This window comes from Protopterus annectens, chromosome 5.part0, assembly GCF_019279795.1.
Source record: "Protopterus annectens isolate FY-2018-M chromosome 5.part0, PAN1.0, whole genome shotgun sequence".
In the NCBI taxonomy this organism is placed as follows: Eukaryota; Metazoa; Chordata; order Ceratodontiformes; family Protopteridae; genus Protopterus; species Protopterus annectens.
Window position 1 is genome coordinate 436,921,982 of NC_056735.1, and position 72,089 is coordinate 436,994,070.

Here is a 72,089-nt window from a genome sequence, read left to right on the forward strand (position 1 = left end):
ATAAAACCAAGACTCACTCCTCCAAAGGCAAGAGACCTGTCTGGCGGACCCCAGCCATAAATAAGGTATACAACAGAAGGAGGAAGCTACTACATGATAGAGCAAAATTCCAAAAAGGGAAGGCATCTCTGATCAGTACTAGCAAGAAACTACGATCTCTCATAAAATCATCTAAGGCCAGCTTCGAAAGAAAAATTGCACAAGATGCTAAAGATAATCACAAGGCCTTCTTTAGTTATGTCAGGAACCTGGGTGGCAACTCCCAGATATGCTCTGAGTTAGTTCAAAATGACAAAAGATACACTGAACCCACAGACATTGCCAACATCCTGGCAGACAGGTTCAGTGCAAACTTCTTCCCCCCTTCTCCCCCAAAATAGAAAATGTCTATCCCAACAGAGTGTAGCCTCCCTGACATCACAGATGCACAGGTGAGAGCTGCCCTCTCCAAAGCAAAAAACACAGCATCAATGGGACCGGACGGTGTCCCGGGCTGCATCTTACACGAACTCCAAAAAGAACTGAACCCTCACATAAAGTCACTGTTCAATCTCAGCTTTACTACAGGATATGTACCCAAGGAATGGCATACAGCAACAGTGGTCCCACTCCACAAAGGTGGTGCCACAATGGACCCCGGAAACTATCGCCCTATAAGCCTGACTAGCCTGGTCTGCAAAGCTATGGAGCGTATCATCATGAAACTCAAAAACAAAGACATTGGGAACCTCCAAACACTGGATCCTACCCAATTCGGCATTGTTAAGGGCAGATCTTGCCTCTTGAACCTGGTTGACTTCTTTGAAACAGTCACCAAGGCCATAGATGAAGGGAAGGTAGTCCACACAGCCTACCTGGACCTCGCAAAAGCCTTTGACACAATACCCCACTCGGGCATCATAAATAAGCTCAACAGCTTAAATATCAACCCCTATGTCACAAGATGGGTTGCAAACTGGCTCAGGGATAGAGCCCACATGGTCAGAATTGCAGGTGCCATGTCAGACTCTAAACCAGTTACAAATGGTGTCCCACAAGGCTCAGTCCTGGGACCTCTCTTGTTCGGTATATATTTCTCTGAGGTACAGGCTAACATGGGAGGACTATGGCTCATCAAGTTTGCAGATGACTGCAAACTGGGTGCCATAATCGACTCACCGACTGGCACAAGCATCCTCCAAAAGGGTCTCATAGAGATGGATAACTGGTGCCAGAGCCATGGCCTAAAGCTAAATGCCAAAAAGTGCATAGTCATCCCCTTTGGGAAAAACAAAGTGCCCACAAATTACCACATAGGTCTTAATCCATTAAGTACGGAAGAAGTAATTAGGGATTTGGGGACCCAAGTAGATAGCAATCTCTCCTTTGACAATCACGTTGCCAAAGTGGTTAGAAAGACCTTCTATATAGCCCACCTTATCACAAAAGGGTTCACATCTAGATCAAGAGAGGTCATTGTGCCCCTCTACTCATCACTCATCAGGCCCATAATTGAACACAATGCCCCATTTGGGATGTACCTTTCCCGACACCTGCAGAAACTGGAAAGACCCCAAAAGTACCTCACCAAGAGGATCAAGGGTCTCAAATAGATGCCCTACACAGTTAGGCTAAAGAAACTCCAGCTCTACTCAGTTGCTTACTGCCTACTCAGAGGCGATCTGTGCCTGATGTATAAAGCCATGTCCAACCAAGAATTAATGGACATGCTCCACCTCAGGAAATCCAAATCCCTTAGAGCTACATGCTCCAGGGACTTAAACCTCAGCACAGAAATAAATAGGACATGCTGGAGGGACAGATTCATATCCCGGAGGCTCCCCTCACTCTGGAACAAAATCCCAATCCATGTTAGGCAGAGTCCCTCAATGACCCTCTTCAAGAGAAATCTTGACGAGTGGATGGGAGATCGTAGGTTTACCACTGGGATCTCTTCTGTGTCCCTACTAGACAGAGGCACAATAAACTAACCTCAAAAGGGCTATCTTCTGTGACCTACTATACAGAGGCACAGTCAACTAATCTAAAAGGGTGACGAAAGCCAAACACACTCTGGCTAGGCTTATAAATGCCCTAGGGCAGATAGCCTAGTATCAACCTATGAACCTATGAACTTCATCTCATGTGACTGAGCTTTTCATTCGAGTCTCCTATTATTTGCTAAAGTTCCTGTTGAACATCTGGTTGGAGTGTGACATCTTCTGTATTCATTATCCCTGATAATCTATCCCATCTGATGTCTCATTAAATATAGTTAATATAATAAAATAGTTAATAGGAATAAATAAAATACTAAGACCTGGTAAAGTTACCACACTTACCCCCTCCACTCCAGAAGGAATTAAAACTGATGATCTACCAGACACATTCAATAAATACTTTACTGACACCATACTCACCCTTGCCAAACAACAGACATACATCTCTACTGATGGTCTAGACCTAGTAGTCACCAAAGACAACATTACCTTTAGCTTACAAGCAGTCCCAACCAGTTACATTAGAAAATCCTTGACTAAACTTAAACCAACTACCCTGGCTGCTGACCGGCTCCGAGCTGAATACTTACAACTGGCAGCTGATGTTATTGCTATCCCTAGCTCCATCTTAATAAATAGGACAATCACAGAAGCCACCATTCTGAGCATTTGGAAGGTATCACATGTCATACCTCTCCATAAAGGTGGAAACTCTCTAGAGTTATCCAATTATAGGCCCATAGCCATCCTCTCACCATTAGCCAAAATTTTGGAAAAGTGTATTCATAGCCAACTTATACACTACCTAATTCAGAACAAACTTCTCACAAACTCACAACATGGCTTTAGACCCTATCATAGTACCAAATCAGCATTGCTATCATTCATAAACTCCATCAACCAGAATAGGAATAATGGCAAAATCTCATCAGCACTTTTTGTAGACCTTTCTAAAGCTTTCGATATGGTCAATCATAACAAACTATTACTCTGTGTTTGTAAACTTTCCCTACGCAACCAAACTATCAATTGGTTTCAAAATTACCTCCAAGGTAGACATCAGGCAGTGATCTGGAAAAACAACCCCCCCCCCACCTTCTACTTATATCATTAGGAGTTCCACAAGGTTCTATATTAGGTCCTCTGCTATTCTCAATCTGTGTTAATGATCTACAGTCAGCTACCCCGGAACCTACCTGTATACAATATGCAGACAACTCTACATTGGTATGCTCAACCAATTCCCTCCCAGAGCTCCAATCCTTAACCCAGAAAACATTTAACATAGTAGAAAACCGTTTTTTTAGCAGACATCTGTACTAAATGCTAATAAAACCAAGCTATTGCTGTTCTCCCCAACCTGTCATTCATCTCAGGTCACTTTCAGTATCATATCCAACAAGAGTACCATAATATCTCCTGATAGCCACACCAAACTACTTGGGGTACTAATTGACAACAATCTAAAATTTGACCTACATGTTAACCAAATAATTAAAAACACCAATAAAAACTGGGCTCTCACTAAAGAAGCAAACTCTTCTTAACCCCTTTAGCCAGAACCAACACAGCATGTACCCACCTACTATCCTCTCTCATATATGCCTCCCCCATTCTCACTAACCTCTCAAACTAAATAAGTTAACCATCTGTACAGCCATATCGCTAAATTCGCTGTAGGATCTACCTATTATACACATCACTGTCAAAATCTAAAATGGCTCGAGTTCCCTAATCTACCTCTCTATAATCAGCTTACTTTAGCCCATGGAATACTTTACCAACCAGACAGAGTACCAGGAATACAACCCTTAATTTTCTCTCACACCAGTACCAGACCACTGATATCTAATGACAAATTAATGTTAAAGACCTTTAAATCCTGCAATCATGTCAGTGATTCACTATTCTCCAACTTAATAGCAAAAACTTGGAACTCGCTCCCTCTTGCCTTAACCCTAGAACCCTCTCTAACAAACTATAAAATTGCAGCAAAACATTATTTCACCAACCACTGGTTATGTACCTGCATTTGCCCTGGTTACTCTCCCTCAGCATACCTCTCTAAGCAGCTCCTTGCTTATATATATTTTTTTTCTTTTTCTTTTCTCTCCTCCTTTCTACTGACATCTCTACACACATAGTATACTACTTCCTTTTCCTTACTTCCTAACTTAATGTAATGTTTTCTCTTGTTATCGTTGTATATATTCTTTATTATCTGAGTTGTTAGTATTATACTTATTAATTGTATTTGTTTAATATATACTGTATTTCTGGAGCTTTTCTCCCTGGGCCTCCACTGAAAATGGATATGGATCCAGTTGGACTTTCCCGGTTAACAATTGTAAAATAAATAAAATAAATAAATACAATAAAATAGTTCATCATAAGTATGAGCAGCAGAGGGCTTACAGCTGAACTGTGATTCACACCCACTCCCACTAGGAACCCATCTGTGAGTCCAAACACTGTGCATATTTGTGCCACTGGGTCCTTGCACTTAGCCTAATATAGGATGCATACATGTATACAGATACACTAATTCTACCAATGTTTCTTAAATTTACTACCAAAGAGAGATAATATATGTCTTTAGCACATACTTTTACATACATTACAAATTGTATTCATCAGGTGTTTCTTAATTATATGACGGGAGTGTCACCATTCAAGGGCAGGGAGAGTTTCTTTCTTTCTTTCTTTCTTTCTTTCTTTCTTTCTTTCTTTCTTTCTTTCTTTTTAAAGAAGTAGAGTTTCTTTTCTATTCCAAAGTTAAGGGATATGTTAGGTTTTAACTATGACATCTTTTGTTGTCATTCATGGAGATTTAAGACTGACTAAAGTTGAATATTCTAGCCGTTCCTTTGGTGGTTTACTTTTCAAGTTTAGTAGAGTATTCTTTAATCTTTGTGCCACCCTCTAGCTGAATGTGTCTATATTATAACATTGCAGTCTTAAAGCCTCAAATGTTATAATATCGGCCCCAATTCAGCGAACGCATGAAATAGCGAAGCTGCACAACACCGAATATTAGGGAAAGTATTCAGTGGGCCATTTCTGTGGCTTCGCTATTTCCTCGACTGTGGTACGAAGGTGACAGACTGGGTTAAGTAAGTGTGTGAATGGACTGAGGTAAGGTGAATGTGTGATAGTTAGGGACCTTAGGGATAGGGAGCGGGTAAGGTGAGTGCGCGTTAGTAAGGGACCTTAGTGTTAGGGTTGGGTTAAGGTAAGTGGATAGCTAGTAGTGTATGTACAGTTTAGGTTAGGGTTCTGTGAAGTGTGCATGTGTGGATTATGTATTTTGGTGTGCTTGTGCTATGTGTGTGTATTCTCGGAACAACGAATATTATCCCTTGGAAAAAAATTGCTGTTCTGAGCATTCGAGTATATCACATTTTGAGATTCCAAGGTCGAGCTTATGGTGTTCAACATTTTGGAATTTTGATAATGTGATATAGACCCAGCTGAATCGGGAGTTATATCAAGAGAGTATATTTTCATGGATATTGTTCTCATTAAATGGTTGCATAAGTGAAGTGTACTTGTGGACTATAGACTCCCTCAAACAACTTCTTTTCACTTTTTATTTTTAGGGGTTACACTGAAAGCTTTAGGTACTATTATAGCATCATCTTCATCAAAGGAGAGATCTTCATTTGCAATTGTGCTGAGGATGTTTAAAAGAGCATCTGTACTTTGTTGTGCTCTCTTACTGAAAAGGCAATATCCAAGATTCTTAATGCTCTGGTATTAAATCTGTGAGTAGGATTTTCACCAGCTTTGTAAAACAAATAGAATTAATGAATCAAAGTGTCGTCAGTAACATTTTTATTTGCAGTGTAATTGCCTTATTCAGTAGTAAGCAAATGAAGTTAGCTGTAGTGACTGCTCTATTTCTGATTGCTTTTCCTCATCTTTAGTAAAATTAAGTTTTTAACCAGTTACATAATGTCCGGTATTTTTGACAGCAATGAGGGATCTTCTATCTTCTTTTGCTGCGTGTGTTGTTAAGTGAACATATGTTTAGCATTTTGTGGACACAGAAGGACACTCTGTGACATTTTTTTCTAGGCCTGATGTAATGAAGAGCATCATATCCTGAAACAGGACTATACTAAAAGGTTCTTAAAGGAAGTTTCTGTTATGATACCATCATCCACACTCTCTAGAGTTCTAGAAAATGTCACAGACAGTTTTGTATATGCTTCAAGCATTAGGGACATTCAGTTTGGGAAAGCTTCTCTTCTTTGATGCCAGTCTGGAAGGCACATTAGCTTTACTTTGCTCATACAGACCACTTGTGGAAGTATTTTTGTATTCTGAATGCATACTCATTGGGAAGGGTTCTACATACCACTGCAATCAAAGATTTGCAGTTCTCATATCATCCAGTTAATGTGCCAAATTATTTTAACACTAAATCTTGGTGCATTTGTTTGGGAAAGGAGTTTCCATACCACATGGTCATTTCCTAACTCAGAGAGTCAGTTGAACACTACAGTCATGGCACTCTGTATCTTATTTGGATTGGAGCATTATATGCAATTTAGCATCATGTGAACAAACTTCAATATTATGTGGGTAAACATCATATATCACTCAGCTTTGTGTATAAGAATGTTATGCACCTTTTAGCACTATGTAGATGATAGAAAAGTCATCCTTAGAACAAAATCATTCACCATAAATGAATTAAGGCAACTCCAGAATTTGTCCATGCTGCCATTTAACCCTTTCAGGACATGAGCCATCCCTTCTTTTAACCTTTTAGGGTTACAGTGATGCATTCCTTGTCCAAGTTATTCATTGCAGCAGCAATGCTTCTGATCATACAGTCTCCACTGACAGTGACTCTGACTGATTTGTTAACAAAAGGAAATCTGCAGATCTAGTGTGACAGGAAGTTTGCTAGCAATGTTTAATTTGTTGAGATAAGGGAGTCTGCAGCTCCTGTGTGACAGATTGTTTACTAGCAATGTTTTTGAAGGTGATGGATAGAACTATTCATGCAGCTGTTCCACATGTTTCAAATGGCTTTGTTGAAAAATGCTTGTGAGGAGTCATTAAGAACTTCCACATTAATACTAGGAAAATAAGGATGCCTACCAATGTATTCAGATGTACAGGTTTTTACCTTATGTTGATCAATATATATAAAACAAAAAAAAACAACAACAAAATTCAACAGAAAACTAGTTGTACAGGAATGATTAATCTTATTTCAGCCTACAGATTATTAAAATAGACCATTGTCAAAACTCCTTAAGCCCTGTGTCAAAGACCACTTTGCATTCTTGTTAAAAATGATAAAACAGGATTCAAGCTGGTATTGCTTGTTTTAACCACTATTATATATGTTTTCGATTTTCAGCATAAAAAACATGCAAACTACAGCAGAGGCGTTAACCCAAGGGCACCTAAACAGGTCACATTCAGTGTCAGTGATGCATTCATAAGGCCCAATTCCAAAAGGCTTGCTCCCAGTGTAAGGAACCACTTACACAGGCTCAGAGCAGGACTTTTGGAATCTGGCCCCATACCTATCAACCTCTTAGAGCCAGAAATCATGGCAAAGTCATAAATAATGAGGGGACAAAGACCCAAAAATAGGGACAATTTTCAAAAACTGCTCATACAAACTTAGAACATTGATATAATAATAGGGTTGCATTAGCATGAATTTTCTGAAGGGTACAAAGTCTACATTTCAAATGTCTAGTACCATTGTTTGACTTCAATCCTCAATAATTTGCTATTGATTTGCCAGAAAAACACAACTTTATGAGAAACAGGCCAAAAATATGAGACAAAAATCTGGGCATTCTGTGAAAATATGGACATTTGAGAGGTATGTCTGGTCCCCATTGTAAGTCTGTTTGTACATAGGCCTTAAACTGAAGTAAATCACTTACACTGAAAGGAAGTTTTTCTGAATCAGGACAGACTTATGCTGAGAGCAACTGTTTTGAAATCTGGCCCATAACTTGCATCTTTACTGTGACTGGTGCTTTTCCTCCTTATCTAAGCAAGTAAAAAGTCATTGTTTATCTGGCTGTTTATCAGTGTACTTGCTTTAATGTTAAATAACAATTTAAGCATCTAGAACTTCATTTTTGTAACATGAAAATGGTATATAATAAAACAGATGACAGTGAGACTATACCATTTATTCCATAAAATGATATATTCTCCAGGGTGAACTACTGTTAGTATCCTTGGTGTGCCTGAGGTTTAAATATTGTTCATAAGCATATTGGTTCTAAGGAAGTATGGCATAATAATGACAGCAGGAGTGTCTGCAGATCAGAAGAAAAAAACAAAACAAATCAAAATGAAAGAAAAAAATAACAAGCTTGAGCAAGTGCATCTTAACTGAAAGCAATATGTTCCCAGGGTCTTAGTGTGATGGCTGCCGCTGTATTCCTAAAAGTTAGACATCCAATTATCAAGTATTACTGTAGTGCATCAAATCCAATTAATGACTAAAACCATACATACACACACACAACCACATATATGTGGATCTACTTCTAAAAATCAAATCACATATAACCGAACTTCATTTCCGAGAGACAAAAACAGTAAAAGCTGAAATACCCAAATGGCAAACTTTTCCCAGGGTAAGTAAACACTTATAGGATAGGTGCTACAGAAAGCTATAGGGCACTTGTATACATAAAGTAAGGGCAGACCTTTAGAATATAGAAGAGTTATGTTGCAGACAATATAGCCTATACTGGTAGCAATGGCATGCTTTTCTCTCTACCCCACTCCTTAGCTGCATCATAATTTATTATTCTTATACATTGGGTATGGTTTAGTTTTGACATATGTTGTTCACAAAATGTTGTTGGTCCTTGTGTTTTATTAATGTTATGTATTACAGTGGCTGTATACTAACATACCTTGTTGAAATACCTATGTTGTTGGCCTTATGCCATAACTGTTACAGTACTGACTGTTATCCCAATTATGGTTGTGTTCTATATGCTATGGCATGTTATGTTACTGGGTTATGTGATTTGTTCTGCATGCTGTTGCATCTAATCGCATTTTCTCTTCATTACTAATGTATACACTTTGAAAAACCTCAACACCATAGCTTAACTGGGTAGGCCAGTTCCTACTGATCCACCTACCCTACCTCAACCGGCCATGGCATAGGGTCCCAGCATGTCTGCGACCTAACTTGGAGCTGCCCCCTCTGTTAGTTCTGCACCACCTATTGGTGAAACTGCCTCAGGGGACAGGGCCTGTCCCCACCCTGGGAGCAGGTGCTGAGAAGGAATGGTCACCCAACGACAGCTCCCAGGGATGGTGCGCACAGTTGTCCAGCATGATTTGGACAATTGACTGCACCAGATTGAGGGCAGACTGGCCATCCTGGAGGGGCAGGCTGGACCAGGTGCCTAGCCCCCAGCACAGCCACTTTTGAGGCAGTGAAGGAGCAGTGTTGACTGCCCATGGGTGGCGAGCTCAGTCCCACTGCTGCTGTCTGGTGGGCACTTGGTTCTCCAATTGCACAACACCCTCCCCATCTAAGGTGTTTACCCCCCTTATGTGTCATACATCAGCCCTGTCTGCTGTCTTGTCTGTCTTGTCTGTTTGCAAATGCTAACTCTCCTACCCAACTTACCTCCCCACATGTACTTATATCCCTTTTCCAACATTCCACTCTCTCCTTAAAAAAAACAAATGGGGGTCTGTCCCACAAAAAAAATATCACCCCATACATAGCTATCCATTTTGTCCACACCTACACTGCCCACAATCAATCATTACAGCAATTAATCAAAAAAGTTATGTCACCCACACCCCTCCCTTTTGGACGTAAGGCTCCAAATTCCAAATTGCTCACAATCTGCACATCTGTTCCTGTAAAAGAAATGGAGAGCTATGGTCTTTTCTTACTCCTATCCTGCATATCCCTACCTGCCTTTCACATTGTTTTCCCCCTGCTTGTCCCCATTTCACCACTTTCCTATTGCCCCTTTTTTCTTTTCTTGTTTTGGAAATAGCATGGGTTTAAGTGGAGCTAAGCACCACAAAATGTTGCACAAACCTGCTTAAAGCTGCTTTAATCACCTTGTCTTTCTAACACTGTTTTGCACCTCAGCAAAATGATCACCTCTGTCAGGTCTCGAACCCAGGACCATGTCAAATACGGCATAGTGCATTAGTCCACTCAGCTTTGAAGACTAACAGCTGTCTCCATAAACTTATCCTGAGTATCAGTGTTGCACATCAGAGTCTCAAACCCAGGACACTGTCAACTACAGCACAGTGCATTAATCCACTTGGCCACCCAGCTCTGAGGAGTAACAGGTTTTTCCATAAACATTACCTAATTGCCAGTAATGCACATCAGCAATAAACATCACCCCTGCCAAATCTCAAACCCAGGACCCTGTCAACTACAGCACAGTGCATGAGGTAATTAGGCCACTCAACTCTGAAGTACAACAGTTGTGTCTGCAGACATATCCTTATTGCCAGTGACATGCTGTACATATACTTGGAAAAATTACAGCATACTTGGGACTGTGATACAGACACCGAGCCAGTACACAGCCAAATAAATGTTGGTGGATGTAGGTGAGGCCTAGGATATCAGGTAGAGCTGGGAAGTGCACAGACTGTTGTGGAATGTCCACAGTTGTGCCACCTGTGTTTGGCATGGTTGTCACACAACCTATGCTGTGTACTCACAAGTCAGTACACATTGAGATTAGAAAATCATGACAGACAGTTCAGTGTCACACATCATACCCCATCTGAGCACACATGTTCATGCCAGTCCTATGTAACAGACTGCATGCATGCACATATTTCTTGCAAATACACCTGCTATAGTATTGACTCAGTAGCTCAATCTGTTGAATTCCTAGCATGCTTTACATTTTTCCACCCACAGTCCTGGCTTCCATTCCACTGGGTTGCATGTCAAGTACATGGTTGTCAAAACAATTAAATGACTGAAGTGTGCAATATTATGCACAACTGGTTGCTGCTACTGCAGTCACTGCCGCACATATTTGCACAGCAAAGGCCTGTAGGTTGGGAAGCACTTCACAAATATGTATAGATGTCCAAAATGTCACCTACCACTCTCTGGATGGCACTATTACATGACATATATACAAGATGCCCATGCCTCACCTAGACGGTTATGGATACCCTCACCATTTGGGATGCATGGCTAGGCTTAAAAAGGCCCTTGTGGTCATTAGGCTAGTAAACACCTATGATCCTATGAACATATGAAACCTGGTTATGCTGTCATAACAGAGCTGACACTGCTCCCACACTCACATATGCAGCTTGCAGTCCTCCAATGTGTTCACAGTCCCCAGTATAACTCCTGGGCAGACTGCAGCAGCTGCAGCCTGCAGCATATGCATCAGTATGTTCAGCTACTTGCTACAGACCTACCATACCTCCCAAACACCTATAACAGAGAATCCGCACAACACCCATACCTAAAGGGGTGGTGGGAATGGTCATGTGACAGGGACATGTGTGAAAGCCTTCCCCTACAAACATACGCAGTTGATAGACCAGCGACTACTGCAGCAGCATGCATATTCTGATGGAAATGACGTATGACACTCACATCTGTCTGTCTCATTATGATAGATATTGTGTAAATTAAAATGCTTTTCCCCAATATACCATGTGTACAGTGAAAGGAAATGTGCAAGGCCAAACAGCAGTTTTTAAAATAATATGCTTGCTTTGCAAGAACAGTTATGTTCAGCTTAGATATTAATAACATATAGCTGTGGGCAATACTGTAAATGCATCCTGTTATAGGAAAAAAGGAAGTTGACTTTCTTGGCTTTCAGATGCAGAATTAAATAAATAAAATGCAGACAGGTCAAGTGACACAAAGATGACGTGGAGAAACTTTTGTGAAGTCTTCAGATACAAGGACCAAAAAAGGGCATGAAATAACCATGGACTTTTTCATGACACAGACAGAAACCAGAAGAACAAGACACCAGGGCATTAAAAATAACATTGGTTGAAAAGAGTATATAAAATGGACAGTATGTTTCATTCGGTGGTGACATTTTAGGCTAAGTGTGCCTTAGTCTATTCATCTGTCTAGCTGTGTTATAATAGAATTGAAATAGCTCTGACAGAATTAACTGTTTGGCAAGAATTTGTTCTGAGACAAATAAAGAATAACAGATACAGCAGTACAGAGTTTGTCTGGTCTACTTTTGGACATTTTCTTCAGTGGTGAAATAAAGACCTCTGCTTGACATTTCTTCAGAAAAGAAAGAGATACATTTTTTTCAGTGGCAAGCCTTGGCCAGTGACTGTGACCATATATCTGTTACCAGCAGTTAATATTACAGAGGGATCCTTACTACTTACTATGTTAGTATAACAGACTGACAGTTCCAGTGCTTTAACAGAGAAACAGTTCCAGTTCCAGTATTTCGTTGGTGGACACAGAGCAACGTCGTGGAAGCTGTCCTGCATTGGACCGCCTACAATTCGTCTGTAGAGAAACACTGTCCTTTTCCAGATTGACTTCAGCCTGATCACCTGCTTGTCTTCTGCATAAATTATGGTACTTTCTTCACAGTTATAACATGGATGCAAGTACAGACAGATAACTTTACAGTGCCCACATATTGTATATATCAATTTACATGGTTTAAACATTCTGTGTTAGACATAAATGCAAATCTGAAATGTTTGGTGTTCAGACATTAGATAACAGTTTGTAAATGTAAAAGTAACTTTCCTAACTTCTGTCTATTTTGTCACAGGAGTCTAGTATGTAAGCCATACCATAGGATATATCTTATTCTTATAAACAATCAGTTTAATTCTAACATTGTTAGTTCTTCACATATACAACAGTTAAATGTACCTTCTGCAGTAACCTAAATCTCATACAGTACAAGTGCATGTAATTATTGTCAGTAATGTAATAGACTACATAAAAATGTTATTTATAGTAAATATTGCAAATGCACAAACAGAAAAAGTTCTAACATAGTACAGTGTGCTAAAAATATTACATTTCCCTAGAGACAGTAGTAAGGGACAATAATGCCATTTAGAGAAACAGACTCAGCATAGCATTCAGACTTTACATAATGGCATTTCTGGTTTAATGTAACAATCAGATAGAGCCCAACATTTACTAAGGGCACAGACTACAGAGGTTAATCTGACAAGATAGTTAGAAGAAGGCCAGCAAGGTTTACATTGGGCAGGGTTCAGCAGAAATGACAGTTATTTATCCTGCTGATATATCTCAATAGTCTTGCTTATTACAGACTCTGCCTCAGTGGCACGAAAAAAAATATATATATATAAATTTTGTTTCAATATGTTGGCATTTAAACAATGGTTGACATACACTGTGTGGTTTATTTCAAATAATGCTTTATTTAATTTTTTTTTTTTTTTTGCATTTACACATGCCAGTTTGGGTCAGAAGGGGATTCATCAACTGTGTTTGCAAAACCCTAAAACATGCTCCATTACCAGAGTTATGGGCATTAATTCCCAAAATGATTTACAGGGAAAGTTTAGTATTGTCAGAATCAGTGCAGATAAAAAAATATACAGGAAAGGATACAGTAAATGCTTTGGCAAATGGTGAGTGTCTAGACTCATGTAACTGTTTTACACACAGTCTAAACAGCATGACAGAAAAAAAAACAAAACAATGTTTTGGTCAGGCAAAATGTTATGTTAAAGGAGTTCCGTCAGACAGTTAATGACATTCTGCAAAATGCATATTCAGCTTTAAAATCAGTTTCAGCCTGACAGACAGATATAGACTCAGAGATTAAGCCAGAGTGCTAGACAGTTTAAAAAAAGTATGCAGTCTTGCAGATGCACTTAGCAAATGTACACAAACAGCTTGTAGACTACATGGTGAAAGGAAGGGGATGGAATACATGATCTGATGAAAAAGTATGCAGTATTGCAGATACACATAGGAAATATACAAAAACAGCTTGCAGACTACGTGGTGAAATGAAGGGGATGTACAACATGGTCTGATAAAAAACAAACACAGGGGGATCACGAGCAGCTTCTGTTCCACCAGGGTTACAGACAGATACACAACCAAGTTCAGTAAAACAGGTGATATGTGTTACTTGTAAGAAAATAGGTCACATTATAATAGTGCTTCTTCAAACCCAAAAATAGGGAAAGAAATCAAGATAAAGAAAATACATTAAGGGACAATCAGTCACAGGAACAAGCACAGAGGGATACATAAAAAATAAAGTATACCCTATAAAATACCAGATCATGGCAGGCAAAAGGCATTAAAGCAATAAATTAACAAAATACAGGTTATCAGTTGGCAGCAAAGTACAGGGATCTTTTAAAGCAATGGAAGACAATGTTAGTATACAAAACTCAATATTAATTAAACAAAGGGGACAGTAAAATACAGAAAAATACTTTACTAGTTTAATAAGCCAGGACAGATTCAGAATAAACACAGACATAACCTACAGCCATACAGATTTAAAGTAAAGTTAATAGAAATAAACAATGCAATTAAATGTTGGGTATGCAAGTCCACATCTGCATCTGGAAATGGAATAACATTAAGGCAGTACCTATGACAAATCCTAAATGACAAAAGGTTCTATAGTAGCAAGAGAGGGTCAACCCCCCACATTAAAAGTACAGTATGTCTCCAAAGGCAGCTTATGCATAAGCAAACAAGATCAATATTGGTAAAAAAACTGACTGTAATGTCATATTTGCAGAAGAATGTATTACATAAAATATAACAACAAACAGTCTTATAAACAAACAAGTACAGCAAAAACATCATTAGTCAAACTGCTGTCACTGCCATCTGGGTAATAATACACAGCAATACATATAGGTAGTAAAGTACAGAGTCATTAAAACTTAGACAAATAGCATTTTTCAGCTAATAAAAATCCAAGCAAAAGCAGCACTCCATGTTGATTCATAAAAAGCAGTGTAAGTTAGTAACAGTCAAACAGTATCAGTACAGTAACAGTCTAACAGTCTTAGGAAAGTTTAAATGTGTTTCTATAATAGCAATCTATGAACAAGACAAGGCAATCTATAACAGTTGCGAAGAAAAAAAAAGGGAAGAGATACTCAGATATAATAAATCATGAGAACAGGGACATCATGATTGGATACTTGATTTCAATATATTTTGGGCATGCAAAATTTGTTAAGAAAATAGGAACTGGGAAAATCAGCAAACCTCGTACACAGGAAAAACAGTTTATTGCAACCTGGTTTAGCGCTTTCAACTAGAAATACTAGTCTTCATCAGAACCATACATATCCATACCTAACAAGTTTATATACCCTTATTAATTAAAAAAGGCGCCAAAACATTTAAAGGTGTACTACTTAAAATACCTCACTAGTAAACAATACATATAATATAGTTATAAAAACGTCACAAAGAATCTAATTGGAGTATACTTAGTTTAAATACATTTAAAAAAATATATAAAGAATATATATATATATAGAAAATATAAATTTAAAAACATCTTGTCTATGCATCATCTGTACATATACCACCATAAATATATGTGAATACATGAAGGTCCACAATTGTATACATAATAATGTGTGCATGCACTGGTAAATTAATTATACTTATAATTTTATTGAGCTAGTACCAAAAATGGTTTTATACTAATTGAATCATTAAGTCCAGGAGCCCTCGTAGCATCTAATATTATCTGAATTTAAAGAAGCGTATGTATGAACATTTTTACCGAATTCGGAAAAAAGATAATAAAAACGCACTGTATAGGCATTTGCTTGAATATGAGGAAACCCATACCTTCCGTTTTGCCATCATTGAACATTTGCAAAGTTCTACATTTAGTGGAAATTGGAAAATGCAGTTATCTGCGTTAGAGAGTAAATGGCAGATAATATTAGATGCTACGAGGGCTCCTGGACTTAATGATTCAATTAGTATAAAACCATTTTTGGTACTAGCTCAATAAAATTATAAGTATAACTAACTTACCAGTGCATGCATGCATTATTATGTATACAATTGTGGACCTTCAAATATTTATGGTGGTATATGTACAGATGATGCATAGACAAGATGTTTTTAAATTTATATTTTATATATATATATATTCTTTATATACTTTTTTAAATGTATTTAAATTAAGTATACTCCAATTAGATTCTTTGTGATGTTTTTATAACTATATTATATGTATTGTTTACTAGTGAGGTATTTTAAGTAGTACACCTTTAAATGTTTTGGCGCTTTTTTAATTAATAAGGGTATATAAACTTGTTAGGTATGGATATGTATGGTTCTGATGAAGACTAGTATTTCTAGTTGAAAGCGCTAAACCAGGTTGCAATAAACTGTTTTTCCTGTGTACGAGGTTTGCTGATTTTCCCAGTTCCTATTTTCTTATCAGTTGCTGTTTCGTGTGTTTAAAGTTGTTTGATGCAAAATTTGTTTGCAAAGGCATGTGACAAGTCAATTTTTTGGGTTTTTAGCTGCATTCCTTACAGAGGGATAATGCTATTATATGCTGTCCCTTTAGAGGTTACACGTACAGGTTTTATGTTTAAAGAATCTTATAAAAATAGTTGTAAAACAATCGGCCATAAAAAACACTTACAGTTAATGAAAATAGAAAAAGGGATGAGCATTACCTACTACAGCAAGCTGTTGCCTATGGTAAACAGGTCTGTGACTTCCTCTATGGAGACAGACTGCTATCATAGCATTATACCAAAGGATGGAGGCACATAAAGGAGTACAGCAGTATACCAGTTATGTAATAGAATTCCCCATATAATGGGATGCAGATGGGTGGATGCAGTCATATGAAATAGGGATTACAACACTAGGTCTGCATTACATATCTTGGAATGACATGCTTTAGTCAGCTGTCCAGCACCTACAGGCTTCCTTTTTGGCTATGTCTTCTGTGACATAGATCACAGCTCTGGCCCCTGAGTCTTCCAGCAATGCTTCATGTACGAATGCTACTGACATGTGTATTAGACAACAGTGACACTAGGTACTGTTGGATACAGTTGCCATATCACCTGATGTACTGTCAGTCTGCTCCTCTCAGTTTGTGAATGTCACACAGGCATAGTTCAAGCATTGTCCAGATGTCCCTGACTGTTTCTGTCATACTCTGACTAGGTCACTGTGTACTCAGCACCTGTATCCCATCACCTGAGTGCTATGGCTAGCATACCTGTCAAACTCTAAGCTGGACAGCAGGTTACAAGCAGTAGTAGTGGGGATATATAGGCTCCACCTCAGCAACAGAGTGTACATATCAAGCATGCAATGTAAGGAATGAATACAGTATCAGATAATAAAGTACTGTAAATGTTTTTTGCGGTATCTGGCATTTGACAGACAGCTTCACCACAGTCCAAAAAAAAAACATTATGTATTGTCCAACTGTTTTCCAGACATCCACATTTGTCTGGCAGAGGGTCCACATATATCAGGCACATGTACACATTCTGCAAACATCTGTGTACTGTGGATGTTGGACACCTACAAGGAGGATACCCTACAACATGTTTGTAGTGTTGTCTGTAATTGTGTCACACAGATGTTGCTGGACTGTCCACATATACCTGTAGTACCACTCACCTATTTGTCAGATGGTGGTTGTATGACATGGTACTGGAACATCGCCCATAGCGTCACATCACCATAGATGGTAGTGACGGGTGTGGACACGTAATGACACAGGCCATCACAGCACACAGGGCTATAACTGCTATACCTAGGATCATATGAGGTTACTAGGCTATTGGCCCTGAGGACCTCTTAAGCCTAGCCCACCCTTTAGCGCATGTGCATGGAATTCAGCACCTGATGTACCAGTTCAACAGGGACACAGGTGGTATCCCAAGTGTGTATGTTCTATTAACCATCCACTTAACCCGGTTTCGCTTGAAAAGTTGTAAAGAGGTACTCAGCCTGATGTGGACAAGGTGTCCATTCCACAGCTGGATGACTGTGTGGGACACACATCTGACCTGCCAATGAGTCCTGTTGATGTCACAGACCAGGCTGAGGGCATGTGTGTGGGTTAATACAGTGGAGCTTGACTTACAGTTGTGCAGCAGTCCCATCAAGGGGAGCCTTACTAGGAGGGAATAGAAGGTTGTTATGAACCCCCTCTGGATGACATACCCTTACATATGAGGTGAGCCATGTAGAAGGCTTTTTTTACAATGGAAGACACATGGTGGTCAAATGTCATGTTGCCATCAACTTGTGTGCACAGATCACTCTCCACTGATCACATGCTTAGGAGGTTTTTAGTACTGTGATACTATGTGGGGACGTCACTCTCCCCAAAAGGGATGATGCTGAATATCATGGTATACAGCCTGAGGCCATGTTTTTGGCACTAGTCATGTGTCTGCATGAGACCCCCTTAGCAGATGTCCACACCACTAGGGAATTTGGTGACAGCACCAGCATGCATTCTTCTACAAACATGGTTGGCCATAGCCCACTGGTTGTGCCGTGCACCTTAGAAAGGTAAATCACACATAACAGAGGCCCAAACACAGAAGACTGGATTACACCACTAGTTATGGGTCTACCGCTGGAGGTAGCTTCCCCTATGTGGACTAGGTGTGATCTGTCAGTGTGCCAGTGTGCTACCCATCTGGTGACATATGGACTGATGCCTAGTTGGGAGCATATATCTATTATGGGCAAGTGGGAAATACTGACAAAGTCTTTGGCCTGGTCAAGGTAGGCAGTGTGCACTGTCTCCCCCTTGTCCATGGCTTTGGTGACTGTGTCAAAGAAATCGACCAAATATAACAGACATGGTCCTCCTTGACAAAGCCTAACTGTACGTGATCGAGTGTGTGGAGATCGCCAATGTTCTTGTTAATGAGGTTCATTATAAACTGTTCCATGGCACTGCAGATCAGCCTAGTTAGGCTGATGGGTCTATAATGTGCTGGATTAGTGGGCGCCTCACCTTAGTGTAAAGGGGTGACAGTGGGTGTCCTCCACTTGGCTTGGACAAAGGCAGTATTCAGCCATTGTTTGAATACAGTGCCTTCTGGTGCTCTAAGACCATACTTGGGGTCATGTAGGATGAATCCTGTGATGTGCTCGGCTCCCATGGTGGCTGCATACCTTGACTTTGAGATGGCAGTGATGACCTGCTCCCTACGTGTTTGGTGAAGAGGATAGGTACTGGGAATGTCCTGATGTACTGACTCTGTCAGGCATCAAGTATGCCATACCTACAGCACTTGTATATCTGCTTTCCTTGACCACCACTACTGAGCAGATCTGAGTGCTTACTTTGATGTTGCAGAGGTATGTGAGGAAGGGGATAGGATTGTCTGTAGTGGATGTCACAAATGTGGGCTCGGGTTTGCTTTTCAGGATTACAATAGTGTTCTTATTTGCTTGTGCAGGCTAAGGAGACATTGCTGCAAATTGGGCACTTGCTCCTTCTTTGTCTCGCACAGCACTGTGTCATCCCTGTTATGCATACTACTTAGTGCAGATGTCCACCAGACAGGTTTACATATGATGTAGTCCTGCCGGGTATAACTGACTCCATGCATCTATACAAATGCATTTGTGTATTTTTAGATAGTGATGCCAGTTCCTACAGAAGGGTGGGAGCTGAAGCTGTAAACCATTCCCTCAGGAGGCTGTATACAACTTTGGAGTTGTTTGTATGAATGACCCTAGCTAGATGTGTATTGTGGGAGATGATGACTGCAAATGTGACTGCTTTAAAGTTGGTTTGACCATGGAGGATGATACTGTAGGGATGCTGCAGTGGATACCCATCTTGTTTAATATCAACTCCAACATACCTTCATCTCTTGTAGGTGTAACACCTAGCTGCTCCAAGGTGTTTGCATTTCTACTGCTGATGGATCTCTGGGCAATTGTGTGCTGGAATGTATAAGTACTCAATGTATGTTTGGTAGTTAAAGTCACCCAGGATCAGTGTACAGACTCGAATCCTGATAGAGTTGATCAGGTCCATACAGGCAGAATGGGCTTCCTGGTCACATGTGAGAGCCAGTAGCTACCTATGCTTTGAATAGGTATCTTTACTGCAACTGCAGTGTCCTCTATGTGTCCTACTGTTTTAGCAGCCTGGAGGTGTGTTTGTCTTTCATATATAGTGATACCCTCATCCCATGGCTTTACTACCCACACCTTGGGATATGACTGTATAGTATGGTTGACCATGTAAGACTAGCGTGCTCTCTGCACCTTTGAACCATGAGTCTGTCACTGCACAAATGTCAAGATTTCACTGGATGAAGACTGCTTGCAATGAGCACAGATTCATGTTAGACCCCTAGCATTTAGCAGCATGGCCTTCACTTTGTGATGTGCTGTCAGTTGTATGTTGGTACTGTTAACCTCACCACTTTTCCTAATAAAGGCACTATGAGGATGGCAAGAACCATTGCCAGATGCCTGAAAGCCAGTTGAGACAGATGGAGGCATTCTCTGGCAAAGCATCTTGGTCTCTTGATCATATCATCCCAGGATGTCAGTTACTGGATCCCCCAGGAAATGCACCAAAAACTAAGCCAATTGTTAAGGTCAATCATTTCTTGATTGTATTGTGGCATTTTTCTGGGTGACAGCGGAATGCTGCATAAGGCTAGGGACATACCTACCTGGGGCACATAATCAGTGTGCTCAATCATGCCTCACTGCATATAAACCAGGAAGGTACATCTTGGGTCAGACACGACAACATGGACTGTGACAGACTCATAACAGTGCTTGTTGTTGAGAGACAGCAGTGCGTATGTGATATGGCAGATTCTGGCACCTGACAGACAAGTAACTGTGAGCTTTCCCATATACAGCCTGGTTAGAGGCATGTTTGTGTGTCTCACAATGGAGTCTCCTGTGACTAATATGTTTGATTAATAGTGAGGCCTTTGTGGTTGTGGGACACAGGTGTGTGGCTCTGCATGGCATGTGCTGTAGTGGGCTGTGGAGTTCATGTGTGTATTTGCCTCAGAGGTCTCCTTTGCATGTGAATGTGTATGATGATGACCTCCGCATAAGTGTGTGTGTGTTGTGTAGGTGTGGGTGGTGTGTGAGGTGCACTGATTGTGCTGACAACTTGTTTGGTGCCACATATGTGGGCTTGAGAGGGAGATATCATGGACTGTAGGTTCTTAATGTCATTACATCTGTCACAAATTGTGTTCCTTGGTGGTGTTTGTAGATGGTTGTCCATGCACATGAGGCAGTTGCTACACTGTGCCAGGATGCTCATATCAACCTGACTGGCAGAGGAGACTGTAGGACATTGTCAACCTATATTTTCCAGAATCTGAGGGATGAAGGCCAGGTAGACCCAAGGGGTCAGCCTACAGCCCAGGTGTTTCAAACAAAAGTAGGAGGCTGACACTAGTGCATACAATGTAGATAGACTATAAACAAGCAGTAATAGTTGCAACAGAAATGATGCAGTTGAACACCTTAGTGAACATGTAGCAATTAGCAGGAAACAGCAAGATCAGGAGGGTAATGCATTATGTATTGCCACTATGTTGCTGATATCCACATATATACTGTCATGATAGATGGCGGGGTATGATGTGGTAGCTAGTGGAGGATAGTGCTGGCAAATGTGGATGTGCAGGGTGTGCACATAATGGAGAGCAATGTGTGTGGTCCTGTGATGTGTTCCCCTCTTCTTGTCTTTCAGGAGTGATGTACAGATGTAGGAACCCACCATTTTCATCAGGAGAGAATGATGCCATAATTGAGGAACTGAGACTCCATCACTAGATCCTGCTGTCAAGGATGTGCCATAATCAGCAACAACATGCTGCACTGTGGGCAGACCTCATGGCATCTGTAAATCATGTTGGGCTACAGGAAAGGAGCTATGAGCTGGTCCAACACTAGGCCACTAATACGATAAATAATGAATGGCAAAAGGCTCCAGCTGTGGCCAGGGACCATGCTGGCACCAGTGGAAGGCCTGCAACACAACAACCACTCTTGGCCACAGAAGAGTTTCTGACAAACATGAGTTCAGCCACCAGCTAGCAAAGATCCATCACCCCATATGTCGTGGAGGTGGGTGGCACAGCTTCCACAGCAGAGGATTGACCAGGTAAGCCTCCTGTGGTCATCACTTTAATACTGTAGCATAGTCATAGTGGCAGCCTCTGCATACCTGTACACAGATGTCAGGTCAATGTGCATTTTGGGGGCTGTAATGCACACATTTGCACACATATTGTGAATGTCAGCAATGTGGGCAGTATCACAGTTTGTACTGTACATGTTCTTATATGCACATATTTTCCTGTACCAATGCCACATTTGTGTCTGCTCATGATACCCTCCCCCACATTTCCATAGGTACCTCTGGTTTGGTCGGAGTCCATCACCCTGTACCCGATAAGTGTGAAACTGTTTTGTTATGGCTCATCTATAACCTAGGGATCACAAACTGGAACAGCTGCAGTGGTTGAACCCGTTTATTCACAATACAAAGGTACCTTTGTATTGTGAATAAATGGGTTCAACCCCTGTAGCTGTTCCAGTCTATGGTAACAAGTTTGGATATCTCAGCATCTTTTTATAACCTAGGGATGTTAAGGGCTGCCAGTTTGCCATGGACACAGCTTTTAAGCTTAGCTGATTTGCAATACCTGTATGTTCAGTTGTGGAGGGGTTCACTGCACTGCATTATATTGGTAATCACAGCAGGATATTTGCAGGAGCTGTAACATATTTGAAGATATTTTTGTGAAGGTCTAGGCATTGTGCTAAAAGGGGGGACATTAGTATGTTGGACACGGGTACACTGTCTGTTACGTGAAGGTCCATCACATACGCTGACATGTCACTTAACCCACATGTATAAAGTACTGGCAACATTAACTGGACATAGCTGCACTGCATATTGTTAAGGGCCTGTCTTGTCTGTGTCTGTTGTGGTCTGCATGTCTGTTGTGCATGGGATCAGTAATAAGGTGTGGTATGCAGAATGCATTTTTGGTGGCACCTCACCTGTTTTGTGTGTGTGTGTGTGTGTGTGTGTGTGTGTGTGTGTGTGTGTGTGTGTGTGTGTGTGTGTGCGTGTGTTTGTGTGTTTGTGTGTTTGTGTGTGTGTGTGTGTGTGTGTGTGTGCGTGTGTGTAACAGCAGACATAATAGTGCAAGAATTAATGAAGTCATGCTGTCTTCCTCCTCACAGGTGACCAAGGGGGTTGGAGTCTGTGCCCCTCACAACCTGATGTCAGTGTTTCATCAGACTCTGAAGATGATAGTGGCCATAGTGAGGCACAGGTTGGGTTTTGGGGGGGCTGAATCTGTCCCATGGGTTGACATCCCACTTCTTCCCTAAATGTCTCCGTACACAGTCAGTATGCCCACACATACCCAGTCCCCTTTGGCCACAGATATTTGACAGTCAGTGGGTGGTGGCATCAAACAGGAGAGTATGGTGACCATGGCATCTGTCACTGTAGACACTAGCCATAGCCAGACAGCTGGTGAATTCCCACACAGGGAGATTGACAGGGGTCCTCGAAGTATGACTGCTGTCCATCCACCACCTATATAAGACAACAAAACCACACCAAGAACTTTATTAGATAAAGCTTTCGGGTCTACACCCTTCATCAGTATAAATCAGTACAAAAAATCAGCATTTAAATAGAAGATCATAAAATCACATGCTTCAGCCCATCCCACATACTAATTAACAATCAAGCCTAAAAATAATATGTACTCATAAGAACATCCACCACGTATCACAGGTGTCACATCACATGTCACCTGATGCATATTTCAGTCCATCATGGTGGCACAGACATGTTCTGAATGCAACACCAGATGGATGCTCAGGATCATGGGTGCATCACTGCCTGGCATCTATGACTCCATCCATGACACTGTTGATGCCCTACATCATTTCACCGATGTAGTGGACAGATGATGGGGTGAGACTTTGTCACTCCTTAACCATGTACTCTATGTGCTTGAAAATGTGGTGGTAGTATGCGTCGGACACGTGGACATAGGTCAGCAACAACATCAGCTGAAAGCCCACATGGAAATGCACAGTTACGCTCCCATAGTGGCAGTACCACCAGCACTACTGAAGGGAGGGTGCTGTCCACAACACAATGTGGCAGGCCTTGGGCACATGGTCCTGGGCAGTCCCATGAGAGACACAGACCTGGTAGACACCAGTCACCATCACCAATTAGTACCGCACCTGACCCTGGGCATGGTGATGCCAGTGCCACTCCTGGCAATGCCAGTTCCCATGTTCATGACTAGAGATGGTGAACTGTACATTTTGCCATGTATGATCCATGGCTGTCCAACATACCCTTGTGTAGGGCTAGCACATGCCTTGACTGTATATGTGTACACACTCACACATCACTGTCACATGCAGGTCACCACTAGACACACACAGCTCCTCTCCATGGTCCAGCTGACTAGCAACCATCCAGACACACATACACAATGTAAACTGTGTGCCACAGACTAGGCCTTTGGCAGTTTGATACCACACCCTGTGCATGTGATGATAACTGTGCCACATCCCTATCATCCATACCATCAATGGAGAGACATGCAAATATGTGTCTGATGCACAGGGTGACTACAGTACAGTTAAAGACAGTCTGTTGTGCAGTAATGTTCTGCCCTGTAAGGTGCTGTCTGCTGACATGTGTCACGAGTACACATCAGAGTGTATGTTCCTTTGTTCCATGATGCTGCATTGCTGTCAGTATTGCTGACTGATTGTCTCTCACACCTTTTTCTGTTTCTGTTCCAGGGGTCTGTGTGTCTATGCTGTGGAGAGCTGGTACCAACACAGTGGCTCAGGATGGCATGGTGGCAAAGCAGAAATGTGAGAGTCAAGGTATAGTTGTATATGTGCATGTTTACCTAGGTGCGTATGTGTGGAACAGTGTGTCAGGGACAATGGGGGCAGACAGCATAAGCTTGCATGCATACCCCATGACACAATATGCTACTCATGATACATGTCATCTGGGAGTTCAAAAGGATCATAGGTTCATAAGATCATAGTTTGTTACTAGAGTAATATCCCTGGGCCACTTACAAGGCTAGCCATTATTTTATCCCAGTATGAAACTTCAGGCAGCACCTGTTGTCCCTGCCAATGAGGGACACAGGTGGGACCCCTAGGACAGGATAGTGGTTTCCCATCCACTCATCATGGCTGTGCTTGAAGAGGGTCAGCATGGTACTCTGACGTGTATGGGAAGTGTATTCCAGAGACAGGGCAGACTCTGGAAGACAAACCTGTCTCACTAGCAGGTTATATTGATGTTGCATATCAGATACAGGCCCTTTATGAAGGTAATGCATGAGGAGTTAGACTTACAGATATGGGGCAGCTGTAGTAGGTCAGGGTCCAACATTGCCTTGTAGGAGTGACACAGCCCATCATGATACAACCTTTCCGATACCGAGTGGAGCAATAGTGATCTGAGCCTGTCTGCATGGGACAGGTATTGGAGGCAATAGATTACATTTGTGAGGTATTTCCATGGCCTTTCCACTTGGTGCAGATGTCTGGATAGGTACATACCAAATGGGACATTGTAGTAAAATGTTGTTTTACAGCGTGAGTGAGGAGTATAGAGAGGTAATGGCCACCATTTTTCTGGATGCAATTCCTTTACCTATGAGATGAACCATGTACAGGGCTTTACTGACCACTGATGCTACATGATGGTTGAATGGAAAATTCTTATCAACCTGAGTACCCATGTCTCTCAATACAGGTTGTGTATTTAGGGGGTTGACTTTGATATGGTAAGCAGTGGGGGTGTGTCTTTGCTGAATGGTATTATCACAGGTTTTTCCTTTTAGCTTGAGGCCAGGCCCTCTTGCAGTATGTTAACATCTTTTGGGGAGTCACTGACTGATGGCACCCAACTTACAGTCATCCACAGCACTCAACTTACACTCATAATCAAACCTGTTCAGTACCTACAACTGTAGGTGGTGGCAGATATCATTCATGCTTACATACATGTGGGTTATTTGGGGCAACAGCTACTCACAGGGCCTTGAAATGTATACATAATGCACACACATAGGCAAGACCGACTATATTTGCCAATTAATCATATGCTCAATGTGGGACACATTTTGTAGTAATGTCAGAATTGGTAAGAGAAACCATACCCACAGCAAGTGCGAAGGGCGCAATCTCACTTTTTTTCACAATATAACAGCTTTGTTTTGTATGATTTGCCTAGATTATGCTATTTCCCATAACATCTAGGTGTTTGTGCTGTACATTGACTGTTTTATGCAAGTATTACAATAATGTAGGAAATGTTTGTTGTCCGACACTCTTGGGACATTTGAATTGTTTTAATTTTTACAGGACACACCTGTCCAGACATGGACTGGAACTTGCACACAGTCACACTGCTGCAAAGGAATATACATATACATGCACACAAATGTACACACACTCTCACACACACACACACACACACACACACACACACACACACACACACACGCACACACACGCACACACACACACACACATGCAAGACAGCCACACTGCTGTGAAGGGATATGCTACACACACACAATAACACTTAGAGTTGCCAGTTTGGAGAGTAGAACCCCTACTTATCTAGTTATATACACTATAGTACTACATATTTATTGCATGCGCCAAGGAGCCAGTATGTTTGAGTGTGTCTAACTGTTCTTCTAAGGTGGATGACATCAGTAGGCCCAGAAAAGGTTGCCAATGGGAGGGTGACAGACCCTTAAAATTGTATAACAATAATGTACACAGGCAGGACAGCCACACTACTATGACGGGATATGCTTACACATACATAAACTCACATAGAGTAGAACCCCTACTTATCTAGTTATATACAATATAGTATTATTTTATTTAACATTTGTTTACAAGGAAAGTAGGACGTGGGGCGAGCCAATTTTCAATGGAGGCTCAGGGAGAAATGCTCCAGATACATGTCTTTGTAACATGGCAGGAAACCGGAGCACCCAGAGAAGACCCACACAAATGCAGAGAAGACATGCAGACTCCACACAGATGGCACTCCAGCCGAGAATCGAACTGGAGAACCTCTCACTGGGAGGCAACAACTCTACCGCTGCACCACTGCGTGTAGTACTCCATACTTATCACATGTGCTACAGAGGTAATTTGCTTGGAGAGTGTCTAACTGTGCTTTTAAGGTGGATGACATCAGTAAGACCTGAAAAGGTTGTCAATGGAGAGTAACAGGCCCTTAAAATTGGATAACCATCACACACATACACACACACACACACACACACACACACACACACACACACACACACACACACACACACACACACACACACACACACACGCACACGCACACACACACACACAGTGATTGATGGGAGATTAGAACTCCTAACTACCTAGTAATACACACTACAGCTCAACGTACTAGTTGCACACACCACTGGTAACAACTGGTGTGCAAGTGGCTGCAGCACTACTTCACTCTATACCTTTATCTCTCTCTCTCTCTCATTTATTTATTTATTTATTTTATTTTATTTTACATTTCTTGACCTGGATATTCCAACTGGCTACCTGTCCATTTTCAGTGGAGGTCTGGGGAGAAAAGCTCCATATATACATACAGAAAAACTGTTACATTAAACAGGCGAAAGCACTGTTGCAAATACAATATATAGGATAGAAGTTATTCATTCTGTAATATATAAATCTGATTTGTTATAGAGTAACAATTAGGAAGCAATGTAGGGGTGTCCAAAAGACCTCTTTAGCATATGTTTATATTGCCAGAGTTACTCAGGATTAGAGCAAGGACACAGCCATTGCCTTTTAAAGTAGTGTTTTAGATTTTTTTTAATTGGATTAGAATGGGTTCTGAAATAAGCTCAGCAGGAAGTGAGTTCCATATTTTGCCAACAGAGCTGGCATATAGAGCATCTCCAGATGAGTTGTTGCTTCTGAGGGTTTAGACTAGTAATTTGTTGGATGAGCGAAGTTTCTTAAGGTTGCTGGAATGAGTGATAATTTTTGTAAGTACGGGTGTGTTTTCAGGTTTGTAGAGAATGTTATGTGCTACTATTAGCTGATTGTACTGAACTTGGGTAGGCAATTCTACTCACCCTAGATTCTTTAGGTTCAGACAAAGGTGTGTTCTGCATGCTGCTCCAATGGCAAATCTAGCAATATGATTAAGACAGCTAGAGAGTTTATTAAGGTCAGACTTACTCAAGTTTGTGAAGAGAGGGGGATGCATAAAGAAGGGTGGAAAGTAGATGTGTATGGGCAATCACCATTCTACCTAGATGAGTTAGGAAAGGTTTGATCTTGTATAGTGAGCCAAGTTTTATATTGACTTTTTTAATAGTTTGATTAATATGCATATCAAACTTGAGGTTATTGTCAACTGTTACAACTAAGACTTTGGTACAGGGATCTGGGACAATGACAGTGCCGTTGTTAGATTTTATAGTAAAGGTTGGAGTGGAGGCTTTACAAGTGAGGGAGAAAAGCAGTTTTGTTTTGTTAGGATTTAATAGGAGACATTGATTGCAGAGCCAATTTTCGTCAGTATTAAAAATATTTTGGGCTAGAGTCTGCAGACTTAAAGGGGAGGTGGTAAAGCAAATCAAAGTAGAATCATCCACATATTGCATGCAGGTGGCTGTTGGGATGACTGAGTACAGGTCATTGATAAAGTCCTAATATAGAGCCCTGAGGGACCCTAAGGGTGATAGGTAGAAGGAAAAATAGTTTGTTCTGCCATAGTACAGCCTGTTGTCTACCACTCAGATTATATTTGAACTTTTGGATAGCCTGGACATCTAGGGGAATAGTTTTAAGTGTGTATATGAGTAGTTGGTGGTTGACCATGTTGAAGGCTTTGAAGAGATCAAGAAAGAGGGCAGAAGAAAGCTTATTGTTGTTTCAGTTGTGATTAATAACATTGGAGGAGAGGAGGGCCGTGGTTGTACTGTAGAGCTGTCTGAAACCATACTGTGAGTTAGCTAGGAGACTGTGCTGAATGAGATGGCTCAGGAATTGTTTATGGATGCACTTCTCCATAATTTTAGCTAGGGGGTGACAAAATAGCTATAGGTCTGTAATTTGACAGTTAAGTGGAACTGCCCCCTTTGTTGAGTGGAATAACATGGGATGTCTTCTAAATGGAGGGGTTAGTGGCTTCTGATATACTTCTATTGATCAGGATAGAGATTGGGTATGCTATGGCATCCGCAGCTTTTTGTAGATGCTCAGCTGGGAGGAGATCTGCTGCAAGAGTGGTAGGTTTTAGTTTCTTGATTAGAGCATGGATAAGTGATGTGGAAACTGGTTGATAGCTAAAGAGAAGTTGAGAAGTAGGTGCGGTGGTGTTAAGACTTGGGCAACTGGGAGATAGCTGGTTAGCTAGTGACTGGATAATTTATGTGAAGAAACTATTAAAGGAATAGGCAATGACTTCTGAAGGTTTTTGGGTGGTAGCCTAGGGGGTATGAGTTGTGCATTGCCCTGGGAGAATACGTTTATTTATGCCTGCGCAAAACATTTGTGGATTATTTTAATGTTTCTGTTGTAAATGACAGTAAACTTTTTTTTTTTTTATCTAGGGTGGTAGATTTTTAGTGCTGTTCCTTAGTTGTCTAAAACTAAGTTGATCTGTATGCACAGAATATACACTGACATCTCAGTTCTATAGGCAGATGAGTCTTCAGACATGGACTGACATTAACTAAGTGTAGGAGCATACCTAGCATGACCATCAGTACTTACAAGGGGACTCCAGTCCAGACCTACCTGTACACCAGTCCAGGATTTAATGTGCTACAGCCAGATGGCTGCTTCACCTGATTACACATTCCAGCACCTATTTGACAGCATGCCCAATGGATTTCCCAGCTGTGTGCTGGTCATAATATCTGACTCATACTTAGGATGCATACAGATTGTATTAGACTGAACAGGGTTTTTCATCTTATGTCTGGTACATTTTACATAGCAGTGTGATTTCCTGGTATAACAGTGGCAAATCATTATAGACTGATGGGAGGAACTGCTAACAGACATTTGAGTTATTGACTCCAAACACAGCAGGGAACCCATGCTGCTGCACAACCTGTTCTACTCTGCACTTTCTACATTTGTCTGGCCAGTAATTCATCCTTCTCCTTATCTGTGGGTCTTTGTCCTGCTCCTTTTCCTTGCTTTGTATCACAGCTACAGCTCTATGTAGTTGTAGGTATGCTGTGACTGGGTACAAGAGGCAACACCACACACAGGGTTACAGACTTCACACCTCTAACTGTACCTGTTTTGCAGGATGTCCAGCATTGCACCCCTATGTCTCCTCTGGTCCTTAGACAGTTTGTGTTGTATTGGTATTATAATGCTTCTTGGTGCCCATACCTCTCAACCTGTTAGAGCAAGATATCTGGACAAAGCCATATATAAAATTGGGACACACGACCAATAGTAGGGGCAATTTGTTAATATTGCTCTTATAAACTTGAGACAGTTGATTGAATAGGTTTTGTATTAGCATGAATTTTCTGACGGGTATAAAATCTGCATTTCAAATGTCTGCCATTATTTTCTGATGTTAGCCTTTATTGATTTGCCACTAGTTTGCCAGAAAACTCCAATGTTATGAAAAATGTAGTAGACATATGAGGAAAAACTGTGGACATTCTGCGAAACTCTCTACATTTGATAGTTATGCTGGTGCCACTGACTTGTAAGTACTGACACAGTTACGTGACAGCCTTGACATCCTGCTGCTACTCTGACTTGTTATAACCTGTTGTTCTACTAGCCATCATGTATGTAACTCAGAGCTATCTGTGGACCCTGTCCTGCTATTATCTGACTTTGTCTAGCTTTCTTGCAGTTACAAATAGTGACATATGGACTGTCTGTAGAACGGCTACCATAGGTGTAGCTCACATACAAAATAGTGGCACAGCCAGTCTCAAACCATGAACACCATCAATAATGGTAATGTACTTAGCCCACTAAGCCACAACAGCCACCTGACAGTGCATTTTAATTCCTGACACTATCAAGCACAGACATACAAAGCACACATTTTTTTCTTCTTTCAGCTTTTCCCAGTTAGGGGTCTCCACAGTGGATTACCTGTTCACTCATGATTGGCAGTGGTTTTATGGTGTTGAGTTGACAGCCCGGTACCCATCCTTCCACAGAAGGCACACACATGCACATTGCACACACTCACTCCTAGGGCCATTTTACAGTGTCCAATCCACCTACAGCATGCCTTTGGGGTGTGAGAGGAAACTGGAGCACCTGAAGAAAACCCACACAACTACAGGGAGGACATGCACACTCCGCACGGAAGGCACCCCAGCTAAGGATCGAACCATAGAACCTCTTGCTGTGAGGCAGCAATGTTAACCACTGCACCACCATAGCTGCCTAGACATACATAGCACACTGATCCCTGCATATTGTGAAAATGGAACATGTCACCAAGTTGATTGGGACAGCCCGGGGATTGTGTAGTCTGGTGCTATTACCTAGCAAACATAATGTTACTGCAGTTGTATGGGGTCTATATTAAGTCAGCAAAATGACATTACAATGAATGCTGTTTCGCCAACACATATAGAACGAAATCTGACAACAGCGACAGCTCAGGTCAGTGATTTTTTTTTCCCAGGGGAAAAAAAAAGGCTTGGCCTGAGCCATGACATTGCCCTTTACTCCACTGGAGTGCAATCTCTGAGTTTGTATATTTAGTTGGGGGTGGGGGGGTGGGGGACAAAGACCCCCAGTCTGTAATATTTTAAGTGACGCGCTGTGTTTTGTTGGTCTACCATTTTTTTTTTCCTTGGGAAAAAAATCAGTGACCTAGGGTTTCACTGTAGTCAGATTTCGTTCTATGTGTCAGCAAAACAGCATTCACTGTAATGTTTTTTCATTGATTTAATATAGACATGTTGTATGTAGGGGACTCTAGCACTGGCAGTCATGTATCTGTCCTATGACCCTGCTGTTTCTCATTTACCTCACTTAGTGCAGTGGGTTTTGCTACCTTGGGGCCTTCTGCATATTATGGTACGGCCAGTATTGGGCTGAGAACTACTGTTGTCCCACATAGCTGTGAGTTGTCTGCAGGTTACCCCTGTAGCCCACTCTATTCCCATCCATACATGCAGCAGGTCCATACATATGCTACCATAGTTTAGTACCCCATACATTTGTTGTAAAGAAAAGTGACATACCTTGTGCCTGCAGCAGCCAAGATCACAGTGCTTCAGGGCCAACTCTGTGAGATGCACGCAGTACACAGCCAATACATGGTAAGGTGCAGGTTGTGTGGTGTGGTTGGCAACTTTTTTACTATGTATGTGAGTCAGGCTGAGGTGTCAGTCCCTAGGTCCCTAGGATGTCAGTGCTTTGCTATGTGTTACCTCTTTGCCAAGCCCAGGGCATACTGGGCATGTCTATGTCTGCCTACATGGAGAGGCTCAGTGGGTTCCTCCTCTGAGTCCCCCTGTGGCTGTGGGGACCATGGCGCTGGTGGGGGGCTGTGTGTCCCTTCCCTGTGATGTTCCTGCTGCAGCAGTTTCCACAAGATCATATTATTTACCATGGCACATACTGTGAACATGTGTGCACATGTGGCTGGAAAGTACTGCAGGGCTCCACCAGATATACCTAGGCTTGAGCAGCCCAAAACACACACTCTATGATGTTCCTAGTGTGTGTGTGTGTGTGTGTGTGTGCCTCGTTATAGTGTTCTTTGGTAGGTGTGTGCTCATTTCTGATGGGTGTCATCAACCATGGTTCCAGTGCATAGCCAGTATCCCCCAGTAGATGGCTATACAGGGTGACCCCCTGGCAAACATCTATTACAGCTATGATGCATGCCAGATGTGGGAGTTGTGATAACTGCCTTGGCTACCAGCGCACACATTCATGATAATGCCCTGGACATTTCTCATGACCTGGCAGTTGATGGAGTGATACTCCTTGTGATCTATGTAGACTCGACCCTTATCAATGGGTGGTGCTTTAATGTGGACATGAGTGCAGTCTATGGCACCCAGTAACTCAGGGTAGTGTGCTTCATGGTGGAAGAGACACATATTGCTGACCTCTCCTCAGGAGTGCAATGTAAATAAATGTGCTTACTGGCATGTGCTTGCATGGCATCCAGGAACTGCTGGAGTTCCCTGGATGCAAATGCCTGTGAAACCCCCATTTTGTACCCAGTTGGTCTTTGAAAAGTACCTGTATCTAATCTTCTAAGGGCTGCACATACCTTTGTTTCCACTGGGATGGGTTCTCCTCTGTTGGCTCTGGGTCTGAGATGAGTGTGGCAGAGCTCGATGAGCTCTTCTAGTATGCCCCTGTCCATCCTGTAGCGCTGTACAATCTCCAGCTAATGTAGCCCCTGGAAGGTTACCCTGGGCATGAACACTCTTCTCCTTTACAGTCTGGGCCTATTGCTAGCATCAGCATAATCACTGACCTCATCATCTAGCACATATAAATGTAGCAGAGCAGAAGCAGCCCTGTCATTTTGTCAATTAAAATTCCCAAGTGTGTACTCCAATGGTGTAGAATATGTGGAAAAAATAAGAGTCTAGGGTATATACATACTTTATAGTGGAATGCTGAAGGTGCAGCCTGTTTGATTGGCTCACTATGATGCATTCCACCTGACAGGTATATCACTGGGGGTTTGAATGGGCCAGTGTCTGCTAAACAAGGCTGATCAGTAATTTCTACTTGACTGGCTTCCCCTAGCTATTTCCTTTTTTATTATTTATTTTTTTAAATCCTTTACTGCTAAGCACTGGGACATGGCATGCAAACCTGTGGCATTAGTATAAACAGTACTAAGCAGTTTGGACACTCCCATCTGCACAGGCCTGCTCAGCTTTTCTTAAGCCAGCTAAAACACATGCCACGGGGCTAAACACAGCTCAGTAGCATTGACACACCCCTCTGCTTAGATGTGCTTAGCTGACCGCAAAAAGGCACTGCTGAGCTCCAATCTGCTTAAACATACTGCAACACATCCCCTTTTGATGTCAGCTACCTGTTCTTCTACTACCTACATAGTTCTAGCTGTAGCATGGGTTGTATATGCAGACACAGTGGCCCTTTTTTGCTATTCAGTAACTTCAGCTCATTTGCATACACCTACTTGAATATACACTGGATACTTCACTACACCAGGGCCTGCCTCCTTAGCAGCCACTGCAACCTATCACTGTACACACTGCATGCAGGGTGCTATAACGCATTATTTTTACAAATGGTTTATTTTCGTTTTATAAATATTTTTTTTTTCTTTTTTGCATAACGGCATGTTTTCACATTGCTATGCACCATGCAAACTTAATATATATATATATATATATATATATATATATATATATATATATATATATATATAGATAGATAGATAGATATTAAAAAAAATAATATTTTTTATTGTTGTGCATTGCTTTTTGGACTCACTGGCCTTAGTTTTCATCGTCTACATGCCAACAGTGCAATATCTAAGCTTTTTTGGGGGCTTTTACAGCCCCTCCTTAAAATGTACATTTCGGTACACGTTTTTTTCCATCTACATTTCTGACACCAACACTGTACCTACATGGGTGCCTTTCTGCTTTTTGGATCACAAATCACCCTCATTAACATGGATTTCACCAGCTTATGAGGTGATTTGCATTCCACAAACACTTCTCTGTCCACACACTGGTGCATGCCCCTCGGCTATGTTTTCTGGATCACACGGTTGCTGGTTTCGGTGTTTAGTCCATGCCTCTATGCCTACACAATTGGTCCGTGTAGGCTTTATTGAATTCCTCCCATTATTTAACTTTGGCTGTTTGTTAATCATATAAATTCACTTGGCTAAGTTCTCCTTTTAGACTTTTTCAAACTAACACAGTAGGCAAATGATGGTAGAAGGATTCAAACCCTATACTGTTGAGCACAGGAGGCAGTTTGCTAACAGTTCAGAGTCTTAAGAGCAGACAACTCTAATTCATTTAAAAAGTTAACCCCTCCCCCCAAAAGAAAACAGGTTTTGCATCATCAGATGAAATTCTAATGAGTGCAATTAATGATAGACTGTAAAGGTCAGTGCTTCATCAGAAAATGAAGAAGGCAATAAAGGTTTGGTAGTTAGTGCAGAGGATTAAGGCATCAAGTCCTTAATGAGCTCTTCTTGTAGGCAAGGGTGCAACTTTTGATTCTTTCTACCTCTATCTGCCTACTCCGTAACTCTGAGCAAGTAACTCAACCAGACATTCCTCTTGAAAAGTGGGTTCTACCTAGCTAACAAATAGATTTAAAGGACATATCTATGATTCAAAAGAAAAAGTTGTGCATTTTCTTTTATAAAAGAAGGTCTATGAATCTTTAATGGGTTGCATTACCTGGAGATGTTTTCTCGTTCTGACAAGCACTCTGGTATGCCATCTTGTAAATTGTGAGGAATCTGATTTGCTGTCTTATAAGTGGTAATCTCTCCCACTGTACAATCTGGTCTGCCATCTTGTCATGTTTTTGTACACATTAGTCTTCAGCTTTTTTTGATAGTCTTTTAGCTCTGACCTCCTCTTTTAGATTTTCCTTTTCAACTAAACCACTCAGACTTTTGAAGCTGTTAACCTGTTCCACTAATGTCTCTTCTATCTCAAGTTACATGTATTCTAATTTCTCCCATTTGATGGCATGATCTTTGTCTTGTTTGTGCTCAGTTTCATCTCATGCATCTCCATTTGTGAACTCCAGTCTCCTGTCATTTGCTGAAATTCATTTTCATTGTCATCTTATAATGACATAAAGCTACATACAGCAGTTTTTTTTTTCATCTGTCCCATCTGACCTGTTTGTTGATGTAATCCATCACCAGAATGACCAGGAGTTGTCTCAAATCTGAACCCTGATGTACTGTCCCTTCAATTGGGAAACCATTTGTGAGTCAGTATTGTATTCATGCTTGTGACTTTGGATTTTCTGTACATTACCTGCACTAATTCTATTCAGGTCTCCAGGATTTTGAACCATCACAAGATTGCCCAAATCAAATTTCTTGGAACCTTTTCCTTTCTTTTCTCTGTGACTAGAAATGTCAAGTCGAAATATTTCCTCATCTTTATCTTCTTCAACACTATCTCTACCATTGTAAACATTAAGTCAGGTGTACTGCAACTGAATGAAAACCAAACTGCTTGACACCCTTCTTATTTTCTATGACTGTATTTATCATTTACCTTTTCTAGCTTTTTCTTGCATTGTGATTGGAGTTTAATACCTGTGTACAGCTCACATTTGTGAATATCCCTTTTGTTCTCCTACTGTGGCATCAGACTGCTTACACTTCAGTCATCTGGAATGTCTCTCTTTCTCGTTCTTATGAGCAGTTTTTCAACTAATTACTCAAACATCTTTTTCATATCTGTTGTTACTTAATTGGAGCTTGACACTTTCTTTGATTTTGTTCTCCTTACTGCATTTCATATTCCTTTAAGGCTAGTTTCTCTTTCATAGGGACACAGTACTACATACTAGGCAAGTAATCACATGGACCATAAGAATTCTAAACATATATAACTTCCATGTTGTGCATGTGACAATATAGATTTTCTGTTTGTCTTTATTAAGAAACTTCTTAAAGTATCCTTCACAGCTGAACTTAATGTCCTCTGTGATCATGAGCACATTATTACTGGGATCCGTAACGGATGGTATCTGCCAGTTATCTTCTTTATCTGTCAGTCATTGCCTTAAACAGTGTCACAGCTTCTTTGTGCCATCTGCAGACTCGCATTCTGGAAGCTGTTAAAGTTTTTCTGATGCCTTGTACTTTCCGCTGTTAGTACTCTTTCAGCCTCCTTGTTAGATCTCCAGAATTACTGCCTAGGCAGCTCCACCTTTTCTGTTTCTTGCTTCTAAATAAATTCCACTTTTCTTTTGATAATTTCCTGGAAATATGTGTTCTACCACCAGCTTTCCCTGTATATCTTATTTTCATATCTGACTCACCCACAGATTTGTTACATCATCTTTACATAATGTTATTTTAAAATGCTGACTGTCTTCCACTGATCTTCCTATTTTCTCTTATTTTATTTATTGTGTTAATTAATCAGCCATTTATGATAATAGACTGACCCTTACACCTTTTTATTCCACTAGAGCAAGGGTAAGTATAACATATGGACAATTTAATAATGCCAGTTAACCAGCATATGCTTGAAAAATGGAAGGAAATCAGAGTACATAGACAAACCTCATACAGATATAAGGGGAACATGTACCATCCTTAAAAATAATAAAAAAGGTAAACATTTTACCCTAGAACCTGGATCTGGGACTTAGAAATGTCACTACTGACCCACCATCTTGCCTAGAATCATTTGTAACATGTAAAATGACAAAATAAATATTCTAATTTAAATTTATAAGAAGTAATGAATAACAGCTCTGTAGATGTTTGGTTTGCATAGTACCTTTTCTGATGACATTAAAAGTTTCAAATGATAAAAAGGAGGTATGTCTCTACTGGGCAAATGCTGCATTTATACTTTGTTATAAATTCCATTTAAGAAATGTTTTTAGAATTACCCCCCCCCCCCCTCAGTTTGACTGAAAGCCTGTGGTTTTATGAAGTGGTTTTTAATATCTTCAGTACCAGTGAAGACAGAAAATGGTTATGAAACAGTTTTCAGCCCCTAATGTAATGCGATCTTAAAAGCCTTCTGTCTTTTCTGCACATACTAAAGTTAAGCTGATAAATTATCACATTATCTCTTAAATTGAAAGCAAGGACAAAAGCGTGAAAGAGCTGAGCTGTGGCAAGGCCATGTCTTGTATTGTCAGGCTCTTGTTCTGCGCTGCAATATAGACCGCAGCTTTCTGAATATATTTTGATATTCGCTGTGTGTGTTTATAAATGATTTTTCTTTTGTATGATTTATGATACTTTCCCTGTGAAGGTACAATAGGCGTCAGATGTATGCTTTAATTTGTGATTCATTTTGTTCTCCACAAAATGTGGATTAAGAAAACTAGCAGCAGTCTCAATAAATGAAAAGCTTCAATACCTTTTACTATCATCAACTCTGATAGTCTACATGACTATAATGACAAACACAGTCATGTAATAAATCAAGATTCATCTTTAAACAATATGTCAGTTTTAGCATGGTTGGTTTTGAAATGGGCTATTCACAGTACACTGCATGCAATATTTTCTTTTCACCTCTAAACATATTACACATTGTTGGGTTATATTTAGCTTTAGAATAAATTCTACATGGATACAAAGTTTTAATAGGAATTATAAAAGTATAAGGTGTCAGAAAGGCTGGCATCAGAGACACATGCTTTTGTTATTATAACCTAAGGAGTATTATAAGGGTGATATTTATTTATAAAGGTTTGCCACAGTACTGTTTCATCTAACTTAATGTATTATACTAAGTGCCAAGTATAACTATTAATAATATCATATGGCATAATATATACATTCATTTCAAAAGAGGAAAATTAATACAAATGTTATGCTTTTTTATTTTGTCTGCATATTTGTTCCCACACATTGCTCTACTACACACCTAGCAATTTGTTTATGTTTTTATTTGTATTTATTTATATGCATTTGCTGGAGTTGTGCACTGATCGTAATAGAGAATTTGCATGCACAACCCAGGTGAATATGTCTGCATATGAAATGAACAAAACATATTTACAGATACAAGGATATGATAAAAATAAGCAAACTTAAAGATGCAAGAATATGCTACAACGTGTAGTCAATGAAGCAGTTTGCAATATCACAACATTGATGGAAAATGGAATCATGCTTAACAGTGCTTTCTGGATAAGATTTAGCCATAATGAATGAGATGGCTTATGCTACAGGGATAGCAGCATGTTATTATTTTATAGAGAGCTATGAAGACATTAGAAGGAATGAGTGTGAATAGTTGCAGGAAAGGATACTATGGAGAGAAGACAGAGAAATGCTAAGAGATGCAAGCAGAGAGAAAATAAATGGAAACTAGAGGTAGTGTAAGATTTGCAAGGAGGAGAAGGGGAAAGATGAATGAGAAACAGTAAGTGAGGAAATGACAAGATAAGATATGAAAGGTTGAAAGAAGGATAAAGGGGTGTGTGAGATAGACCTCATGTAATGTGACCTGTGTGAGTGCAGCTGCACTTTGTTTGGGCAAAGAAGTTGTCCTTGAGCTATTGTCTGAAGTCTGAGTACTTTTAAACACTCTGATTAAGAGAGGAATAGAGTCCCATAGCTTAGGTGTTATGATGGGGAAAGCATGGTCAGTGCAATGAAATTTAATTGTTGGAGTTAGTAGTATGGATTGAGATTAAGACACACCCCTGAGATTATATGAGGGTTTTTTTTTTTGGTGAAGGGTTGAGTGACAAGGGAAGATGCCACAGGAAAAAGGGCTTTGTAAATTAGTGATCCTAGTTAGAGGTTGGCTCTGAAATGTATTGGGAGCCATTTTGTTTTTGTGAAAATTAGGTAGTGATGAATGGGGGAGGTAGTAATGAACAGGTAGATTTTATCTCAGATGGTTTATAAGGTGGTAGTATTGTTCTTTGAAGTTTCAGCTATTATGGGTAGTCCATATTCAAGTTGGGATAAAAGTATTCCTTTGCCTATGTCAACTTAAGACTGTGGGTTTATTTGCCTACAACAGTAGCATATTGATCTTTCTTTGCATGCAGTTTGAATGTGTAGTTGAAAGTTAAGAGATTGGCCTAGTCATATGCCAAAGAAATTGAAGGATGAGGTAGCTTTATATTATTAACATCTTTAATATAAAGGAATCTAGGTTCTTTTGGCTATTTTTGTTTGCTTCTAAATAGCATTGCTTTTGTTTTTGAGGGATTGACTACACGTTTCTGGTATAATAGTCATTGTTTGAGGGTTTGGAGGTCATCTTGGATCTAAGTCTGAGTACTAGAGTGGGATTTGTTTGACCTACAGGTGACCGTGTCATCTACATAAAGAATTAGAGGTATCTGAAAGTGATCAGATGGGAGTTTGTTGAAAAATATGAACAATAATAAAAGGGCTAAAGGAGAACCCTGGATACTCCTTTCATAAGAGAAGGTGGTTGTGCCATTTTCATCCTGAGAGATATGTTGATAAGGAACTCTACAAGCCAAGGTTTTGCATCATCACTAAAGCCTATTTCAGTTAATTTATCAAACTGTAAGTTATGGTCATTTAGATCAAAGGCTTTTGTGAGGTCAACGAAGACAGCTCCTGTCAGGATGCCTTTGTCCATATTGGATAGGATGCCATCTGTGAGGGAGTAGAGAAGTATTATGGTGCTTCAACCATGCCAAAAAACATGTTTCTTCCTGGATATAAGGTGGTATTAATGTGAATAAGCAGTAATTTGATTGTAGATAACTTTTTTCTAGTATTTTACCTAAAGTGAGACATATTGAGAAAGGACAGTACTGCAAAGGACTAACTGACTTCTGTACTTTTGGACCATAGCTGTTTCCCATATCTGAGGCATAATCTTATTAGTTGAGCATAGGTTGTATATATGAGTGAGAGAGTAGGTGATGAAGCTCTTTCAAAGGTAAGTTAACCAAGGGAATATATATTTGTATTTGATCTATTTGTGTTTCTGTCTCTTTGGTTCTAATCTTTTTGAAGTGGAATAGTGGACTGTAAAGGGAGGTGGGAGTGGGAGGATTGTGTTGTTAATGATCTGAGGCACATTGCTGAACCTACTGAGGGCATCAGCACATGAGTGTTTGTTTATGGCAGTAGTGTTAGAGGAATTCAGGAGACTGGAGCTGTATTCAGTTCTTGGACCAGACAATAGGTTGATTTCTCTTCAGAATATATTGGGTTTTGCTAAAAGTGAGATTTGTTTATTTTGGTAACACTGTTTGTGTGTGTGTGTGTGTGTGTGTGGGTGTGTGTGTGTGTGTGTGTATGTGAAAATCAAACCTCAAACTGTGTGTGTCAGCTGCTTGGAGCAGGGACATGAAGCACTGGTTTCTCACACACACACACACACACACACACACACACACACACACACACACACACACACACACACACACACACACACACACACACACCTGGGAAGGGCTGGAACAGATTTACTAGCTATGCCCCCTTCTGCCCAGACTATAAGGTAGTTACAGCAAGACCAGACACTCCAAAGCCAGATACTCTAAGGCTCTTGCAAAGGTACCCACCTATACTGAGTGAAATTAATATTAATAGAAATGTCAGGGTTTTGCCAATGCAGTAAGGCTTTCATGAGTGGCCAACGCTGCCAGCAAATATATATAAGTACTCTCAGAGATTACAATATTCTCTAAAAGAGAAGCCACAATGACAAGTTTAAATATATTTAATAATAATAAAAAAAACATTCAAATACTAAATATCTACTTACAGTAAGCACCAGAGTTCCAATCACATTAAATATTAAAAATAATGCAGGTGCCTAGTTTCAGATAGTTACAGAAAAAAAAATCCACTGGCACTGGAGAGGGACATTCACTTGTAGCAAAAATGGATACACCCAGTATTTTCAGATGCAGCTCTCTGCATCAAGCACAGTTTCCCTTAAGAGTACACAGGGATCAGTCAGTCCAAGGGCTGGGCCCTCTTTCACTCTCCAGATCCCCAATAAGACTCCCCACTGGCACAGATGTAGATTTGGTTGCTCAGCCGAGTGTCTAAGCCAAGTCCTCCAGCACCCTCTCTGAGAAATATTTGCCTTGTGTCCTTGCTCCAAGCAGCTGACACACACATTCTTTGAAATTTGATTTTTACACACACACACACACACACACACACACACACACACACACACACACACACACACACACACCTGGAAAAGGCTGGCACAGATTAACTATCTTTGTCCCCTTCTGCCCAGACTAAAATGTAGTTACACCACCACCACCAGACACTCCAAAGCCAGCTACTCTAAGGATCTCACAAGGGTACCCACTTATACTGAGTGAAATTAATATTAATACAAATGATACTGTTTGACCAATGTGGTAATGCTTTCATGAGTGGCCAGAGCTGTCACCAAATATATATACGTACTGTCAGAGATTAAAATATTCCCTAAAAGACCAGCCACAATGACAAGTTTAAATATATTTAGTAATAATAAATAATAAAAGAATGTGAAAAATATTAAATATCTATTTACAGTAAACACCAGAGTTTCAATTACATGAAATATTAAAACTAACACAGGTGGACAGGTTCAGAAAGTTATAGAAAAAACAATCCTTAACTAATCTCACTATATTTTCATGACTGATCTAAAGAATTATTATTCCTGGTCACTTACTAAAGCAAGGGAAGATGAAGTAGGTGAGAGATCCTTCTTTGTGAGTTTACAAAAACAGAGTGCTCTGAAACTTCAGTCTCACTTAGTATTAAACATTACTTTTAGTGATGGATTATTTATTTAGCATTTGTTGACCAGGAATGTCCTACTAGGACAGAGTCTATTTTCAGTGGAGGCCTGGAAAGAAATGCTTTAGATGCATGCCTCTGGAATGTGGGAGGAACCCCACACAAATGCAATGAGAACATGCAGACTCCACACAGAAGGCACCCTAGCCAAGAATCAAACTGGAGAACCTCTTGTTGTGAGGTGAAAATGTTAACCACTGCATCACTTCACCACCCAGAATTAGAGTAACATTACATACATCTGGTCATCTGACTTCTGGTTCCCATGCTTCCCCCCTTGACTAGAAGCTGTCTGGATTTAGCACATTTGTGTCAATAGTACACATACACAGAGTTTTGCTAAGATCTGCTGCAGCTCCTGGAAGTCAAAAAACAATTTCAAACCTCCTCCCTTTCAGAGTAGCAATTAATTCACCCCAATGACAATGCAGAAAGCTTCCTAGTACAGACATTTTGTTCCTGGCTGCTTTGAGAACTGTGAGATACAATATTTATGTCCTAAGCCAGGTAATTTAATTTCAAACCATTTTCAAAGCTTGAGAGTAACCTCCTCTATTTCAGTATCCTCTGTTAAAACATAGACATTTAAACAGTTACAATAATGCATGTATATTTCTTTTTCTGTACAGCAGAGCACACTGTTAGTAGATTTTTAACACAAACAGCTTTACAAATACATTTTTCAACAGAAGCATCTGTACAAATCAGTTTGATATACAAATGACATATAATTCTTTACAAAATTCCAGCTAGCTGTGCTGGCATATGTTACACATCCACTGCCCTACTTCTCCTGGCATAGTTAGCAAAACTTCACATAGTCACAGTCAGATAATAAAGTCTTTTTGTCTTTATTAACTTGTGTCATGACTTGGTTTCATAGCTGTCTGAAAAGTTGCAGATTTTTCTTATTTTTATTCTTTTGCCAGTTAATCCTTGCTTTGTCTCTGTCTTTCATAAGGAGTTTGCATTGGTTGGTGAGCCATGGGGTATGGTTGTTTTAATTATTTTTGTATGCTGTGGGGCTATGGTATTAAGAAAACATAGAAATGCTGCACTGAAGTATTCAATTGCATCATTTAAATGGAGTGTTTTTTAGGATAGTCCAGTAAACCACTTTGTGAGTTTTAGTGAAAGACTGAAGAATTTGGAGAGATTTCAGGTAGTTTTGAGCTTTTGTTTCTTTGTCAGTTTTGTAACATTCCTTGGGTACAAGCTGGTAGATAATTACTTAGTGTATCTTGGGGGGTACCTAAGGAAATAAAATTAGATGGGATGGTAACCAGACTCCAGTCCAGGATAGATCATTGGTAGTTGGTTTTGTGATACCTTGTTGCTATAGTAAAAGGTTGAGTGAATCCAAAGAGGTTCATGCTGCTGATGTCTAAATTTGCAGATAAAGACTGCCAGTCAATGCTTACATTACCCAGGAGGATAATTTAATTTGTGATTATATCTGCTGTCCAGGATAGTATGTTTTTAAGCATTGAAATGCTCTGTCCTGAGGGATATTTAGCACAGCAATGCATATGCTCTTGGCTCTCTTACATTTTTGGAATGACATTAGGACTTTTTCTTTTCCAAATTTTGGGATTGTGTCTGTACATACAGTTAGTTTGAGTATATTTGGGAAGATTATAACTATTCCACCTGCTTTCTTGTGTGTTCTAATGAACCTAATACAATAATAACCAGATGGTGTATTTCATCATTTTTTATTTCAGGTTTTAGCCAGATCTCTGTTGTGGCTAGGATATCTGGGTTGTGTTGAGTTATCCAGGCATGAAAATCTGAGATGTTTTTTGCAAATACTTCTATAGTTTAGAGTGATTATTTTTAAACTTTTAGGATTTATTCTTTGTTTGGGGTTTAGTTGAGACCTCAGTGGGATAGATGTCACCAAACGGATGGTGGAGAAAGATGGTTTGTTTATTATGGCACTTTTTGTAGAAATGGGTAGAAGTATTACCTTGACAATGGAAATGGAGTTTTTAGTATATTTTGGTTACAACAGTGGAACTGAGTTATGGGGAATAAGCTTGAAGAGATTTTTATGTAGCCAGTGGGAAGATGGTTGATAAGTGAGGATGATGGAGTTGTTGATGTGTGCTCATTTATTATTACTACTAGTGGTGATGTTAGGAATGAGAGGAGAAGGATGAATAAAGTGATGCAGGAGGAGAACAGCATGGCTAGTGTTGTAGAAATCTTGCAGTATGGTAAGGTGAGGTAATGAGCAGTGATCGTGTAAAGAATAGATATGTTTTGATGGGGAGGGAGCAGGGTTAGATTTGATAAGAAATTTAGACCAGAACTCTGTGGGGATATTGATCTTTATAATATATTTTATTAAATGAGTTTCTGGATGCTGAACTTTAAGATGACTGAAAACTTACATTTTGGGTATGCAGGTATGAAATACTTACTACAGATATGTATTTTTTTCTGTGCAAGGAAAAGTGTTAAAATCTCTCATGATGGGCATACACATGTTTTACAACATATTGGCTGAGAGGCTTTACATTGTTTAATCAAAAATATGTCCATTGTCTAGAACCTGGATACCTGATAAAATACTGTTAAAATGTATTATGTATGCTCATTTGGTATTATTCGTTTGTATCTGTCATTGTAGAAAGGCCATTCAGGTTGCTGAGTATGATTCTGTTGTACAGTACACAGAAGATGCATAATATACTGCAGGCAGCAATATGCTGCTGCAAGATAAAATTATTTATCTGCAGGAGGGAGTAAAAGAACAAGTAGTATTCAATATATCACTATAAGGCAGCTTCCTTGGGACATCAAATTTGAGCCCCTAGATGTTCAGTTCACTATAAACAAAACTAAGTTCCACTTCATAGCTAATTATAGAATACCGTCTATGTCCCCTTCTGAGTATGATAGTTATCTTAACAGATTAGCTAAAAATCTCCATTAAACACAATACCTTTATACTAGAAAACTTTAACTATCCATCAATAAAATGTCTGATGTGCACTGCCAATGGTTGGCATGCCCAACACTTACTTGATATTATAAATGGTAACACTCTTTTACAAATAATCATACTTCTAGGGTCCCCAGTGTCATTTATCTAGACCTCACACATATGGCAATGTTTTGTACATCTCCATACATATTATTTTGCCTTGTGATTCATACTATACATTGTTGACCTTTTCATTTAAAACTGGTGTCCCTTGTAAATATCAAACATTCCTCAGTTACTTGATGCCCTAAATAAATTCCACTCTAAACCTACTTTGATGCACCCAGATGTTGAAGCTGCTACTCATGTCTCTGACTTTTATTGTTGCTTACTTAGTTGTATTGGTAAGGCAGTCCTTACCTAAATCTAATATAATGAGAAATAAAAAAAACAACCCCTTATAGTGGAATAACCATCTATTTACATTAAATAAAAAGATAAAGAAATTGCTTAATGCTTAAAAAAGGTCATGTTCTACAAGTGACAATGTGAGGTATAGCCAGATATGCCAGGAGAAGTAGGGCAGTGGATATATAACATATGCCAGCACAGCTATCTAGAATTTTGTGAAGAATTATATATCTTCTGTATATCAAACTGATTTGTGTAGATGCTTATGTTGAAAAAATGTATTAGTAAATTTGCTTGTTTTAAAACTGTACCAACAGTGTGCTCTGCTGGACAAAAAATGAAGTATACATGTATTATTGTAACTGTTTAAATGTTCATATTTTAACAGAGGATACTGGAAGAGAAAAGGTTAATCTCAATCCACCTAACTTAAGAAATAGTTTGAAATTAAATCACCTAGCTTAGGGCACAAAGATTGTATCTTACAGTTCTCAATACAGCCAGAGACAAAAAGTCTGTACTAGGAAGTATTATGTGTTGTCTTTGGGGGTGAACTAATTGCTACTCTAGAAGGGTGGAGGTTTGAAATTGTTTTATGCCTTCCAGAAGCTGTAATAGATCTGAGAAAAACTATGGGCAGGATTCACGAAGGCTTGCACGGAGTCTAAGAGTAGTGTAAGACTCCATGCAGCCTTCGCGATTCAGGAACAGCCCTAAAGTCCGTGTAAGAGACCAACTAAAATGTCTCTTACACGGAGTGGGCGTGGATATGCTAATCACCTCACTTGCATCCGAAAGGCATGCAAATGAGGTAGATTAGCGATCCACGAAGCCCAAAGCAGCCCGTGTAAGAGCCGTTTTAGCTGCAGAAATGTACTCAGTTGACAACTGAGTACATTTCTGCAAAAATCACAATGGAGCCATGTCAGCTCCAAATAAAGGGTGCATATGTGTCAGGCAGCATGCCAATAGCCAAATATGTGGCCATTGGCAAGGTACCCTGATGCAAATATGAAAAATAAATATATTTTTTTCGGACGCAGCGCAGCCCCGCGCAAACGGGTTGCGCTGTATAAAACATGAAAATGAAGGTTATAAACCCACAAATGTGGGTTTTATGCAATACATGGATTTACAATACAGGGACCAGCAGACCAAAAACAACATGGCCGCCGTTTAGTGGTTGCTAAGGGGGGAAGCTGAATCTAAGAGATGTAACTAAGCATTAGTAGGCAATCTGATGTAAATGAGTGTTAGGATACTGAATTCCACTGTCACATAGCAAATGAGCAAATTCTGAGTAGTGTAAGAGACAATAAGGGGGAGGAATAGAGTAGGAGATAGGTGACATCACAGGGGGGAATGGTAGAAAGAAATGCAGTTCATTGGAGGTCAGTGTTACATTACAGATGTCAGACACATATCATGGAAAGAGGAGTGCCACAAGATAAGCATGGGAAAGTCAAGAAATGGAAGGTGTACACTGTTGCTTACACCAAAGTTTCTTGCTGGGTGTGCATGCGCACATGTGCGCGCCATGAAGCGCGAGTAGGGCAGTGTGCGCGCGTGTAAGGCAGACTGAGCATGTGGGAGTGTGTTGGCAGACTTCTAAGACTGTTTGCACTGGTGTGCGTGCGTTTTAACCCGAATAAGCAGATTCTGAACCGTGTAAGCATGTGTGCATGCGTGTAAGCCACTGTGAGCGTGTTTCTGCTGGTATGTGCGTTGCTCCCCCCTGAGGAAACAGAAAGGAAAAAGGAAGCAAGAGAATTAGTAGGAAGCTAGCAGGGAATACTGCTGGAGCTAGCAGGTGAAAACAATTAGAAGCAGGCAATTACACAGGCAGAATAGTAGCTCAGCCAAGCACTTAAAACTCTGCAAACAGCAGTGCAAGATGTTTCTCTCAAGAGACACTGCAAGACAGGACTAAGCTATTAGAAGTGAAAACTGAAAAAGCTGAACTCAGAGCAGAAATGCTAGGGGCTGCCATAGCTGTCATAAGGAGACATAGGCGACTTGCTGAGGGTGGTGACAATGCAGATGGTTCCAGACTACCCACAGTGAGGAGACGGAGAAGAGTGTACAGGCCCAGGGTCACCTACCACGGGTTACATTAGCTGGGGATAGTAGAGCGCTATAGAGTGGACAGAGACCTCCTGCAGCAAATTGTTGAGCTGTGCAGGCCACACCTCACACACAGAACCAACAGAGGGGAACCCATCCCAGTGGATACCAAGGTATGTGTTGGCCTAAGAATACTAGCAACAGGTACCTTCCAGAGACCAACTGGTGATATGATGGGGATATCACAGGCATCAGCCTCCAGGGTACTGCACCAGTTCCTGGATGCCATGTCAGCACATGTCAGTGATCATGTATATTTCCCCAATGCCCATGAGGTATTGGCCAGCAATATGCATCTCTTCCAGCAAATAGCGGAATACCCTGAGGTAGTGGGTGCAATAGACTGCACGCACATACGCATTAAAGCACCAGCCGGTGAGCGGGGTAGGGCCTACATTAACCACAAGGGCTTCCCCTCCATCAACTGCCAGGTCGTGTGTGATGCCCAGGGCATAATAATGAATGTGTGTGTGGCTGCTCTGGGAGCTACCATGATTCCCATATCTGGCAATTGACGCAGCTGTACCAGACATTTGCCAATGGGGACATCCCACATGGACACCTAGTGGGGGATGCAGGGTATGCCCTGGAGCCGTGGCTGATGACACCCATCAGAAACGCACACACACCTGAAGAGGAGCGCCATAATGAGGCACACGCACAAACACGTAATGTAATAGAGCGTGTGTTTGGGCTGCTGAAGTCACAGTTCCGGTGCCTGGACACATCTGGTGGAGCCTTGTAGTACTCAATAACTACATGTACCCAAATTGTCATGGTATGTGCTATGCTACATAATATGATCTTGCAAAAACAGCTGCAGCAGGACCAGCATAGGGCCGGGCCAAACAGCCCCCCACCATTGCCAAGGCCATCACAGGCAGAGCGTGACTCGGAGGAGGAACAACCTGAGCCTGCCCCAGTAGGCAGAAGGAGGCGTGCCGAGTATGCCCTGGCCTTGGCAAAGAGGCAACGCATAGCACATACACTGGCTCAGTAGGAATCCTGGGAATAATATCCCTCTCTGACTCACTCATATAATAACAGGGATGCCTAAAATGACATAACCTGCTCTCAAACATGTACAGGGAGTGTAGTATGTGCATTCGACAGAGGCTGCCCTGCAGCACCACCTGAGGCATGAATGCCATGTGTTGAGCAATGTAACACCATGTAGTATATGCACACTTGAGGACCATGACTAACATCCTACCCTCAACAATCATGATGCCACAATATGACAATGAGATGATCAATTGCAATAATTGGCTGAAGTATTGCAGTTAGTCAAAGGGGATCCAATGTGTGCCAGCTTGGGATGACATGCTGAGCATGACATGATGCTCCACCTGCTAGGACTGGCATGTACCTATCAGTGCAGGCCGTATGGATACTGGCAAAGGCTGTTGTTACCCACAGCATGCCCTGAATAGGTAAGGCTCAAAACACAAACCCACCTCCATAGGTATCATAAGGGATAAGAACCTAGATGTAATGCTACCTAATGCTAGAAGTCTAAACAGCAAGATGCATGCAGTCTAAACTCACCCAGTATGGAGAATGTTAATATCTGTGCTGTAACAGAAAACTGGGTCAAGGCTCACAACAGCACCCTAACACTACCAGGTTACACCTCATACTGTGCTGTACAGCCTCAAAACATGGAACAAGCTAGAAAAGGAGGGTAACTAGCAATAATTGTCAAGGATAACCGCACCCCCATGTTGGTACCACAACAAGAAGCAGCATGGACTAGCCATGGTCAAGTAAACAGTGGCTAAAACTGCCTCCCAGTTTATAGCCTGCTACAGACTACCGTCCCAACACCAGGAACTGCACCTGGCCTATGTTGGAATACATGAATATATCAAGTCCTCCAAACCACATTATATTGGGTGACTGAAAATACCCAGTCATAGACTGGGAGCATTATACTAGCTCCAACACTGTAGGACAAAAGTTCCTAGAATCCATAAACCAAAATGCCCAGGAACAAAGTACCACTCCCACAAGAGGGGTAAGCATACTGGATGTGATAATCAGCAACATGGGTACTGGATGGCAAGATGAGAAGTGTATCCCTCACTGGTAAGACCAGACCATAGAGAAATCACACTGGATATACACATCCTGACCACAGTCCCTGGCCAGAAAACCACAGTGAAAAACATGTGTAAAGCAAAAGTTGCACTCCTCCAAACTGATGTGGAATCCATTAAAGGCCCTGTGCAGGTGCAAAATATGGGCCACACCTCAGAACCTGTTATACAGGCATTCCATGATCACTGCCAGGAATGCTTGGATTATGCAATCCTAAATTAAAACAAGACACAATGCCATACACGTAGGCACCTGGCATGGTGGACTCCAGCCATTACCAAACCATGCAAGAGAATGAGGAAGCTACTACATGATAGAGCAAACATAAAAAGGGAAGTAATCCCTGATCAGTAGTATGGCAATAAAATATGTCCACACATACAATCCAGTAAGGCCAGCTACAACAAGTTGAATCTGTGAATCTTGAGGCAATGTTACACCTGCCCCAAGTACACAGACAACCCTCAACTCCCCCAAAGAAATACAAATATATGTGAGAGATGCAACCATTTATTCAAACTGGAGGCTGAGCTCCCTCAACTCAGTACTTCCAAAACTAGTCAGGAGGAGAAGGTAACCACACACACTACAAACCCAGTCCCACATAGACCTATCACAACTGCAAACCAAAGACATAAACACAGAAAAACATTCCTGGAGGCCCGAATTACAAACACACCACACCAACAGAGGCCTCCAAAGCAGATGCCCAATCAAACAACCTCCAAACATAGCACATGCAACACATAGTACACAAAGCTGGTGTGCCAAACAGTCACAGGCCAGAAGGAGAAACAACATGCCTGATACAGTTGTAATAGGTGACTCCATAGTGAGACACGCTGCTGTCCCGCTCACCAGACTGAACAAGGGAAAGGGTACAGTAAGCTGCCTGTAGGCTGCTACAATATGCCACATAACACAAGTATGCAGGTCACCCCAAAGCAAGTAGAAATATGATGCAGTCATATTCCATGCTGGTGTGAATGACCTGAGATGTACCTCCCCGGACTACATGAAAAGAGACATAGATGAGCTCTCTGATTATGTAGTCCAGGCCGGTATGACACTGACCGTTTGCAGCATCCTACCCTCACCAAGAATGATGCCACAGTACAAACACAGAATGATCAGCTTTAACAAGTGGCACAATTACTGGTGTCATTCCAAGGGGATCCAATGTCTGTCTGCTTGGGATGTCATGCTTGACAAGCCACGCTGCTGTTCCAGTGATGGCTTGCACCTGTTATCCCTGGGCGTCTGGATATTGGATAAGGCTTTTGCCACCTCCATAGAGCCTTTTGTAGGCAAGGCTGAAAAGACTAACCCACCACCCTAGAAAACATAAGTGGAAAGAAACATAAGGGTAATGCTGACCAATGCCAGACATGTAAACCTCAATATGCATGCTCCAGAGGCCCTCCCCAGTATGGAGAACATTGATGTCTGTGCAGTGACAGAAACCTGCTGCAAGCCTCCTGACAGCACACCAGCACTACCAGGTTATACCACATATCATGCATTATGGCCCCAAAACCTGGACCAAAACATAAAAGGAGGGTGAGTATCCATATTCAGCACAGACACCCATACGTCCAGGTAACTGACAATGCACAAAGCATTGGAGACCACCCATGTGCAACTAACCATAGACAAGACTTCTGTACAGTCTGTAGCATGCTACAGACCACACTCTCACACACAGGAACCCCACCCAGCCGTCCTGAAGACACTGGACAGTATGAATGTCCCACCAAATACCAAACAAGGTACTCACAAATTACCACATAGGTGGTAAACCATTATGTATGGAAGGAGTAATCAGGGACCTAGGGACACAAGTGGACAGTAACCTGTTATGTGACACTCACATTGCCAATGTGGCTAGGAAGACTGTCTATATTGGACACCGTATCATGAAAGGATTCACATCTACATCAACAGAGGTCATTGTGCCCCTATACTGTTTTCTTATTAGACCTATAATCTAGTACAATGCCTCATTTGGGATGTACCTTACCTGACACCTGCAGCAGTTAGAAAGACCTCAAAGGTACCTCTCCAAGAGGATAAAGGGTCTCAAATATATGTCATATGCTGCCTGGCTGTAGACACCCCAGCTGAATGCAGTCACATACTGCCTACACAGAGGCATTGTATATCTGTTGTACAAGGCCATGTCCAACACAGGAGTAATGGACATGCTTCACCCCAGAAAACTCAAAGCCATCAGAGCTGTGAGAGTGAGAGATGTCACCCTCAACACATAATGAAATAGGATGTGCTGGAGGGACAGATATATAACCCAGAGGCTCCCCACACCCTGGAACAGAATCCCACTCCATGTTAGGAAGAGCCCCTCACTGACACTCTTCAACAGGAATCTTGCCAAGTGGATGGATGATCGTAGATGTACACTGGGGGTCTTCACTGTGTCACGTCCAGATAGAGGCACAGTAAAGTAAATCCTAAATGGCCATAATATTCACATAGCAAGGGGTGGTGAAAGCCACACACACTCTGGATAGGCTCACAAATGCCCTAGGATGGATAGCTTAGTATGAACCTATGAACCTATGAAGATACAAATTGTACAGGACACTAAGGATAATCCCAAGGCTTCCTCAACTGATGGTAGGAACCGTGTTGGGAATTCACAGATATGCTCTGAATCACACAAATATTACAAACAACATACCAAACACACACACATATTGCCAACATACAACCTGACAGGTGCAGTGCAACCCCCCCCCCGCAGAATGCAAAATATCTATCCCAGCAGACTGCTGGCCCCCTGACATTGCAGATGCTGAGGTAACAGCCAGCATCTACAAAGCAAAACACACAGCAGCAATGGTCTGAGATGGTGTCCTGTGCTGAGTCCAACATGGACTCCAAGAAGAATGGAATGCCAAATCACACTACTGCTCAATGTCAGCCTTACCACAGGATATGTACCCAAAGAGCAGTGTACAACAACAGTGGTCCTTCTCAACAAAGGTGTTGCCTGAATGGATACTGCAAACTACCACCCCAGAATCCTGAGAAGCTTGGTCTGCACAGCTATTGAAAGGATCAGCATGTACCGCAGACATAAAGATATTGGAGACCTACTGACACCGGACCCTACCCAGTGTGACTTTCTTAAGTGCAGATCCTGCCCCTAAACATGTTTGACTCATTTGAAACAGTCATTAAGGTCATTGATGAGGGCAATGTGGTCCACACAGCGTAGCTGGACCTTGCAAAGGTTTCCATACAATACCCTACGTGTTCATTATAGATATGCTCACCAGCTTAAATATAAACCCCTATGTCAGTAGAGGGGTTGCAAACCAGACCAAGGACTGAACTGACATGGTCAGACATGCTGCAGCCATGTCAGACTACAAACCAGATATAACTGGCATCCCACAAGGCTTGGTCCTGGGACCTCCCTCGTTTGGTATATATGTCCCATAGGTACAGGCCAACATTGAAGGACTGTGTCTGAACATGTTTGCAGAGGACTACAAACTGCCCACCATATCTGACCCTCCAGCTGACACAAGCATCCCACAAAAGGGCCACATAGAAACAGACAACTGGTGCCATAGCCATGTCAGCAAGCTAATTGCAGAAAAGTGTATAGTCACCCCCCGCTGATATACAGTAAGTTCCCACCAATTACCACATAGGTGTTAACCCATTACGTACTTAACATGTAATGAGAGACCTGGGGATGCAAGGTGATAGATATCCTGCATTGGACAAACATGTGGCTGTAGTGTTTACAGAAACATACCATATACCCACCTAATCATGAAGGTTGTCAGATCTAGATAAGGGGAGGTGATTGTGGCTCTGCACTCATCCTTCATCAGCGTTACAATTGACTACAATAGTCCCTGTGGGATGTACCTCAGCAAACACCTCCATCAACTGTAAAGTCCCCAAAAGTACCTCACCAGGAGTATCAAAGAGCTTGAACAGATGCCGTGTGTTACCTGATTAAACAAACTGCAGCTCCACACACTGCCATACTGCCCACCCAGAGGCAAGCTGTGCCTGATGTATAAAGCCATGTCCAAGCTGGAATCAATGAACATGCTGCACCTCGTACAATCTGAATGGCAGTGAGCGATGCACATGAGAGACCTGAACCCCAGCACTGACATACATAGGACAAGCTGTACTGCATGATCCATAACACAGAAGTCACTCCCACTCATGAGTAAACTCCCAGTACAGGTTATCCATAGAGTCACTCATCAATTCTCCTCAAGAGGAATCTTGATGAGAGGATGGGAGATGGTAGGTTTACCCTGGGTATCACTGTTATGTCACAGGTAGAGGGAGGCACAGTATACTAACCATGATATATGTCATGGCAAACTCCACTTACAATGTGTGTCGAAGGACAAACACACTCTCCGACTAGCATTAGAAATGGCCTAGGGCACATCGCTAGTGTTTGCCAATGTACACCTATGCTGTGGAATACACTACCAATGTTGAACAAGCCTGGTTTAAGTAGTTCATATCTGAACATAATGCAACATGGTCAGATGTGCACAACTGGCCCCTAACCAGGCTGTTGTGCTCACTATGGAAATGTAAAGCAGTGATAGGACTAAAGGCCAGGATACTGTCCTCCACAGTGAAAGTACTGAACCAGTACACTATACGGTACTACAGTGTTAGGTCAGTATGAAAGGATGTTGACAACTGTATGCAAAGTATCCCATGCAAACCCTGCAGGCACAGTATAATCCCTGTTGTGTTCACACACAAAGCAGTTGGACAGTAACTACACAACATGACACACAACACACAACCATAAACAGGAGATATTGTTGAAGTTCACACTCATCCACAAATGTGGTGGGCTGCAGAGTTCAACATATGGAAAGCTCACACTGGGCATGCTCGCACACTTTGATAAATGAGACATATGTCAGACAACATGCCATGGAAAGCCTGAACTGGGCATGGTCACACACTTAGGCCAAATCTCAGTTTAGTAGTTGGCCACACATATCTGGTTTTTGTACGTGTTATTCCAGGAACCAACCACATTACAGCAATCTGTCCAGTGCACACAGTTAAATGACTACAGAGGCATACGTGATACAGTGGATCCCTCCCATATTCAAACATCTTCCACAGATACACAAGTTGTTCATACAAACAGGGAATGCTATGGCAATAAAGACCTGCAAACAGTCTATCAGCAACAAATAATGTGCATCTGAGAATTAAACATATGGGTGTAGAGGTCAACATTAAGCTGTTTGCCCTAGGGAATGACAGCTTAGCCACAGTGTGCTTGGCGTCTGCCTCCCCAGTACAGTAGGCTACTGTGCCACTGTAAAGTAGGTCACATAAGGCACCGTGTGAGGCTAGTGTGCTGTGCTTCTGTCAAGCAGGGACACAGTGGAGATCCCAGGGTTTGAATTTGCTAAGCCACATCCATGTTGTTGGTGTGTGCTGGAAGAGGGTTGCTGAGGACCTCTAACAGTAAGTGGCCGTCAATAACAGACTGAGGGGAGCCTTATCTTCATTGTCTGGACAATTTCACTGTCAACACTGTGTCGTGATGATTATGAGGGATTGAAGTGTTGTGCCGGTACTGTTCAGAGATGTCCTCCCTTTGTGGGCTACTGCTCTGCAATGTATTAGCTCACTCTGTCTGTTGGACAGCTCATATATGGCTGGTGTACACCTAACAGGTGTCCTGTTGTGGAGCAGTCATGGGTATATTTGGGATAGCATGATCAATGCAAACCTTCCACATGCTCATAGAATGCAATTGTCAAGGATTATGCAGAGTGGCCTGTATACTCTCCCAGCATGGGTCCTTTGAAGTCTTCCACCCCAGTCTTCACAAGTGTAAAGTCTGCTTTTGATAAATACAGTTTGTTTGCAGTGACAACCTTGCCTGGGGGTGGGGATGGGATATGGATGTCCAGGGAAAGGTGGGTATGGTCAGATATCAACAATGGTGGTCTACTTCTGGTGTGGAACAGTGAGTACCCATGTTGCAGATGGTCAGGTGCAATATGTATTCCCCCTTGTGGGTGTGGTGAGTAGTTCTGCCATAGCACATGGGCTCACAAATTGTAGTGGTTTTAGGGTAATGTTGTAGAGTCCTGAGTAGTTCCCACACACAATATGCCTGTACCTGACGTTAACAACTGGAATGGTGTATGTGAACACCTGCATATCTTGGCACTGTTCCCAGGGAAGCAAAGTGTGTGTCCTGGATGTGGGAGGGGTGGTCTGGACTGGTTGTGTTGTGTGTTACAGGTCCTGTGGTCATGAAGCATGGTATAGAACATAACCTGCCAGTGCGATGTGCATATCTGACCCTGAAGTAGGTGGCAGCAAATGCATATATATGCTATCCCCCACCTGACAGGTAGTACTAGATGTACATACCTCTGTAGAAATAATGATGTCAGCACCCTATAAATACTGCAGGTGCAGAACATATGCCCAGTAATTCAGATAGTGCATTCTGCTAATGCGTCTCCCTCAAGTGTCATACTATAGTTAGGTAGGGGTTTGAATCCTGCAAATGCTCAGTGTGTGTGGAGGAGGTTTAGTTTGTGTGCAAGTCTGTATGAAAGAAATGCCCCATTTCGCAACTAGGAGAACACACTACAGGATGCACATTCCCCTTTCTAAACACTGATGATGTCAGCACCCTATAAGTACAGCAGGAGAAGGGAAACCTCCCAGTAATGCAAATAGTGCACTCTGCTAATGTGTCTGTCTCGAGTGTCATAACATAGTTAGGTAGGGGTTTGAATCCTGCAAATGCTTAGTGTGTGTGGAGGGGGCTTAGTGTGTGTGCAAGTCTGTATGAAATAAATGTCCCTTTTGGCAACTAGGAGAACACACTACAGGATGCACATTCCCCTTTCTAAACACTGATGATGTCAGCACCCTATAAGTGCAGCAGGAGAAGGGAAACCTCCCAGTAATGCGAATAGCGCGCTCTGTTAATGTGTCCGTCTGGAGTGTCATAACATAGTTAAGTAGGGGTTTGAATCCGGCAAGTGTGTGTGGAGGTGATGGAAGTAAGGTGTGTGTAATTAGATGTGTGAGAGAACTGACACTTTTGCCAACCAGTACAACAAACCAGCTGCTGCATATTCCAATCTATACACAGAGATGATGTCAGCACCCTACAAGTACAGCGGAAGAGGGCAAATCTCCCAGTAATGCAAATAGCATGCTCTGCTACTGCGTCTCTCACTACTGTCATAGCACAGTTAGTTATGGCTTTGAGTTCCACACATGCCATGTGTGTTTTTGTCACACAGAATGCCCATGTGCGTGGGTTATTGTTCACAATAATGCATGACATCAATTAATCCAGTAATGGTGATGGACACAGATGATGTATGTGTGTGCCAAATACACATATGTACCTGTGACCTTCAATAGTTACCATGTCTGACGCCTGCCACATGTGAATACATGGTATTTGCACTGGATAACATTATGACTATGGTCTTCTGTGCGGGTGCTGCATGTGGTATGTGTATATACAGTGTGAGATGTAGATAGTATCATCCTAGCAGCGAGGGATACACATCTGGTCTGGGGCATATAGTCTACATGTTGTTGATGAACAGGTGCTGCATGTTTTCACCTGTTGTGAGAGTGGTAACAAGTTGTTCCATAGAAATGCAGTGACTACATTCTAGGAACCTTTCAGCTAGGGTGTTGTAGCTACAGTAATTCATCAGCATTCAGTAATACGTCAGCATTCCTGGTGAGGGTATGATGCCAACCAAGGTCAGGGTCATACCAGCCTGTGCCACATGCTCAGAGAGCCCTTCCATGTTCCCTATCATGTAGTCCAGGGAGGTACATCACAGGTCAGCCATAGTGGCATGGACAATGACTGAGTTATATGTGTCCATGTCTCTGACTGACCTGTATGCTTGTGTTATGTGGTGGACCATAGTGCCCCACGAGCATATGACTGTGACCTTCACCTTGTCCAGCCTGGTGAGCGTGACCTTACTGTACCGGACAATAAAGGTACCTAACACAACTGTAGCAGGTGTGTTGTCTAGCCGTACAGGCTGTGACTGTTTGGCACACAGGATTTGTGTGCTATGTGTTATGCATGCTGTGTTCTGGCATAACGTATGCCTGTGTGCCAGCTGCAGAGGTGTCTGCCACTCAGGCAGGATGCTATTCTTAGGCTCCACGAATGGCCCAGTGTTTTCATGTGTTTGTATTGCTGTCAGTGTAGGTCTACATCAGACTGGTATTGTAGTCACTGTAGTATTTCATGCCACCTGACAGGTTATGCCAGTACTGGGTTCAGAGTGCTTAGTCCCCAGTTTGGCTATGTGGTTGCATCTCATACATGTGTTGTACGTCCATGTGTAGGGGAGAGGGTTGACTGTGTACATGTGGCAGCTGTGACATTGCCACATGACCCACATATTCCACAACTGTGCCATAGAGGTGACTGACAAGTGACCTTTGCACATGCTACCATAGTATTGTGATTGCCATGGTGATTAACAGCACATAGAGCCAATAGGGAACAAGGTACATAGGTTCATAGGTCCATAGGTTCATACTAGGCTATCTGCCCTAGGGCATTTATAAACCTAGCCAGAATGTGTTTGGCTTTTACCACCCATTGTATATTTATCTTGCTATGCCCTTTTTCGAGGTTAGGTATACTGTGCCTCTGTCTAACAGTGACACAGAAGTGATACCCGGGGTAAACCTACGATGTCCCATCCACTCATCAAGATTCCTCTTGAAGAGAGTCAATGAGGGACTCTGCCTAACCTGGACCGGGATTTTATTCCAGAGTGAAGGGAGCCTCTGGGTTATGAATCTGTCCCTCCAGCATGTCCTATTTATTTCAGTGCTGATGTTCAAGTCTCTCAAGAGCATAGCTCAATGGGATTTGGATATTCTGAGGTGCAGCATGCCCATTAATTCTGGGTTGGACATGGCTTTATACGTCAGGCACAGATCACCTCTGAACAGGCGGTATGCCACTGAGTACAGCTGGAGTTTCTTTAACCGGTCAGCATATGGCATCTGTTTGAGCCCTTTGATCCTCTTGGTGAGGTACTTTTGGGGTCTTTCCAGTTGCTGTAGGTGTCTGGTAAGGTACATCCCAACAGGGGCATTGTACTCAATTATGGGCAAGATGAGGGATGAGTAAAGAGGCACGATGTCCTCCCCTGATCTAGATGTGAATCCCTTCATGATGAGGTGGGCTATATAAAATGTTTTTCTAACCACTTTGGCCATGTGGTTGTCAAATGAGAGATTGCTATCCCTAATTACTTCTTCTGAACTTAATGGATTACCACCTATGTGGTACTTTGTGGGCACTTTGTTTTTGCCAAAGGGGATGACTATACACTTTTTGCATTCAGCTTGAGGCCATGGCTCTGGCACAAGTTGTCTGTTTCTATGAGGCCCTTTTGGAGGATGCTTGTGTCGGCTGGAGAGTCGATTATGCTGGCCAGTTTTCAGTCATCTGCGAATTTGGTCAGCCACAGTCCTTCCATGTTGGCCTGTACCTCCGAGAAATTTATACCGAACAAGAGAGGTCCCAGGACTGAGCTTTGTGGGACACCACTTGTAACTGGTTTGGAGTCTGACATGGCTCCAGCAATTCTAACCATGTGGGTTCTGTCCTTGAGCCAGTGTGCAATCCATCTAGTGACATAGGGGTTTATATTTAAGCTGGTGAGCTTCTCTAGAATGCCCGAGTGGGGTATTGTATCAAAGGCTTTTGCGAGGCCCAGGTAGGCTGTGTGGACCACCTTCCCCTCGTCAGTGGCCTTGGTGACTGTTTCAAAGAAATCAACCAGGTTTAAGAGGCAGGATCTACCCTTAACAAAGCCAAACTGGGTATGATCCAGTGTCTGTAGGTCCCCAATATCTTTATTTATGGGGTCCATGATGATCCTTTCCATAGCTTTGCAGACCAAGCTAGTCAGGCGTATGGGGCGATAGTGTCCAGGATCCGTTGAGGCACCACCTTTATGGAGAGGGACCACTGTTGCTGTACGCCACTCTTTGGCCACATATCCTGTAGTAAGGTTGGGATTGAACAGTAGTTTTATGTTTGGGTGTAGCTCTTCTTGGAGTTCATGTAGGACACAGCCCGGGACATTGTCTGGTCCCATTGATGCTGTGTTTTCTGCTTTGGAGAGGGCGGCTCTTACCTGAGCATCTGAGATGTCAGGGGGGCAGCACTGTGCTGGGATAAATATTTGCCCTTTCGGTGTGGAGGGGGGGGAGAAGTTTGTGCTGAACCTGTCAGCTAGGATGTTGGCAATGTCTGTGGGTTCGGTGTTTCTTTTGACATTTTGGACTACCTCTGAGCATATCTGGGAATTACCACCCAGGTTCCTAACATAACTAAAGAAAGCCTTGTGATTATCCTTAGTGTCGTGTGCATTTTTCTCTCGAAGCTGGCCTTAGACAATTTTATGAGTGCCCGGAGTTTTTGCTAATACTGATCAGTGATGCCTTCCCTTTTTGGGATTTTGCTGTATCATTTAGTAGCTTCCTCCTTCTATTGTATAGTTTGTTTATGGCTGGGGTCCACCAGACAGGACGTCTGCCTTTGGAGGATTGGGTCTTGGTTTTATTTGGGATCGCATGATCCACGCATTCCTGAAGGTGTCCATAGAATGCGTTTATAGAGGAATCTGCGGTCTGGGCCATATTTTCCACAGGCCCGGGGGCTTTGAAGGTTTCCACCTCGGTTTTGAGGAGTGTGAATTTGCTTTAGAGAAGTTGTTCGCTGTGGTTTTCTGGGCAGGGGGTGGGGTCGGGATGTGAATATCCAGTGAAATTAGTTTATGGTCTGATCTTATCAGTGAGGGATACACTTCTGGTCTGGAGCATAGAGTCCCCATGTTGGTGATGATCAGGTCCAGTATGTTTTCCCCTCTTGTGGAAGTGGTAACAAGTTGTTCCATAGCATTTGAGTTCATAAATTCTAGGAATCTTTGGGCTAGGGTGTTGGAGCTAGAGTCATGCTCCCAGTCTATGTTTGTGTAGTTGAAGTCGCCCAATATAATGGTGTTTGGAGAGACCTTCATATTTTCCACTGTTCTCAGGAAGGCTGAGTGTGGTTCTTGGGTTTGGGAGGGTGGTCTGTAGCAGGCTATAACCTGGAAGGCAATTTTACCCACTGTTAGTTGCACATGGATAGTCTGTGATGTTTGGTGCTTTGCCACCAACCTGGAGGTGTGGGTATCTTTGATGAATATCGACTCCCCCTCCTTTTGTGGTTCGGTCCAAGTTTTGGGGCTGAAAAGCATGGTATGAGGTATAACCTGGTAGTGCTGGGGTGCTCTCGGTAGCCCTGAACCAGGTATCTGTTACTGCACAGATATCGATGTTCTCCATGCTAAGGAGAGTTTTGAGTGTGTGCATCTTGAGGTTTAGACTTCTGGCGTTGAGTAGCATTACTCTTAGTTTCTTATCCCTTGTGATACCTATGGAGGTGGGTTTGTCTTTTGAGCCTTGCCTAACAAAGGCACTATGGGGGTAGCAGCAGCCTTTGCCAATATCCGAAAGCCCAGGGGTGACAGGTGCAAGCTGTCCCTAGCAAAGCAGGTAGTTCAACAGAGGGTGAGTATGTGAGGGTGTAGTGCCTGTGATTAGTTAGCAGTGGCATATATGACTGCTCACATGGACAAATGCCAGGTAAGTCATAGGCAATGTGTCACAGGCAACGTACATGTGAACAGGACAAACAGTGACGTTCTGTCAAGTGAGACATGGACATACATATAGTAAGCTATGCAGATGTCACTAGGAGTCCACAGAAGCTCTGTAACTCTGCATTGCAGGTGGGATCAGTATTCAAGGGTAACTGAAAGCAAACATGCATGTAAGCAAAGCTACAGTAAGCAGGGCTGCATGTAGTCCATTGTACAACAAACAAGCTGTACCTCTTCCAGTAGGTAACACTGCAAATATGCAGGCACTATGCACATGTACATGGAAATACACAGGTCAGATGGCTAGGGTCCAGCCTCAGCGCACACAAGTGTACAGACCATGTACCGTCAGGATGTACAATAACTGGATGGAAACCCATGTTCTCATACCTGCAGTAATACACATGTCAAATAACAGACACTGAGCCTTCACTCAGTGGTTCCATACTTAGTAGGATGTATGCTACCTGGCCTGCCACCACAGTATCCCTGACATGTATGGGGACTCTCCCTCCTGTGACAGTTAGTTTTGTGTGTTGGGGCTGTCTAGCATGGTATGAGATGTGAGCTTGCAGTGCTAGGGTGCTCCTATGTGTCCTGTACCAGTCGTGTAGTACTGCACACATATCAACATCCTCAAACATCCGCATTGCAGAGTCCAGTGTGGGCAGCATGCCACTTGCAGTTTACATGTCCATCATTGCGTATTAATACTTTTATTACCTTATCCCCTGTGCTACCTATGTATGTAGCCTTCTGTTGACATCCTTACCACCAGTATGCTAACATGTGCAGATGATACACTATGGTACTTACCATGGGTGTAGACAACAGTACATGACAATCATACCCTTACTGCATCAGGCATGCTGTGATATACCCACAATTATATCAGCACACAGTACTGTTAACAACATGATACTATTACTACACATCTATGTAGTCACCCTGTGCATTAGCAACATGTTAACCTGTACCTGCACTGATGTTACAGATTGCAGGAGGTGGCACAGTTTCATCATATGCACAGTGTGTGAACTTGGTATGTCTGAGTCAGCCACCGATACCACCAACAGACATGTATGTGTATGTGTGTTGGTGTGGGACAGCAGTACAAGGAGGGGCAATGTTGATGCAGTGTGTGCATGTATGCGGTAGCGCTAGGTGTTGTCAATTCGCATGTGTGTATGGATGCACACAGTTCCACCTCATGGCTGCCATATACTGGTGTTTGTGGACAGCCACAGACTGTACTGCCAGGTCATACAGATCAGTGTCTCTGGCCATGGACACGGTACCTGTGCCTTGAAGGGTTGCTACGGACCATATCCGGTACCAACCCATACTGGGTACTGTCATCAGAAGCAGGTGTTCATTGACTGGACACAGATCCCTGTCGGGCCTGGCCAGAGCCACGTGCACGTGGTCTCCTGGGGCGGTCTGATGACAACACAGACCCAGCATTGCTGGGGCTGCTTCTGGCACTATGGGGGCAGCCGCGGCCCTTTTGTTGTCCGCGATGACTGCCAGCTGCTGCTGTTGCTGGCATATGCCCATATCGACACCTCAACCATCCACCATCGCCCTGGCTCATGGACATGTAGTTGTGGAACCGGTCTAATATGTCCCCACAATGTCAGTCTATGACATTGGTGAAATTACGGATGGCAGCCGCAATGTCACGCATACTGTCAGTCATGGCTGTGCGACATGCTGTCAGCTCCCTCAGACCCTGTCTGGTGTACCATTCCATACATGACTGTGCCTGCATGACAACCTGAAACATAGCTGAGGTTGTATGACCTCTGTGGGCACATCTGACAGGGGCAGTACGCCCACGGATGCTCCCACGAGAACCCCTGGACATCTGTCTGTGTGGTACCATCTCGGGGCCATGCCCATGGCTGCTGTGTGGAGACGCATGTGCCACAGATACCATATTACCCTGGTCAATGCCCACTGTATGCTGTCCATCACCTAGGGACATTGGTGACAAAGGGTGTATTGGCAGGATAACTGTGCGCATTGATGGGGTTGACAGCTGTGTACTGTCAATTGGCTGACGAATGATGGACCCTGGCATACCTTCCTGTGCCATTACACAGATGTCATCATTATCAGTACCCATGGCACCTGATTCAGGTTCCCTGCTGCATGACACCAAAGCAGCACCAGAACCTGAGGGAGGGAAACAGGAAACACAGTTTACAATGTCTACACAATATTACCAGTGATGCACACATCCACACATGCACAGGTCCACACATGCACACATGCACATGTGCACACATGCACACATGCACATGTGCACACATGCACACATGCACATGTGCACACATGCACACATGCACACGTGCACAGGTGCACGCACACATGCACATGTGCACACATGCACACATGCACACGTGCACACATGCACACATGCACACATGCACAGGTGCACACATGCACACGCACACATGCACACGTGCCCATATGCACACGTGCACACATGCACACATGCACACGTTCACACGTGCACACGTGCACATGCACACAGTTGCACATAGTTGCACACAGTTGCACACAGTTGTACACTACTCAGTATGCGAGATATCAACACACAGACACAGACACACCTGCATGGATACACGGAGAACTACTCAGTGAGCCTAATATTACTATTACTATCAAGACTATTAAAGGTATTGTTAATACACACTCACCAACATGGATAGACTGCATTGCTGTTACACCAGAGGGACCTGCAGAAGTGAGGAAACTAATGTCAGTGGGCACAACTGTGCCATTGTTACTGAGTATGATACAGGTCAGTAGTACAACAGTCGCCTTTCACAGGTCAGCTGCTGATATTGAGGATATCACACTTGCACATTAAATATTATGATGACAGCTACAAACCAAGGACACACCTCACACATGCATTAACTACCAGTGTACACAACAGTCAACTATACATATGGCATATTACCTGCACGCTCATAGTCTTGCTGCTGCGTGGCTCCAGCCTCCATCATAATGCATGTCTGCTGCTGTTGTTGTTGGCGGGCTGGAGCCACTACACTCATGAGTAGTCCATCCAGTCTGGTGAGTGGGGGATGTGTAGCCACCCCACCACCTGTGGCAACTTGTTGCCTGTGGATATCCAACGCATGCTGATGGACATTTCTGATTAAATCACTGCAGTGATGTCGTACCTGCTCATATGTCCTATTATGAGTGCCTATGTCATTTACCCGACGGACCAGGTCTTGCCACAGTGCAGCCCTCTCCTGCTGATTCTGGCTGGTGCGGGAAAAAAGTATTGCATAATCCTGCACCAGGCGCTGGTGTATCTCCTCATCCTCAGCTGCAGAATAAGCTGGATTTCGCGGGTGAGCCATGTTCCTGAAAAAGGAAATAACATGATATCAGCAATATATGTCAGCAGAATTTGGCACACATACTGCACATGCTACTCGACTGTTATGATACGACATATCTCACATATATAGCATCTGTCTGTCTATTGGTGGATACACATGTAAATGGCCAGGTATCAGTGCTCAGCCACCAACTGTGCAACAGTACCTGGCACACTCCATACAACATACTACCAAACCCCAGCAGTCAGAACACTGATTCAGGTCCAGAGCACCTCTTCACTCTGGGGGTTTGTATCTAGGTACTGTATGGGCTACATCATCAACTACTATGAGCTGACCACAAACTAATTGCCCTGGATATACATATCCCACCACCACCACCAGCACAAATGACTATAGTGAATAACATTGCAAATGCAAACTTTACACTTTGTAACAGTGACATGGTATCCTTTCAGCCCACTGGGCCAGTGGAAGACACAACCCACAATGCTGACCCCTTCACAAATGATTTCTACAGACATCTTCGCGAATGCATGGATCATGCAATCCCATATTAGACCAAGACACTCTCCACAAAGGGACAGCATCCTGTCTGGTGGACCCCAGCCATAGACAGATAGTATTACAAAAGATGGAAGTTACTGCAAGACAGAGCATAGTTCCATAAAGGGAAGGCATGTCTGAGCAGCACTAGTAAGGATCTATGTTCTCTCATACAAACATCCATGGGCAACTTTGAGAGGGAAATCAACAGGGACACTACAGATAACCACAAGGCCTTCTTCAGTTATGTTAGCAACCTGGTCAGAAACCCTCCACTATGCTCATAGTTAGTACACAACAACAAATAATTCACTGAACCCACAGATATTGGCAACATTGTGGCAGACAGGTTCAGTGCAGGTTTTCCCCCTCCCTCTCCCCCAAAATAAGACATAGTTATTCCAGCTAACTGTAACCTCCCTGTCATCACAGATGTCCAGGTGAGAGCCGCCCTCAGGAAAGCAGAATACACAACATGAATGGAACCTGATGGTATCCCCAGTTGCATGCTACATGAACTCCAAGAGGAGCTAAACACACATATAGAAGTGCTATGTAATACTAGCCTGACTACAGGATATGTACCTGTACACTGGCGCACAGCAGCAGTGGTTCCACTCCATGAAGGAGGCACCTCTACATACCAATACAATACAACACAATACAATACATTACAATACAATACTATACAATATGCTATTGCCCCTGGGACTACAGCAGCATACTGTTCTGCTACCCTGACCATTGTGACACATGTGGTGTGATGGTACCTGCCGCTGTCAAACAGTTACACAGGGTGACTCATATGGCATATTACCTATCTGACTAACATTCAGCAGGGGTATGTGTGACATGTACTCATGGGGAGTCTTGCTTCTTAACACTGTGTGGTTTATTGCAGGGTATGTCTTATCTGTGGGTAGGAACCTGTACCTCCACCATGTGCTCTCTATTGCAGTGGCACGAACGACACACAGCAGTCATTTAGGTTGTGGATGGTGTGAGGTGTTACTATGGTTGTTGGACATCTGTCATGGGTGTGACATAAGTATGTAAATCCAGGAGTGGTAACCTCTATGTGGGTAGTATGTGTGTACTCTGTGATGTTGTCAGTCACTGTGCATTGGTAATGTGTTTGAGTTCAATGTCACAGTGTTGTACATGTCACTATGTCCTTCTCCATATCTGCAGCTGTCATGTGAGGTACATACCATGGCAGCCATTATGTGGTGTGGAGGAGTACACTGACCTACATGTCCATAGCTGACACACCATGTCTGCTGACACATACCATGTTCAGGTATTCCAGGAATAGTGTGCCACTGTGAATATCATTGGGGGACTATTGTACACATTTATGACCCTGTTCACCCCTGACACATGCAGTGGTGGGCAGCCAATCACATATCTGGTGGTTACTGGTGTAGGTGATTTGAAATGGGGTATGGTACTCTAGTTTTGACACTGGTGTTCACTCCATGCCTTTGTCACCAGGCACCTGTTGCAATACATCTGTACACATGTGCCTTACTCAGAATATATATACATCTCTCTCTCTCTCTCTATATATATATATATATATATATATATATATATATATATATATATATATATATATATATATATATGTCTGTATATGTGTGTATATATATAGATATGGAGAGAGGGGGTGTGGTGTGACAGAGAGGGGGTGAGAGTGACAGAGGGGGTGGGACAGGGGGTGTGTGAGATAGTCATATACAGTCATATCTGTAGATAGTCGGATCTGTCTGTTTATGTATATGTATCTACATATATCTATATCTGTATGTGTGCATTACATATATATGTTTGTACATATTCTATCTATCTACATCTGTCTATGTATTCCTACATCTCTCTCTCTATGTATGTATACATATATGCATATTATATATATATATATATATATATATATATATATATATATATATGTATACATACATACATACATATTTTGACATACATATGTATCCATATGATAGATAGGTATATCAACATGTTTGTTTACCATACTGTATACACACACTAACATACTGCTAAACATACATAACTGTGAAACCTACTTTGTACATTGCACTACAACCTACATTCAACCTACATTGATATGTGCGCATAGATGCTCTCACATACAAATGTATGTACAGCCTTCACTGATAGTTGCTGTATGTCCCCTGCCCTTTGCACATCTTCATATACATATGGATACAGACCAATGACACATAAGGAGGGTTCACAGTATGTAGACTTTTATAGTATTACTTTACATTACCTGTGTTTGTCACAGCTGCTCGTGTTTCCATCTGGTTTTGTGTCCTGCTGCTCCACATGCCAGTTGTCAGCTTTCAGGTGGCTGTTGCTGACCAGTTTTGTTTGTGTATGTTTAATTTTGTTTTTCTCTGTCTCTCTCTCTCTCTCTCTCTCTCTGTCTCTCACTACCTCCTCAGGGTGCAATGAAAGTATTGCATGTGTGGACTGGGAGTACAGCATGCTTTTGTAGGTATCTGCATATGTCCATGTGATGGCCTCTGCACCAATTGTTAGCCAGCATTTTCTAATTGCATGCAGCCAGTTGTGTACTGATTGCAGTTCTCACTGTGATTTCATAACAGTGCTATAAAAAGGTATGTGAGATAGGCATATCCCTTTCAGATTTTAAGGGCAGGGACCATGCTGGTATGCTGTGGACACTCTTCTGTGAGTGTAAAGGTTGGTATCTCTCTCATATTTCTGGCTGAGTTGTAGATTAACATTTCTCCATTCATTTCTCCAGTTTCCTGTACTAACTGTGTATGTACACTGACATCTAAGACTATTACTACTGTTAATGTGGGTGTGTGTGCTTTCCTGTGGGACATGTGATGTAACTGGTGTATAGCAGTGGCTCTTGCGCTTTGTTGCTATGGCTTCAATATTTGCCCTTTACAGTCACTACTTGTATGCCTGCTAGGTGTCTTGACTGTAGTGTGCTGCTGTGGCTTTCCTATTTTCCATGTACATTCACACCTTGGAATGCTTGCTATATCTGCTAGGGTGTTACAGCATGCAGTGTGGTCTGGCCATGGTGTGGGCCTTGACATCTATTAGGGTATTTGAGTATGCTGCTGAGCAGGCCCCAGAGACTCTCAGGTGCTTCTGTTATCTGCCTCATGGAATGGTACATATCAGTGGGGTACACCCATTAAATTGTCTGGTATTCTGCAGTTGTGACTGTGGGATAGCATGAGCATATGTATTACTACACTATTTCTGCCGTGCAAGTGGTGCATACTTTCAGGACTTCATAGTTACCATTGCATGTGTTGTAACACCTTTCTGCCTACTGTTTGTACATTTCACATGGAGTCTGTGGGTCATCCCTGTAACTCAGTCACTGTTGCTATGTCTAGGCTCTTAACTATTCAAATATTTCAGTGTCAGACCTCTCAAGTGTACAAATATTTGCAGGTTGTCCACATTTCAGCCTCATATTTTGGTCAATATCTCATGCACAGATCTTTCTGGCAAATCACTCTGGGCTCAAGTCAGAATATAGTGATAAACATTTAAGCTTTAGACTTCATACCCTTCCAAACATCCAACAAAATGCAGAACCTGTTACTCTCTGAACTGTCTAAGTTTGTTGTAACATTATTTGTAATGTGTCCCTGGTTTTGGCCCTTTGCTCCACATATTTTATTACTTGGTCCGGATGTGTTCCTGCAACAGGTTGTGGGGTATGGGCAGTGATTATCCTGCTGGAAGTATGTGTGTGGCTTGCAAGGTGCTACAGTGACTTTATTACCTACTAGCTACCAACTAGCATGGCTGTTTCTGTTCACACACTACTATTATATAAATCCACTAGATTTGACAGTAAATATACATGACATGCTTTGTGTACTACACATCCTATATTCCCTTTACATTCATTCCTACTATTACATGATATATTTATTGTAGCACAATGTTCTTATATAGCAGTCATGGCTTAGTGGTAAGTCATGCAGACTACTGTTTCCAAGGTCATGGGTTCGGGACTAACAGTGAGATTTTATTTTGCTTTTGAGCAGACTACAGGACCTGTCATTCAGAGTGACTAAGGCACTTTTAAACAGTTGTAACCGGGTTAGCGCTGGTTTGCGCCGAGCTCCCGCATGCGCACTGGCATTCAGCTCTGTGCACACCTGCTTACAACCGCTTAAAAGTGCTTACTCATGCGCACACCCACACTATTTTCTTTGAAAGAAATGAAAATGGGGAGACAGGAAAGTGGTGAAAAAGGGGTCACAAAGAGGGTAAGACAGTAGGGAAACAAGCTTGAGTTTTGCAGGAGGGATGTAGGTAAGGCCCATAGCTGCCCATTTCTTCATCAGCAACAACTGTGCATATGTTTGTAATTTGGTGTGACATTTGAAACCTTCCACCCCTGAGAGAGGTGTAAGGACAACAATAATGGTTGTTGTACAGCCAATTGTAATTGACAGTTTCCATGTCCAGCAGACATGTGTGTGAAGTGGGCAGGTATGTATGGGGCGTAATTTCTTTGTGGGTACAGAGTGCCCTTTTTTTTTTTTCAGGTGAGAGTGGTATGTCAGGTAAAGGAAGTCGGTATAGCTGGGGAGGTAGGTTGGGTAGGTCAACAGACAAGACAAACAAGACGCATACAGGGGCAGTGTATGACACATGTGGGGGGGTAACACAATTGAAGGGGACGGATGTTTGGATATCCAGAGCCCATGAGCTCACAGATGGCAACAGTGGAACTGATATCCCCACCCATGGGCAGTTGCCACTGTGCCTTCACTGCCCAGGACGGGGCTGTGCTGGGGGCTGTGTAGGCTGGGCAGCAGGCATGCCCTTTAGTTGTGCCATCTGTGCCTCATGCTGGCGTAGGGGCCCAAGAACAGCTTCCTGGATCTCCCTACGCACCACAGTCTGGACGCTATGGAGGGTGAGTGGTGATTCTCTTCCGGCCACACTTGCAGAGGGGGGACGAGCCCCATCCCCTGCAGCGCTTCTACCCACAGGTGGGACAGGGCCACCGGAGGAGGGTCCGGACTGGGCACTACTGCCAGGTGCACTCGCCAGCTGAGGTGGGAGAGGTGGGTCTGCTGGAACCCGCCTTCCCTGTCATCCTATGTTTTGCATTATGTCATGACAGTTTGGGTTAGTAACATACAATAGCATTCAAAATTAGTTGTAACAGCATGAATTAGTATTCCCATTAACCAAACACCCAGAGATTCACACCATTGAACAGCGAGCATAACACATGCACAATTTGAACAGCAATACACAGTCCAACAACATGCAGGGTTGATTGATGGATGTATGAACAGGACAGATGCATCAACGTACATGCAAATATGTATGACCCAACAGGACAAATGTCCAGGGGTGTTAATTGTGATTGCACTTACCAATTTCACATGGAATGGATTATATGTGGTTATAGGGTAGGGTGAAGAAAATATAATTAACACCTTCAAATACCAATACATATGCTGTACACTTCTAATAGCTGCAGATATATACACACTACAGTCCTACCTACAGTTTCCTATGTGATAACTACTTCAAGTTGGTGATAGGAATGTTACTGCTACATCAATATACATTTTCATTTTTATTCATACACGTTCATATCTGGCTCTGTTCAGCTACATCATCCTGCTACATTTGCTTTATATAGCTATAGACAACTGTGGATGTTTGGTATTTCAGACAATCATAATATCTGCATATTGCAGACTGAGAGCAACATATCCAAGTTTTGGGATACACATTCCAGCTGCAGGAACATTTTGAACACATTTCACAGTTTGGTTCTGCTTGTCACATTCATTTCATTCTGTACTGACTGCAGTATACTTTATTCAGGAGTTATTACTACTTTATTGGTGGATTCATAACTCTTTCTCACACTCTCTCACTTGTTTTATTTTTACAATTCAGGATGGTACTTACTTCTAGGCTTTATTGACATGTTTTACCTGTAGTTATTATAATCCTTTCCAACAGTCTCACTTCTGTCATGTTTCAGTATTTCAACAGGGATATATTTCACACATGTGTTTTGCTCATCTTCTGCAGCTGTACTTTACAGCCTGCTGCAGGTTGTGTACTATTATATTACAGGTGGGGCATCTTTATTTCAGACTTTATTTCAGACATTTTCATTTTTCTGTTTGGATTACAGACTGCAACACACTTTTGTAATCAAGTAATACTTGCAAACACTCTTACACTGTTACTTGCACATTTTATTACTTAGTGACTACACTGCACTCTTTTGCTAACTGTCATACTTTTAT